The sequence below is a fragment of the Triticum urartu genome, chromosome 3A (genome assembly GCF_056163025.1).
Source record: "Triticum urartu cultivar PI428250 chromosome 3A, HENAU_Tu73, whole genome shotgun sequence".
Taxonomy (NCBI): Eukaryota; Viridiplantae; Streptophyta; class Magnoliopsida; order Poales; family Poaceae; genus Triticum; species Triticum urartu.
Window position 1 is genome coordinate 642,109,330 of NC_141875.1, and position 72,089 is coordinate 642,181,418.

At 46.0% G+C, this 72,089-nt stretch overlaps 1 protein-coding gene across 1 annotated transcript; it reads left to right on the top strand.

The window, feature by feature from the left end:
* The first annotated feature begins 27,096 nt into the window (after positions 1–27,096).
* Positions 27,097–54,671, top strand: LOC125547129 (uncharacterized). Its single transcript, XM_087515842.1, is given in 6 exon segments — positions 27,097–27,462; positions 53,370–53,432; positions 53,916–54,006; positions 54,189–54,226; positions 54,228–54,291; positions 54,498–54,671. Coding segments are annotated over 6 exon segments (717 nt in total). The 3' UTR covers positions 54,593–54,671.
* Positions 54,672–72,089: the final 17,418 nt, after the last annotated feature.

The following is a 72,089-nucleotide window of genomic DNA, read 5'->3' on the forward strand; positions in this document are numbered from 1 at the left end:
GCCTACAATTGAGTGAGAGACCATCATACTTGGCTAGATGGGCATGAGATTGTGTGTGTGCGCGTGTGAGATGGAGAGAGAACGATGGGGAGAGATAGAGTTTTAGATGGGCCTATCGAGTGCGAGTGAGATATGCATGTGTATGTGTGACCCAGGTGGATGGAGAGTTTGAGAGAGGGGGGAAGAGCTCCAAGACGACATAGTGGTGCGTGAGAGAGTTACATGCAAAGAGCCAAGGAATCTGTGTACATATGATGAGTGCACCCAAGATATCTAGCTTGGACTAGCTAGAGTATCATACATAGTGTGCGAGAGAGACCTATACATGGTGTATATATGCATGCGAACTAGGAAGACCCCCCCCCCCACACACACACACAAAGAGAGAGAGAGAGAGAGAGAGAGATGGAGAGAAAGGGAGAGGGACCAACAAGGTTTTTGTGTCGGATGCGTGCGACAGAATTGAAGATTGTCGGCGAGAGAGAGAGAGAGATAGAGAGAGAGAGAGAGAGAGAACAGGAGTCCGGGAGAGGGGGAGGTCGCGTTTTATGCATCAAAGACTGATATAAACCATGTTTCGACATAAACTTGCATTCAAATATTTAAATTGGAGAACATGTTGTCTGCAATCCACACATGAACGGATATATGCGTATATCAAACAAGTTCATGGAGTACTATAATACTGTACAACATGCTACTCGATTGAGGTGTTCAATTTTGGATTTAGTTCACTATTTTGACCTACTGAACGAGCTATTTCATTGAATCGAGATATTTCATTTTGGGTTTGATTCGCGTTTTTGAGTGGGTCAACTATTTGTCATATATTAAATCGCTAGCAACGATTATGTAAAAACACATTACTCCCGAGCATCATCTCTCCATCTAAAAAAGAAGTGGCAAGCTAATATTTCAAAATTTGATCCGAATCGACTTGGTAAGGTAGACGTGGATGCTCGTTCTCCAAAAATTTGAACGAACCGTTAAACATCCTCTCTGCTCGGTGGAATTCGCCCGAGCAAATAAATGGGAGACGCGAAATTACCGTCCTATGTGGGACACGCATCAATTGGCCCATTGTACATCGAGGGTAGGTTCGTAACTTCATCCCAGCGCGCCTTCTCCTCGGCCGAAATGACATGTGCCAAATAATTCATAAACCATGGTTGGCAAAACACGCTCTCCTCGCCCGAAATAGCTCGCGCCCACTATTTGAAAACACGCTCTCCTCGCCCGAAATCGCTCGCGCCCACTATAGTTCAAAACATGCCCTCCTCGCCCGAAATCGCTCCCGCCCAGAGAAGCAAAGTTACTCTACTATCCCCGACCCTCAGTACAGAGACCCAAGCCGAGAAGCCAATAGGAAAGGGTAGAACTGTAACTCCCCCTCACATTTCAGACAAATGCGTCCGTAAGACATGGTTCCACTCCCCTCCCAATTTCCCCCGCCCGCCCCCATTCATACCTCGTGGGCGCCAAATCACCTTCTCCCCGGGAAGCTCCCTTCTCCCGAGCCGTGAAACCTCAGCCCCACCTCCATGGAGCCCCCACCCCACCAATTTCACAGCCGCCCTCCTCCCTAATGCCGGAGACGCTGTCCATTTGTCGTCATGCACTGGGCCGTGCGCCTCTTACTCAGTGCTGCTGATGCTGCCTCGACGACGGCCGCGTGAACTGTACCGGAGCCATTCACCCCCACCGTTGTTCACGGCGCCGGAGCGGCTCCAACTTTGGATCCGTCCAGAGTCCCGGCGCTGCTTCGGCGTAGCCGTCGACCGTCACGACATCGCTCTTTCCCTGCCGCCGGTCGCCACCGCAACCGCGCCGGCCTCACCGACTCGGCAGCTGGACCTGCCTACTTCACCATGCCGCCAGATAGGTCGCACCCTCATCTCAAATCACTTTATTTAGGCGTCAGTTTTCTGAATTTTTATTCTGGGCCAATCGATTTGCAATGGGAAGCAGCACCCCTCGAGATGGCGAAGCTCCTAGGTTGACGGTTGGCTGGTGTCTAACGTAAGGGTGCGGGGCCGCAAAGTTCGCCGCGGAAGCAGCGCTTAGATGGCTATCTTTTAGAGTTGCGTGGGTTGTAGGTACTGCCGCCGCCGGATCTGGATGACAGGGAGTCTTTGTGGATTGGCCCGGGGGCGGCGCAACCACGGCAGTGCGGTGGGGCGGGGTTTTGGCCGGGGCCACAGACGGCGGAGGTAGGCTGCTCTGCCGTTGCTCGCTGGCTCTTCGGGGAAGATTCCGAACAGTGTCAGCCGGGAGGCACAAGACGGCTAGCCATCCGGCGTAGATCGGACAGTACCAAAATAAAATAAAATCGTGTGACCCCAATTTAGTCTTCAGTCAACAGACGTGTGACCACTCTCGTACCTTGTTGTTGATCTCTTAGTGTATTTCTTCAGATCAAAGAGATATGTCGTTCTTAACATTATGCGCTATATGCATCTTCAGACACACCGTCTTCCGACTCACCGCAGCTGCTCCAACAAGGGAATCATACACCAGAAGGGAGCTATAGTCCCCACTCAATAGTTCCCTGCATCGAATGCGCGTGCCCGACATGCACAGCCACAACAACTGCAGGGCCATCCACAAGTCAGCACATGATGCTCACTCCTATGGATGGCATCCAGATAGGTTGTACCCTCATCTTACTTGTGTGCAACATTTATGGCATTGTTATTCATCTAAGCATGGAAAATAGATCATCACATTTCACTGTATATTCATGCTGATCTCTTACGGGTCTTGTTCATGAGTTAACGTTGTTCCATAGTTCAGCTAAGATACTTGTTCTTTAGGTAACACTGTTCCATAGTTATCATCCATCAGCCAATGCTATCCCACAGGCTGGTGATTATAGTATTATACCACTTCTAGTATTTCCTATGTTCTTCTTTAATACTTTTGTGTGCCATCTAGTTAATCTCGAGTACAAACGATACATATTCTGTAGCTTTCATCTGTGTTCTCCCTTTAGTTTATGAGACATGTTGCTGCTAGTTAACCCCAGTCCTACTATTTATGTCGTCTCCTACAGGCACTCATTACATAAATCTAACTACTAGTTGTCTTCCATGCATGTCAGATATAATTACACACACTGATATATCCACAAGAACCCCACGGAGCAATGTAAAGGCCAATAAACTTGATGTCAATGATACCCACTATGATGAAACATGTAAAGGCAGTTCTTCAGAAGACTTGCAGAAAGATGATGAATCCTCTTCACCCCACAAGGTCCTTGCTCTAACTTGGCCTGTGATATGGGTACAACATGCATATAATGTCCTGGAGTGTATCTACTCTGTTACAATGCCATGTGCTTAGCATGCTGATCATGCATGTAAATATGTCATGTCTTCCTGTTTTTCAGTACCTATTCCATTCATGATAACATGTTTTCAAATTTAAGTACTGTCATTCTACTCTATCGCAATACCATCTGCTTAATTTGGACATCATGCTTCTGAATATCTTATGCATTGTTATTCATCAGTATGTACTTCATCTGTCTACCATACCATGTTTTTTACATTGAAGTGTTGTTCTAGTGCTCTGTTGCAATGCCATCTTATTTTCCCAATCATACACGTGTATGTTTCCTTAGTTATTTATGTATGTATTCCGCTAGCATACAGTTTTACATTCAACTAGTATTTTTTTGCTGTGTTGTCCTATCGTATCCCTAGCTCTTACACCATACTCCCTCCGTCCGGATTACATGTTGCCGAAATGGATAAAAAAGGATGTATCTAGAACTGAAATACGCCTAGACCCATCCATTTTTTTCTGGATGGAGGGAATACATGTCAATATGTCATGCCTTTCTGTTCTTCAGTACCTATTCCATCTCTCTGCTGCCGCATGTTTTATAATTAAAGCACCATTCTTCTATACAAGGCATGCAAGGGGAAGACGACTATGTTAGAATCTGAAGGGTTACAAACAAGGCCTTTGCAAAAGATCCAAACGCCAGGAAATAATAAACCAACTCCAGTTTTTAAAGATACTGCTCCAGCACAGAGAAACCCAACTCCTACTGATAATAAGCAGATTCCAGTGGCCAGAGAACTAGTCCGCTCCAGTACAGCAAAAATATGTCAACTCAATTCTAAGAAGCGTGTGCATATCCTTGCATCATGAAATTTTATAGAATGATGATCATATTTTCTACATGTTTCTTACCCATCTCTCTTTTAGAAAATAAGCTTAACAGATAGAAGATTTTCTGCAATGGTATCGTTTATGAGGAAAGATTCTTGCAGGAATTCTCTGTGCTCCAATGTAGATGTAAGTACCTGTTGTATATCACTATATTTTTACATCAGAATGTATTTTGTTAATCGGCGTGAATCCAACCTTTATCTGATCTAAATTTAGTTGTAGCAAAATGTATGATTAAAGGCCACAATGTTGATTTTTGCAAGGAAAAATGCCTGGTAGTTTTGCATCCTAAGCTGCATGAGTGTACTATCTCATATCAGTGGGTTTGAATACTTTGGTTCTGCAGTGGGTTTTCAGTGTTTTTTTACTGTGTTGTCCTGTCGTATCCCTAGCTCTTACATCATACTCCCTCCGTCCGGATTAAATGTCGCAAAAATGGATAAAACTGGATGTATCTAGAACTGAAATATGCCTAGACCCATCCATTTATTTCCGGATGGAGTGAATACATGTCATGCCTTTCTATTCTTCAGTACCTATTCCATCTCTGATGTAGCATGTTTTATAACTGAATCACCATTCTTCTATATAAGGCATGCAAGGGGAAGATGGCTATGTTAGAATCTGAAGGGTTACAAACCAGGTCTTTCCAAAAGATCCAAATGCCAGGAGATAATAAACCAACTCCATTTTTCATAGATACTGCTCCAGCACAGAGAAACCCAACTCCCACTGATAATAAGCAGATTCCAATGGCCAAAGAACTAGTCCGCTCCAGTCTAGCAAAAGAATGTCAACTCCATTCTAAGAAGCGTGTGCGTATCCTCGCATCATGAAATTTTATAGCATTCTGATCATATTTTCTACATGTTTCTTACCCGTCTCTCTTTTAGAAAATAAGGTTAAACGATACAAGACTTCCTCCATTGGGATCGTATTCGAGGAAAATATCTTGCGGGAATTCTCTGTGCTCCAGTGCTGATGTAAGTACCTGTTGTATATCACTATATTTTTACATCAGCATGTATTTTGTTAATCGGCCTGAATCTAACCTTTATCTGATCTAAAATTAGTTGTAGCAAAATGTTAAAGGTGCCAATGTTGATTTTTGTAAGGAAAACTGCCTGGTAGTTTTGCGTACTGAGTTGCATGAATGTGCTATCTCATATCACGCACATTACTGAATTGTAGTGCTTCTCTCGTTGCCCATTAATTCATTGTGTCAATGTTGCTTTCGTATTACCTTACCTGGTTGATGATAGCTGTGCCATATTGTGTTAATTTGGTGTAGGCTAGTTGCCCAAACGTTCATTGTGTCAATGTTGCTTTCCTATTATCTGACTTGGCCAATGATAGCAATGCTAGTGTGTTAATTTTGTTCAGGCTGCTGAAGATAAGAAGACAAACTCTAAAAACAGCAAGGCAACCCCATTGTTTCTTTCCAGTAAATCTAGGCCAGGTAATATGGCAATAACTCATGATTAATCTGTTTGGTTCCCGTCCTAATTTATGTTATGATGCAGTGGTCAAGACACTCTCCACTATCAATAATACAAGCCTGCCAAAATCGCCATCTGAATCTGTTCAGTATCCTCTGTCTCGAATGCGACGGAATAAATGTATGTTTGTGAACCAATTAATGGCTGAAGCAATGATGGAAATGGTGGATGAATCAGAGGTGCAGAGTCATGCGACACAACAACTGATCAATGTTTTCAGAGACAGTGTGGCAAAGCAGCAAGAACTTGCCCACATGCTTATGGGCGTCATATGTGCTGAGGTTGCAGATTGTGACGTTGTAGATGGTTAGGTTCTACTCATTTATTTGCACTGGCATCAATCTTTGATTGCCTAGTGGATGTAATTTCCTGTAATATATTCTGGATGTGCAACGTTATTCCCTGTATGCCATACCTTTGCTCGTCGTAATGGGCTCAAATTATCTAATTTGGCCTAAAGACATGAACGAACTTTAGTGAGCGCATTAAGTTAATGGGCCGTTACTAGGCCGAAAGTTAATGGTCGGCCCTCTTACCTCCCGGGTCGTTAACAGGACGACATCGAAGCGGGCAACAGGTGGCCCCAATTTATTTCACGGGCCGTTAACAGGTCGTTACTAAGTTTGGGCTACATATGGCCCAACTATACTGTAGGCCTTTAGCAGGCCGAAAGAGACAGCAGGCTTGTATTGGACCATGAAGAGTATGGGCCGCTAAGAGGTGGAAAGTCAGGTTGTATTGTAAACGGCTCAACTATGTTGTGGGCCTTTAGCAGGCCGAAAGAGAAACCGGGTTGGTATTGGACCATGAAGGGCATGGGCCGTTAAGAGGCCAAAACTAAGGTCCGACTACAAATGGCCCAACTCATTTATGGTCCGTTAACAGGCCGAAAGGCACACAGGGCCGGGAATTGGCCCAACACATAAATGGGTCGCTAAAAGGCCAAAACTCGGGTCCGACTACAATTGGCCCAACTGATTTATGGGCCGTCAACAGGCTGAAAGTGACACCGGGCCAGAAATTGGCCCAACACTTAAATGGGTCGCTAAAAGGCCGAAACTCAGGTCCGACTACAAATGGCCCATCAGGTTTATGGGTCGTTAACAGGCTGAAAGACACACCGGGCCGGAAATTAGCCCAACATTTAAATGGGTCGCTAAAAGGCCGAAAGATGTACATCCTGAAAATTGGCCCATCCATTAAATGGGCCGTTAACAGGCCGAAATCTCATCGGGCCGATATTGAGCCCAAATATATAGCGGGCTGTTAACGGGCTCGAACTGACGATGGGCTGCAATGGTGTCAAATCTTTAACGGGCCGAATTGGCACATCTCGTATGGGCCGTGGGCTTAAATGGACCTGACACAAGTAGGCCTTATATGGGTCGGCCTGCTAATTTTTACTGGGCCGGCCTTTTTCACCGGAATGGGCCACTGTTGGGCCGTGCCACGTGTCGACCTATCATAAGCGCGTCCTATCCAATGAGTGGATGACATCTGTCCCAACGATGAGCCGACACGTGTTTCCTCTAGCCAATGATGATTTTACACGTGGAAAATCCCCATTGGTCTGGACTGTTAACAGGTTATCGGATCCAAAACCCGACCAGATAGCTTAACGACCTTCCGTTACGGTGGATGCCACGTGTGGGTCACCCTTGACGAAAGCACTTCTGTGACGCGCGATTTATCGTCATGGAAGTGGACACTTCCGTGATGATAATTTTGGTAATGTCATGGAACACTTCTACGACAGCACAGGTATGACTATCTTGATTCTGTCATAAATTTGTCATGGATGTACATGCATGACAAAAAACGCGACCTACTGTGACAAACACGTATCATCACGGAAGTGTATTTTTTTGTAGTGATGGGTGCACTTCACACTCCTATAGTTGGAGAAACCCCCGAGGCCCGGGCCTTGGAGGAAGTGCGCTTGGCCAACTTGGCTGAACGCACTCGACTGGAGAACCTGCAGCATGCGCTCGACGAGCGTGCTCGGTAGCGGATCCCTAAATCCAGTCGACGGCATCTTTTTCCGCCTCAAACTTAGGCATACCACACTCCGATCCAAAATCTCACAGCCGTAGCCCGAATAGTAGAGTCAATCCAGCCTTCCCAGTCGGAGGCAGGCAGGGATTTGATGCAGATTCGGGCCTTGCTTCGAGCAGCTAGAGAACAGAATACAGCAGTATCTCAGTCGCGGAATAGGATTCATAGCAGGTCTGTGGTGGCGGACACAGTCCAGTCGGCTCACAGCCCAAGATCGCCTCCGCAGTGTGAAGGACGTGGGCACCGACAGGATCAGTAAGAAACCGCGAGCAGTATGATCACCGACTCGACCACGATGACCGTCGTCGAGTGCCCACGCCTCCTTCGAGGAGTGGGTCATACGTGCCTCCGCGGCAGGATGACAGGCGCCCCCATAGCGGCGAGCGAAGAGTACCAGTCGACCCAAGGGAGCCAGGCTTTGATGCGAGGTCTATTCTCGTTCAAGGTCTGGTCGACAGGAACAGAGCGCATAGAGAAGGTCATGACAGAGATTATCCGACTAGCAGCAGAGTGCATGTCTCCGGTCCCGAGTGCTTCAGCAGAGCCATCAGGGCCGCAGTGATTCATCCCAACTTCAGGTTGGCGACTGGAGTCAGCAAGTTCACCGGTGAGTCTAAGCCTAACACTTGGCTCGAAGATTACCGAGTGGTTGTGCAAATTGGTGGTGGCAATGATGAAGTGGCAATGAAGCACCTCCCTCTCATGTTGGAAGGCTCGGCCAGGGCGTGGCTAAATCAGTTAGCACATGGGAGCATATATAGTTGGGAAGAACTCGCCAAAGTGTTTGCTAGAACTTTTGAGAGTACTTGCAAGTGACCGGCGGGGTTGACAGAATTGCAGTGTTGTGTACAGAAACCGAATGAAACCTTGAGAGACTATATCCAGAGATGGATTACGTTACACCATACGGTGGAGAATGTGTCAGATCACCAAGCAATATGTGCCTTCAAGGAAGGCGTTAAGTATCGGGAGTTGAATCTGAAATTCGGTCGGACAGGAGATATGACTCTGACTCGGATGATGGAGATTGCCACCAAATACGCTAACGGCGAAGAGGAAGACCGACTCCGGAGTGGCAAGCACAAAACAGTTGCCCAGGACACTGGTGGAGGTACTTCCAATCGGAAACAGAAGCGTAAGGCCGATCCAGTTGCTCCTGGTGAGGCCTTAGTTGTGGCTCAAGGAAAGTTCAAGGGGAAGCCCAAGGGGCCCTGGAATCCTAAGAAAGTGAAAGATCAAGACAAAAATGATGTTTTGGATTTGCCATGTCACATTCACACCAAGAAAGATGAAGAGGGTAATTTGATTTATCCCAAACACACCACTCGGCAGTGTCGACTCCTGATCCAGCAATTCCGAGAGAAGCAACCCAAGGAGAAGGAAAAGGAGTTGGACAAGGATGAGGACAAGGAAGAGGATGATGAAGGTTTTCCCAATGTCAACTCCACTCTAATGATTTTTGCTGATGTTGAGAGCAAAAGTCGATTGAAAGTTATCAATAGAGAAGTGAACATGGTTGCTTCGGTAACACTGAGTTATTTGAAGTGGTCCCAGACTGCCATGACATTTGAACAGTCTGACCATCCAGCACTTATAGCCACCCCTAGGAGGCAAGCGTTGGTGGTTGACCCAGTGGTTGAAGGCACTCGACTGACTAAAGTGCTGATGGATGGTGGTAGTGGCCTGAATATCCTTTATGCTGAAACCTTGAAGGGAATGGGGATTCTGATGTCCAAGCTCAGCGAAAGTACTATGAGTTTCCATGGCATTATACCTGGCAAGAAGGTTGAATCACTCGGCCAGATCGCCCTTGATGTGGTTTTCGGTGATTCCAACAATTACCGCAAAGAAAAGTTGACATTTGAAGTAGTGGATTTCAAGAGTGCTTATCATGCCATTGTGGGTAGGCCTGCCTATGCATGTTTCATGGCTCAACCATGTTACGTGTACCTCAAATTGAGAATGCCTGGTCCCAGAGGAGTGATCACTATCATTGGCAATCGGCAGAAAGTAGAAGAGTGCTTCCAGAAGGGCTCAAAAATTGCCGATGCACAAATGGCGGCAGTCGAAATGCAAGAATACCAGAAAAATGCAGATCCAAGTGATTTGCTGCGCTCCAAGAAGCCTGCCACTGATTCTGCATTTCAGTCGCCCGGTGAAACCAAGCCGATTCATATTCACCCGACTGATCCTAATGATGCTCCTACTCATATGTCAACTTCACTCAACAGCAAATAGGAAGAAGCGCTCATCCAGTTCCTCCGTGAGAACTGGGACATCTTTGCATGGAAGCCTTCTGACATGCCGGGTGTACCCAGGGGACTGGCTGAGCATTGTTTGCGAGTCGACCCGAAAGTAAAACCAGTCAAAGAACATCTTTGATGGTCCGCCGTACAGAAGAGAAAAGCAATTGGTGAAGAAGTGGCTCGGCTCCTGGCAGCTGAGTTCATTCGCGAGATTTACCACTCTGAGTGGCTTGCCAATGTTGTTATGGTCCCCAAGAAGGACGACTCACTTTGCATGTGCATTGACTTCAAGCATATCAATCGGGCCTTCCCGAAAGATCATTTTCCTCTCCCCCGCATCGACCAAATTCTCGATTCAACTGCGGGGTGTGAGTGTTTGTCTTTCCTAGACGCCTATTCCGGGTACCATCAGATCCGACTGTATGGACCCGATGAGATAAAAACAGCTTTTATCACTCCATTCAGGTGCTTTTGTTATGTCACCATGCCATTCAGTCTCAGAACGTTGGGGCCACATTCATGAGGATGATTCAGAAGTGTCTGCTCACTCAAATCAGTTGAAATGTGGAAGCATACATGGATGACATTATGGTCAAGTCGCGTAAAGGTTCCGACCTACTGACTGACCTCACTGAAACCTTTGCCAACCTGAGAAGATATGATATCAAGCTTAACCCATCAAAGTGTACTTTCGGAGTTCCTAGCGGAAAGTTACTCGGCTTCCTCATTTCCGAACAAGGGATCGACGCGAACCCAGAGAAAGTTGGCGCCATACACCGGATGAAGCACCCTGTGCGCGTGCACGATGTCCAGAAGCTTACTGGTTGTTTGGCCGCCTTGAGTCGATTCATTTCTCGCCTCGGTGAAAAGGCATTGCCTCTTTACCGACTGATGAAGAAATCTGACAAGTTCGAGTGGACTCCTGAAGCTGATGCAGCATTTGCAGATCTCAAAGCCCTGCTTTCCACCCAGCCGGTGCTCGCTGCCCCAATCAGCAAAGAGCCTTTACTGCTTTACATTGCAGCCACTGGACAAGTTGTCAGTACAGTACTCATGGTCGAGCGGGAAGAAGAAGGAAAAGCCTATAAAGTTCAGCACCCAGTATACTATATTTCTGAAGTTTTAACTCCATCCAAGCAAAGATATCCACATTATCAGAAGCTTGTTTATGGGATTTATATGACCACGAAGAAGGTTGTACATTATTTCTCTGATCACTCCATTACAATCGTCAGCGACGCACCATTGTCAGAAATTCTGAACAACAGAGATGCAACTGGTCGAGTGGCAAAATGGGCGATTGAACTCCTTCCCTTAGATATCAAGTTTGAGGCAAAGAAAGCTATCAAGTCTGAGGCAATAGTAGATTTCCTCGCCGAGTGGATCGAATAGCAACTGCTGACTCAGATTCACTCGGACCACTGGACCATGTTCTTTGATGGATCCAAGATGTTGAATGGTTCTGGTGCTGGGGTGGTATTGGTATACCCCTGAGGGGACAAGCTCAAGTATGTTCTCCAAATTCATTTCGATTCCTCCAACAACGAAGCTGAATATGAGGCACTTTTGTACGGATTGCGTATGGCCATTTCACTCGGCGTCCGTCGCCTCATGGTCTACGGCAACTTAGATTTGGTGGTGAATCAAGTGATGAAGGAGTGGGACGTCAGAAGCCCAGCTATGTCTGGATACTGCAATGTAGTGAGAAAGTTGGAGAAGAAGTTTGAGGGTTTAGAACTCCATCATATACCCCGACTAAAAAATCAAGCAGCGGATGATTTGGCGAAGATAGGTTCCAAGAGGGAAGCTATTCCCGGTAATGTGTTTTTGGAGCATATTCATACACCTTCAGTCCTGGAAGATCCTTTCACTGAAGAGCCCCCGCAGCCAAAGAGCACCGCTGATCCAACTAAAGTCGAAGTCCCGGCCGTGGTCGACTTGATCATGGAGGTTTTGGTCATCACTCCCGACTGGACAGTGCCGTACATTGCGTACATCCTCGGGAAGGAACTCCTAGAGGACGAAGAAGAGGCCCGACAGATCGTCCGCCGATCCAAAGCTTTTACTATGATAAGAGGGCAGCTGTTCAGAGGAAGTGTAACTGGAGTCACCAGAAATGCATAACACCAGAGGAAGGTCGAGTGATCCTCAAGGACATCCACTCGAGGACCTGTGGTCACCATGCGTCCTCTCGGACCATTGTGGCCAAATCATACCGAGCAGGATTTTATTGGCCACGGGCAAATGAGATGGCACAAGAAATAGTCGACAAATGTGAAGGTTGCCAGTTTTACTCCAACATGTCTCACAAGCCTGCGTCAGCCCTGAAGACCATTCCACTCGTCTGGCCCTTCGTTGTTTGGGGTTTGGACATGGTTGTACCTCTGAGAACGGGTAGGAGTGGCTTCACTCATGTACTCGTGGCAGTCGATAAATTCACCAAATGGATTGAAGCCAAACCTATCAAAAGTCTGGAAGCCAGTAGTGCGGTCAGTTTCATCAGAGAGTTAACATTTAGATATGGTGTTCTGCATAGCATCATCACTGACAATGGCTCGAACTTCGATTCGGATGAGTTCAGAGCCTTCTGTGCTTCCCAAGGCACTCGAGTCGACTATGCCTCAGTCGCCCATCCCCGGTCGAATGGACAAGCTGAAAGAGCAAACGGGTTGATCCTCAAAGGACTGAAACCCCGACTAATGCGTGATCTCAAGCATGCGGCAGGCGCCTGGGTCGATGAACTTCCGTCAGTACTTTGGGGTTTGAGGACGACTCCAAATCGGTCGACTGGTCGAACTCCATTCTTCTTAGTCTATGGAGCTGAAGTTGTGCTTCCGAGTGACTTACTTCACAATGCACCCAGAGTCGAGCTCTTCTCATAAGATGAAGCAGAACAGGCTCGGCGAGATGTAGTTGATCTCCTGGAAGAGGAAAGAGAGATGGCTCTGATCCGATCGACCATTTATCAGCAAGACCTGCATCGATTCCACGCTAGAAACGTGAGAGGTTGAGCATTTTAGGAAGGAGATTTGGTTCTTTGAGTGGATCAACAGAAGCCACACAAGCTCGCCCCTACTTGGGAAGGTCCTTTCATCATCACCAGAGTGCTCCACAACGGAGCGTACCACCTCTACAACATCGAGCATAAGAAAGACGAGCCACGCACTTGGAATGCGGAGTTGCTCCGCCCCTTTTACACTTAAGCATTCAGACTATTGAGATGTAATAACAAATACCTTTAGTTTGATTATCAAAGACACGGATTTACAGTCTCGTAAATGATCGTTGTTCCTTTTTTGTATGTTCTAAATCCCCCCAGTGGGTGCCTTAGATGTGAATTTGTTTCGCCTAAGTTTAACAAATCCTACCGAGTGATGAGCAAGCCTCTCACTCGGGGGCTTAGCTGCGAATCTGTTTCGCCTAAGTTTGAAAGATCCTACCAAGTGGTGAGCAAGTCTCTCACTCGGAGGCTTAGCTGCAGTCCATTACTCGCCTAAGTTTGAAAAATCCTACCGAGTGATGAGCAAGCCTCTCACTCGGGGGCTTAGCTGCGAATCAGTTTCGCCTAAGTTTGAAAAATCCTACCGAGTGGTGAGCAAGACTCTCACTCGGAGGCTTAGCTGCAGTCCAGTACTCGCCTAAGTATGAAAAATCCTACTGAGTGGTGAGCAAGCCTCTCACTCGGAGGCTTAGCTGCAGTCTAGTACTCACCTAAGTTTGAAAAATCCTACTGAGTGGTGAGTAAGCCTCTCACTCGGAGGCTTAGCTACAGTCCAGTACTCACCTAAGTTTGAAAAATCATATCGAGTGTAGAGCAAGCCTCTCACTCGGAGGCTTAGCTGCAGTCCAGTACTCGCCTAAGTTTGAAAAATCCTATCGAGTGGTGAGCAAGCCTCTCACTCGGAGGCTTAGCTACAGTCCAGTACTCGCCTAAGTTTGAAAAATCCTACCGAGTGATGAGCAAACCTCACACTCGGGGGCTTAGCTGCAGTCCAGTACTTGCCTAAGTTTGAAAAATCCTACCGAGTGATGAGCAAACCTCACACTCGGGGGCTTAGCTGCAGTCCAGTACTCGCCTAAGTTTGAAAAATCCTACCGAGTGATGAGCAAACCTCACACTCGAGGGCTTATCTGCGGTCCAGTACTCGCCTAAGTTTAAAAAATCCTACCGAGTGATGAGCAAACCTCACACTCGGGGGCTTAGCTGCCGTCCAGTACTCGCCTAAGTTTAAAAAATCCTACCGAGTGATGAGAAAACCTCACACTCAGAGGCTTAGTTGCGGTCCAGTACTCGCCTAAGTTTAAAAAATCCTACCGAGTGATGAGCAAACCTCACACTCGGGGGCTTAGCTGCAGTCTAGTACTTGCTTAAGTTTGAAAAATCCTACCGAGTGATGAGCAAACCTCACACACGGGGGCTTAGCTGCGGTCCAGTACTCGCTTAAGTTTAAAAAATCCTACCGAGTGATGAGCAAACCTCACACTCGGAGGCTTAGCTGCGGTCCAGTACTCGCCTAAGTTTAAAAATCCTACCGAGTGATGAGCAAATCTCACACTCGGGGGCTTAGCTGTAGTCTAGTACTCGGTTAAGTTTGAAAAATCCTACTGAGTGATGAGCAAACCTCACACTCAGGGGCTTAGCTGCGGTCCAGTACTCACCTAAATCTAAAAAATCCTACCGAGTGATGAGCAAACCTCACACTCGGGGGCTTAGCTGTAGTCCAGTACTCGCCTAAGTTTAGAAAACCCTACCGAGTGAGAGCAACCGTCACACTCGGAGGCTTAGCTGCAGTCCAGTACTCGCCTAAGTTTGAAAAACACCCCTATCCATAAGGACGACGAGGTGCAGGTCGACTGCAACCCTCTCCTCCGAGCTGCGCCACAAGTACAACGTGCGCTCCATCCCTATCCGCAAGGACGACGACGTGCATGTAACACCCACGATGCGGCTATATCTCCCACGTGTCGGAGCACGACATACAGGCATAACTACATTGTAGGCATATCGCGAGAGGGGTAATATTTACATATCCCATGTACTGAATAAGAAGGAGATAAAGAGTTGGCTTACAATCGCCACTTCACACAATACATAAATATAGCATTACAACATCCAGAATACAATCAAGGTCCGACTACGGAACCAAAATAAAAGAAGACTACCCCTAATGCTAGATCCCCGATCCCCCCGACTGGGCTCCACTACTGATCAACTGGAAACGAAACAACACAACGAACACAATCTTCAACAAGCTCCTCCTTGAACTGGGCTGCGTCACCTGCATGGTATCATCGGCACCTGCAACTGGTTTTGGAAGTAATCTGTGAGTCATGAGGACTCAGCAATCTCACACCCTCGCGATCAAGACTATTTAAGCTTATGGGTAGGAAAAGGGGTAGTGAGGTGGAGCTGCAGCAAGCACTAGCATATATGGTGGCTAACTTACACAAATGAGAGCGAGAAGAGAAGCAAAGCACGGTCGTGAACTAGAAGTGATCAAGAAGTGATCCTGAAACTACTTACGTTCAAGCATAACACAAGACCGTGTTCACTTCCCGGACTCCGTCGGAAAGAGACCATCACGGCTACACACGCGGTTGATGCATTTTAATTAAGTTAAGTGTCAAGTTCTCTACAACCGGACATTAACAAATTCCCATCTGCCCATAACCACGGGCACGACTTTTGAAAGTTCAAAACCCTGCAGGGGTGTCCCAGCTTAGCCCATCACAAGCTCCCACGGTCAACGAAGGATATTCCTTTTCCCAGGATGACCCGATCAGACTCAAAATCCCGGATACAAGACATTTCGACAATGGTAAAACAAGACCAGCAAGACCACCCACTATGCCGACAAATCCCGATAGGAGCTGCACACATCTCGTTCTCAGGGCACACCGGATAAGCTAAGCGTACAGGAGCTGACGTAACCCAAGTTGCCAAGGGATGGCCCTGCACGGTGCTCTAGTTTGGACCAACACTCAAAGGAGCACTGGCCCCGGGGGTTTAAATAAAGATGACCCTTGAGTCTGCAGAACCCAAGGGGAAAAGGCTTAGGTGGCAAATGGTAAAACCAAGGTTGGGCCTTGCTGGAGGAGTTTTATTCAAGGCGAACTGTCAAGGGGGTCCCACTATAACCCAACCGCGTAAGGAACGCAAAATCAAGGAACATAACACCGGTATGACGGAAACTAGGGCGGCAAGAGTGGAACAAAACACCAGGCATAAGGTCGAGCCTTCCACCCTTTACCAAGTATATAGATGCATTAATTAAAATAAGAGATATTGTGATATCCCAACAAATATCCATGTTCCAACTTGGCAAACCAAGAGTGCCGCTGGAAAGATGAGTTGATTTCGGTCGGAATCGATATAAAGATCACCGGAATCGGATGCACGGTTTGCAAATGGCAAGCAAAACAATAATGGCACCATTCTGCGATTAACATCCCGATGCCATCTAGAATGCAACAAGAAACTAAGCTACTGCACTCTAACATAACAACAAAGCACATGGCAGTGATCCACTCAAGATGCTTGACAAAAGATGAACACTGAGCTACGGCTAAATCACACAATAGCAGGTTCAAACAAGCATGGCAAAAGGGCAAAAGATATCGGCATCACAGACTTAGTGAAAATAACATGGCAGGAATTAACATCAGGAAGCAATGTTTAGAGAAAGATAACAACATGCTACAGGAACATATCATGGCAAAGAAAGGCATGGAATGAATCTACTCAAAGCATATAACAAAAGTCCCTTACTGACCATAAACCAAAAAGGATCAGAAGATATGATGGCACCCATGTAAACATAGCAAGTTTCGTTAACATATTCATACTTAGCAGAAAACTGGACATGGCATAAACAGAATTACTAACGCATGTTTGCGAGCTCAATGCACTCACCACAAGGCATTGCATGACAAACTAAGCATACACCCAGCAAGAAGACATGTTCAAGAAGCTAAACATGGCAAGAACAATCTCATAGCATGCAAGGATCAACTACAACAACCTTGGCAAAATTGATTAACATGTAAACAATCTGCCAGGAACATTTTATAGCAAAAGTAGAGCAAGATTGAGTCATAACCAAGAGACCTTCGGAAATCATTTACCTCAACCTTCGAAAAGCATCTTTTATACGAGTTATGGCAATACTCCTGAACTCCCGCCCCAGTACTGGGTGGCGTCGAGGTTATCTCACCAACAACTGCATAAAAGAGATTTTAGATGTCGGTGAAACTCGGGTATTCCAGAACTGCAACGATAAAATTGTGACGACAGCACCTCGGAGCTCAACTCCCTGGGACACTGCCACAACCCCTAAATGTCAGGAGGCACCAAGAACAATGTTCTCGTCACAAAACCATCGGAAGGATTCCAAGATACCCGCGTGATCCTAAAAAAAGTCGTGAAATTTGAGAAGAGAAGAGTCAAAACTCTACGTCAGGAGGTCTCACCAGAGCGACGAAGGGACTGAGGAGTAAAAAGAATCCTACTCTCCGATATATATATAATCCTATAAGACTCAAAACATTTTTCTAGACTCAACAACGCCAACAATTCGATCAAGCGGGGGGCTCCTAAGTCGGGGAAGGCTCTGATTACCAACTTGTAACACCCACGATGCGGCTATATCTCCCACATGTAGGAGCACGACTTAGAGGCATAACTGCATTGTAGGCATGTCGCAAGAGGGGTAATCTTTACACATCCCATGTACTGAATAAGAAGGAGATAAAGAGTTGGCTTACAATCGCCACTTCACACAATACATAAATATAGCATTACAACATCCAGAATACAATCAAGGTCCGACTACGGAACCAAAATAAAAGAAGACTACCCCTAATGCTAGATCCCAGATCGCCCTGACTGGGCTCCACTACTGATCAACTAGAAACGAAACAACACAACGAACCTGATCTTCAACAAGCTCTTCCTTGAACTGGGCTACGTCACCTGCACGGTATCATCGGCACCTGCAACTGGTTTTGGAAGTAATCTGTGAGTCATGGGGACTCAGCAATCTCACACCCTCGCGATCAAGACTATTTAAGCTTATGGGTAGGAAAAGGGGTAGTGAGGTAGAGCTGCAGCAAGCACTAGCATATATGGTGGCTAACTTACGCAAATGAGAGCGAGAAGAGAAGCAAAGCACGGTCGTGAACTATAAGTGATCAAGAAGTGATCCTGAAACTACTTACGTTCAAGCATAACACAAGACCGTGTTCACTTCCTAGACTCCGCCGGAAAGAGACCATCACGGCTACACACGCGGTTGATGCATCTTAATTAAGTTAAGTGTCAAGTTCTCTACAACCGGACATTAACAAATTCCCATCTACCCATAACCGCGGGCACGGCTTTCGAAAGTTCAAAACCCTGCAGGGGTGTCCCAACTTAGCCCATCACAAGCTCTCACGGTCAACGAAGGATATTCCTTCTCCCAGGATGACCCGATCAGACTTGGAATCCCGGTTACAAGACATTTCGACAATGGTAAAACAAGACCAGCAAGACCACCCGATGTGTCGACAAATCCCGATAGGAGCTGTACACATCTCGTTCTCAGGGCACACCGGATAAGCTAAGCGTACATGAGCCGACGTAACCCAAGTTGCCAAGGGATGGCCATGCACAGTGCTCTAGTTTGGACCAACACTCAGAGGAGCACTGGCCCGGGGGTTTAAATAAAGATGACCCTTGAGTCTGCAGAACCCAAGGGAAAGAGGCTTAGGTGGTAAATGGTGAAACCAAGGTTGGGCCTTGCTGGAGGAGTTTTATTCAAGGCGAACTATCAAGGGGGTCCCATTATAACCCAACCGTGTAAGGAACGCAAAATCAAGGAACATAACACCGGTATGACGGAAACTAGGGCGACAAGAGTGAAACAAAACACCAGGCATAAGGCCGAGCCTTCCACCCTTTACCAAGTATATAGATGCATTAATTAAAATAAGAGATATTGTGATATCCAAACAAATATCCATGTTCCAACATGGAACAATCTCCATCTTCACCTGCAACTAACAACGCTAGAAGAGGGGCTGAGCAAAGCGGTAACATAGCCAAACAACGGTTTGCTAGGAAAGGTGGGTTAGAGGCTTGACATGGCAATATGGGAGGCATGATATAGCAAGTGGTAGGTATCGCAGCATAGCAAAAGAGCGAGCAGCTGGCAAGCAAAGATAGAAGTGATTTCGAGGGTATGGTCATCTTGCCTGCAAAGATCTTCGAGAAGACGAAAGCTTGATCCTCGTAAGCGTACTCAACGGGTTCCTTGAACACGAACACGTCTCCCGGCTCTAACCAAGGCAAGAACATAAGCAAAGGAGGCAACAATCAACCACGGAGCAATGCGCAAGTAACATGATGCAAAACATGGTATGATATGCGGGATGTGATATGCAATGCATATGCAAGCTCCGGAAGGAAAAGATTGAGCCAGGCCTCAACTTGGCAAACCAAGAGTGCCGCTGGAAAGATGAGTTGACTTCAGTCGAAATCGATATAAAGATCACCGGAATCGGATGCACGGTTTGCAAATGGCAACCAAAACAATAATGGCACCATTCTGCGATTAACATCACGATGCCATCTAGAATGCAACAAGAAACTAAGCTACTGCACTCTAACATAACAACAAAGCATATGGCAGTGATCCACTCAAGATGCTTGACAAAAGATGAACACTGAGCTACGGCTAAATCACACAATAGTAGGTTCAAACAAGCATGGCAAAAGGGCAAAAGATATCGGCATCACAGACTTAGTGAAAATAACATGTCAGGAATTAACATCAGGAAGCAATGTTTAGAGCAAGATAACAACATGCTACAGGAACATATCATGGCAAAGAAAGGCATGGCATGAATCTACTCAAAGCATATAACAAAAGTCCCTTACTGACCATAAACCAAAAAGGATCAGAAGATATGATGGCACCCATGTAAACATAGCAAGTTTCGTTAACAGATTCATACTTAGCAGAAAACTGGACATGGCATAAACAGAATTACTAACGCATGTTTGTGAGTTCGATGCACTCACCACAAGGCATTGCATGACAAACTAAGCATACACCCAGCAAGAAGACATGTTCAAGAAGCTAAACATGGCAAGAACAATCTCATAGCATGCAAGGATCAACTACAACAACCTTGGCAAAATTGATTAATACGTAAACAATCTGCCAGGAACATTTTATAGCAAAAGTAGAGCAAGATTGAGTCATGCTAGGGTACTCCATAATTGCAAACAAAGACATGGATGGATAGAGCACAACAATATCTCAAAATCATCCTTACTGAACATGCTCAAAAGAAGCATGGATCTCTCTGTAACAACATGAATACATGGCATAAAAATAACATCAGGGAAAGGACTTAGTGAAATTCTAAGTCTCTGAAATCAGCAACATCACGAGAGCTACTTTGCATGCATGTGCTAGTCACCACATTGATCACAAAAATACATGGCATACACCCCTGTAAAGATGGCATGGCATAGCCCAAAACATATGTAGAGCTCATGCTCATAGGAGGCACACAATAATCATGGCAAAAATGACAAATGCTCATAATCTGATAAGAATCAGGAACTAACATTATGAAGCACTCTTGTATCAACAATTAGGGCATCAAGATGGACTCAAATAAGCATGGTGCAATGGAATGAAATGAAGAGCCCAATCAGATGAACATCTCGATATCTCATCCACGCAAAACGAAGCAATGGTGATGAAGTTATGGCATGATGAAGTAGGCATGAAAATATCAGGATTCAGGGACTTAGTGGAAAAACACCAAGTCTAGAACTGAGCGTAGAATAGTAAATGTTGCACGGGGCGAGAGATAAGGGCATCGGCAGTGGCTCACCCAAATGGGCTCGGCCCAGGAAGGAGGAGGAGGCAGGCGGGCCGGCTTGGATCTGGCCTCACGCGGGGCCCACGCGGAAGTCAACGGCAAGGCGCGCCCAGATCGGGCTCCTCCTGATCCGGCGCGGGAGCTACAGCTCCGGCGAGATCCGTGCACGGCGGCGCGGATCCGGCGGTGGTCGGGTTGGCCGGGACGGCGGCGAGCTGCTTCAGCTAGAGTTCGAAGGGGCGGCGGGGTCCGGCGATGGTCGGGCTTGGAGAGGAGCAGGGACGACAGAGGTGCAGCGATGGCGGCCCTGGGCGACGCGGTGACCGAGGCGGCAAGGTGCGGTGGCCGGCGGCGGCGCACGCGGTCGTCGGCGGCGGAGCAGCGCGGGTGCCCCAGCGGGTGCGGGGAAGGAGGTGCGGGCCGGAGAGGGTCCGACCAGGGCCCGGCGGGCTTCAGCGGGTGCTGTGGCGAAGTGGGGAGGCCGGGCGGACACGTGGCGGCGGCTGAGTGGGTGCGAGAGGCGGCGGCGCTGACGTGTCGTGCTCCCATTGGTCAGAGCGATGTGGCAATGGCGGTGGACGCGTCCGGCATGGACGGACATGTCCGGCGGCGCGAAGGGAGTTGGAACTAGGGTTTCATCTGCGCGAAAATTCGGGGAGGCACACATATATATAGGTAGAGGGAGCTAGGAGAGTCCAAATGAGGTGCGGTTTTCAGCCACGCTATCGTGATTGAACGACCGAGAGGATGGAGGGGTTTTGGATGGGTTTTGGGCCACTTTGAAAGGGTGTTGGGCTGCAGCACACACGAGGCCTATACGGTTCCCCGGTTAACCGTTGGAGTATCAAACGAACTCCAAATGGCACGAAACTTGACAGGCGGTCTACCGGTGGTAAACCAAGGCCGCTTGGCAAAATCTCGGTCCAATTTGAGAATGTTTAACAACCAAACACGAAAAAGAGACAAAAGAAGGGCGCCGGAGGACATAGGAGTGCCGGATTGCAAAACGGACAATGGGGAAAAAGCTCGGATGCATGAGACGAACACGTATGCAAATGCAATGCACATGATGACATGTATGAAATGCATGACACGCAAACAAAAGACGAGGCAACAACAGCGGATAACTGGAAGACACCTGGCGCAACGGTCTCCGGGTGTTACAGTGCAAGTCGACTGCAACCCTCTCCTCCAAGCTGCGCCACAAGTACAATGTGCGCTCCATCCCTATCCGCAAGGACGACGAGGTGTAGGTCGACTACAACCCTCTCCTCTGAGCTGCGCCACAAGTATAACGTGCACTCCATCCTATCCGCAAGGACGACGAGGTGCAGGTCGACTGCAACCCTCTCTTCGGAGCGGCGCCGCAAGTACAACATGCGCTCCATCCCTATCCGCAAGGACAACGAGGTCAACTGGGACATCCTCCTCAGAATTGCATCTCAAGTTCAAAGAATATTCCGAGTGAAGAACAAGTTCCACTCGAAGGCAACCGCAAGCACATTCAGAAGATAAACCAAGTTCGAATGAATCTTTAAAGTTTTGGGACGAAGATAAAAGTACTCGGGAATCGGGCCCGAAGGAGTTTCACGGTTACAAAATCACTCGGCATTCTGAGGCAAATTTAAGGCGAGGTATCAAGTTTGTTCACTCTGCGGGAGGAGGGCTTGCAGGCTCGACGAACTCATCCAGATCAATTCTGTCAGCGATCCGAGTGGCAGCAGAAATGAGAGTTTCGATGAAGGATTGGAAGTTGTGTCTTTTGGTGTTAGCAACCTTGATCGCCGCCAGCTTCTCTTCTCGAGCTTCTTTGAAGTGGACCCTAACCAGCGACAGAGCCACGTGAGCACCGCATCGGGCAGAAGACTTCTTCCATTCCTGCACTTGACCAGGAACCTCATTGAGTCGAGTCATCAGAGACTCGAGGTCATTCTGAAACGTTGCCCTTGGCCAGAGTGGTGTATCAATGCGCGACACCGCCACCTTCAGGCGAGCAAGATAGCTGGTAATGCTAGCAACGCGAGATTCCAGTCGAAGCACATTCATGGCAGCCTCGTCGCCAACTGGAGAAAGGATAGGATCCAAGCCCGTCTCGATCTGTCCAGTTTCCTCTTCAAAGTTTTGGCGGAATTCTGCAGATTCAAGGAGTTAATGAGTCGACTGATCCGCAGTGACTTGCAAACAGTAAAACAGTCAAATAAAAAAGAGGTACCTTCGAGCCTAAGGAAGAGCTTCTTGGCGAGGGCTTTCAGATAAGTTTCCAAGTTGTTTCTCCTACGAGACATGCTTTCCAGCTGCTCGTTCAGAGTCATCTTATCTTTCTTCAGACGAGTCGCCTCTCAGTTGGATTTAGTAAGTGACGACTTCAGCTTGGTTATTTCTTCCTCTAGCGCTCCGACTGAAGCCAGCTTTTTGTCAGCAAGGGTAGTCTTCTCCTGAGCCTCCTTTTGCGCAGCAGCAAGGTCGAGGTCCTTCTTCGCCAGAGCCAGCCTCATTTTCTCTGCAAAATACGCATTTGGGTCAAACAGAAGAATGAAGGGATAACTTGAAGGATGGTCGAGATAAGCAGTCGACAGGCCGTTAACTTCCGTACCAGCAACTTCATCTTGATCCTTTTTTAAGTTCTGTTGGGCCAGCTCCAAGTGAAGGTTGAGTTGCCTCTGCTTTTCCTCGAATTCAACGAACTTGGAGATAAGCGCACAGGATTTCTACAATGAGTAAAAGACATGTAAATGGACAAGATCAAAGATTATTTACTTCCGAGTGAATAAAACTTTAAGACTACTGCAGAATCAAACATTCTACAGTAGTCTCGGGGACTACACCCAGTGCGTGCACTTAGCGTGCCCCCACTAGTTCAGATCCAACTCGACATGGTCCGCCTAGACCGAGTGGAAGAGTGAAAACAACAAAGATGTCAAAACACCCATTGGGTGTGCAGATACGAAGTGCAGGACAACAAGAGATTGCACGGGGAAAAGTATTCAGGTAGCATATCCTAACAGAACAAGTTCAGTCGGAAGCCAACTTACTTGGACATTGGCTCGAAGGGCCGCGGTGGCTTCGTAAGCAGCTTGACTGTTTTCGTGCACCACCTTCACCCGCTCCATCATTATGCCGGCCTGGCGAATGGCTTCCGCAACGGCGTCCGCCTGGCTTTCTGGAACGTGATGAGTGGTGAAGAATGGGACTGACGGTCTAGACACAGCAGCTTGAAGTTTTGAGGTATGAAGTTGGATGGTTGAAGCAAGCACTGGCACAGTCGACGATGTGGGGCGTACACCTGATACCAGATCAGCAAAAGTAACAGAAGCCCTGCTCACATCTTCAAGCTGTTGAACCACTGGCTCTGCCGCCGGTTTCGATTGGGATGTCTTGCCAGTTGATGCCTTCTTGTTCCTCCTGGGCCTCAGCGGCACGTCCTCGTCATCATCTGGAAGCTCAGTGATATTGGGAGGGGCTGCAAAGAGATCAGTTGACCCCAGGTCAGTTGTCAAAATTTAATCGACTGAGTAACCAAAGACAGGATTACGAGAGTTGTACCAGGGTTGGAGGTGACTGCATCTTCCATTCCTTCATCTTCGTACTTGCGGGTGGAAGTCCTGGAGGTAGCAGCTCTGCAAATTTCAATATTCAGTCGGTCACGTCTATCGCACCGAGTCAACCAAAGAATCCGGTCTGATTATTACCCAGAGACAGTAGGAATGACCACTTTGATCTTGGGCAAAGCCTTCGGCAGTTTGGATGACGCAGCTTTCAGTTGTTTCGGCGCCTTATCAGTCGGTGTTGGAGACGGTTTAGCTTTCGGTTGCTTCGGTGCCCTCTCAGTCGGCACTGGAGAAGACGTCCGAGGGTGCTTCGACGACTGTCCACTCGGTGCGGTCGCTTTGTCGTGGAGGCTTGCCGGGTCATGAGCGTGCTTGGATCGTTTTTCCCTACGAGGAGGTGAGTTGACCTCTTCTTCATCACTCAGGTCGTCACTCTCCTCGTCCTCCTCTTCATCAGAGTGCCACTCGCCGCTCTCGCCTCCGCTCGCCTCCCCCTCCGGATCCTGCTCCTGCTCCCCGTTGGGCATCGAGTACATCTCAGTAAGGGTCTGGAAGATAACAAGCGAAGCAAAGATCAGTTAGTTGTCAACAAGCAATTACATGATGAATCAAGAAAACACTCGGCAATTTAGAGTCGGACCTTGTCTGGTTGGCGTGAGTTGTAAAATGAAGGGACTCTCCTGGACCCCCTGGGGTTATCCTTGTTGCCAGTGATGCTTTTCAGCCACTTCTCCACCTTGTCCTCGTCGACCTCTTCTGGGTGGATCCGAGTGGAATCCTCAATACCCGAATACATCCACATCAGATGGTCACGCGCTTGGAGTGGCTGGATGCATCATTTAAGGAAGACCTCCAACAGATCGATACCGGTCACGCCGTCACGGACGAGCTGGACCACCCGCTCGACCAACACCTTCACCTGCGCTTTCTACTCTGGGATCACTTTCAAGGCGGAGGGCTTCTCGACCCGAGCCATGGAGAAAGGAGGAAGTCCGGTCGACTGACCTGGAGTCGGCTGGTCTTTGCAATAAAACCAGGTCGACTGCCATCCTTGGACTGACTCAGGAAGGATCATGGCTGGGAAAGTGCTTTTACCTCTCATTTGAATCCCAAGACCCCCGCACATCTGAATCACGTGCGTCCTCTCATCACTCGGGTTGGCCTTCTTGACCGACTGGGAACGACACGTGAAAATGTGCTTGAAAAGACCCCAGTGTGGCCTACAACCTAAGAAGTTCTCGCACATGGACACATAGGCAGCAAGATATACGATGGTGTTGGGAGTAAAGTGGTGGAGTTGTGCTCCAAAGAAGTTCAGGAAGCCTCGGAAAAAAGGTTGGGGAGGCAAAGAAAATCCACGGTCAACATGGGTGGTGAGGAGAATGCACTCACCCTCTCGCGGGTGCGGTTCGGTCTCGCCTTCCAAGAGCCGGGCCGATTTGTGGGGAATCCCCCCCCCCTCGACCAGAATGTCGATGTCATATTGACTGACCGTTGACCGAATCCAGTCGCCTTGGGTCCAGCCGCGCGGCAAGCCGGACCTTGACGAAGATCCACCCCGGCTGAACTTCTTCCCCTTCGCCTTCGTCGTCGCCTTCTTCGCACGCCCCAGAGCCACCGTCTTCTCCTTCCCCATGGCCGCAGGCGAAGCTCGGACAGAGCAGCGACGCCGGGAGTAGAGGTGGATGTGGCGGAGAAAGCGGAGGAGAAAGAAGAAGAATGGGAATGCACTGTGCAGAAAACCCCAATCCAGCACCTTATATGAGGCCGCTCCCGAGTGGCTGACCTATGGGTACAGACGATCCTATCAAATCCCGCAACAGTCGTGCGCGAGGTACGTGGCGAAAAAGGTGGCGCGATGATCGAGGCGGCCTTGCCTAATCCCGTCTGATTACTGCGGCCTCCTCCGCCCCGCGCGCTTCCCCAAAATACGAATCCCACCTATCAGACAGAAGATTTTTTTCATATCAGTACTCAAAGCATCACGGTAAAAGTTCACTCCGCAGAATCAAGAATGGATCAAGGCGACTGAAAAAGAAGTTGAAGTCATCATGATTGTTCATTTGGTCCCAATAAGACGCTTCCGAAGCGCGAAAATTGAATCGGAGGTGTTCTCAACTCCTTCTCCACTCAAGCCCTGAACCATTCGGGGGCTAATGATGAAGTTATGTACCTAGGGTAGGGTCATAGGCCTGACCTAGACACCCTCCCATAGGACGCCATCTTAAAGCCAGAAACATTCAAGGGATAGCATCATCCACTCGACTATAAGTCATTCCACTCGGAAGGTTCAAGGTCACTCGACTGCAACAATTATCACTCGACAGACATAAGACCTAAAGTCACTCTGCACGACAACGGTCGGACGTTTACTTCATAGATTTAATATGCATTTATATTACTTAATTACTAGCGTTACCAGTAACGCCCCCTATTAATGTACCTTAAACCCTTTGTAACGTGGGCTGGCTGGGGTCCTGGCACACTCTATATAAGCCCCCCCCCCCCCCGCTGGCACAAGGGTTTGCACCCCCTGTAAACATACACATACATAATTCAGTCGACCGCCTCAGGGCACCGAGACGTATGGCTGTTACTTCCACCGCGAAGGGTCTGAACTCGTAAAACTCGTGTGTACAACTTTGCCATATCTAGGATCTTGCCTCCTCATACCTACCCCCCATTCTAATGTCAGTCTTAGATCCACGACACCGGCCGCCCTGCTTCCCCTGGGAGCTCTTCCTAAGGCACTACATCTTCCCGCCGGTGGTCAGGGTCAGGTCCTTCGTAGCCGTGAGCTCCTGCATTCTGGTGTTGACGGATGAGCAAAAGGGCACGCACATGTTTAACTTGGAAACAGAGCAATGGTCGAAACTGGATGACAAGGATCTACCATTCACCGGAGGCGCAGTCCCTGATGGCCCCCTCTTCCTTGGCTTTTCAACTGCTGCCAAAAAGATTGTCGCTTACAACATCACAGTGTGCGCCCCCGCCTCACCAAGCCCAAGCATCACAACAGGGCCCCCATCCTTGTCAATTACTGAGTTCCCGATGGTGAATGAGGCAGGGGAGGTGGTCGTTAGCTGTGGAAAATTTGTTTCCCTCGGTAACCATGGCTTCTGCTTGTTTCGATGTCGCACCTATGACCTTGTGCCGGGTACTCTTGAGCATACACGGGAACTTGTCACCATGAGATCATACGCAATAGAGGAATACCTCTCACAAGGGCAAATTTGATAAATTTGACCTATGGACGAAATCAAATCACAGAATGAACTATCCATGAAACTATTTCACGCGGCTGACATTTTTGTGTGACACCCGACACGAAGGCGCCACACTACACTGTGCAACGCCTCACAGGTAGGCGCTACACGCCTGGCCAGCGTTGCACCCCAGACTGCCTAAAATTGCTAAGTCATTGTGCAGAGCCTAAGAGCTAGACGCTACACTGTATAGTGTGGCGCCTAGCTCTCAGGCGCTGCACTAGTGGTTGCACTACAAAATGAAGCAACCACTAGTGCAACGCCTAGAAACTAGGCGCTACACTGTATAGTGTGGCGCCTAACTCTCAGGCGCTGCACACTGACTTAGTAATTTTCGAATCACACAGGTGCAACACTGCCAGGCGTGTAGCGCCTATCTGTGAGGCGTTGCACAGTGTAGTGTGGCGCCTTCGTGTCGGGTGTGACATGAAAAGGTCAGCCGCGTGAAATAGTTTCACGGGCAGTTCATTCTGTGATTTGATTTCGTCCATTGGTCAAATTTGTCAAATTTGTCTCTCACAAGACCACCTCAAGTCTGTTTGCAACGTAGTGATCTCCAACCAATTGGAACATGTTTACAGTGTCCGCGATTCACTCCAGGGAATTCACTCCATGGACTTAGGGCCCGTTCGGAAGCTCTCCAGCTTCCCAAACAAGCCAGCTTCTCGCGGGAGCTGGGCGAGCTGGCTTCTTGCGGGAGCTGGACAAGCGTTCGGTTGACTTGGTGGGTTGTAGCGATAGGAAAATGATTCGCTGGGAGAAAACGGTCCATGCAGGGCGTTAGCGATAGGAAAACGATTCGCTGGGTGGGCTGTAGCACTTCAGGATGGCAGGTACACGTAATTTGGAGCAACTCCCGCTTCCCGTTTTCGCGAAGCTGGGCGATAGCTGCTCCACAAATTTGCACGCAGGTCTGCTCGTTCTCCAGAAGCTGGATTCCGGGAGCTGAACTGTTCGGCTGGCTTCTCTCACGATTCTCTGGAATCTGGAAGCCAGACGAGAACCGAACAGGCCCTTAGTTGGCCATCCTTGATAGATGTGGTATCCCTGTGATGTTATGAGTAAGCCCCTTTGGCACAATACTTCACCACATTGCTTACTTTATTAATTCATAATTGTTACTCAGTTAGAGAATCTGGGTAAGTTTTAGTTCTTGAGGAAGTATTTATTCAATTAGCAAAAAAAAACACTCGACATTCTTTATTTATGGAAAACTCTTACCATCACCCGGCGGATCGCAGCGGCCGCATCCGCCACCTCCCTTGCGTTACATGTGTCCCAGTGAGAGCCCGCATACCATTCTTTGTCGAACGTGTTTTTGCAACAGGAGCTATGTTTCTAAAACATATGTAGTGTTGCAATGGTCTACAACGGGTCTACGTTTTGCAACAAAACTTCTCTTACGGAATTTTTCCTCAACAAAACCTCGGTTGCAAAAAAAAATTGCAACAAAAATTTAGTTGCAAAAAATACAACAAAACAGCTATTGCAAAAAAATCTGCAATAAGACATGTGTTGCAATGGTGAGACACGCTCGGCCGCTTGATGCAGCAAATCTGACGGCTCACGACCCTCGCGACCCGGTTGGTCTTTTAAAAAGATCAGCCGGCGGACGCGTAGCACGCCCCTTTATTTATTATATTTAGTTCAGAATTCTAATATTTTCATATGCTTTTTACATATTACACTACAGAACTTGCTTAGTCCAGACCAAACCATATACAAACAGAAAAACCGTACCTCGACCCTTATTTTTCTCGAGAAATGATATCCAGCGAACCCTCATTGGGGACGTTATCCGAGCGAACGCGCTAGTTGCCGTCCATTTTCCTAGCGCAAATCACGGCGCAACGCTTGTGCCATGTCAACGATTCAGACTCGTTCACTATAGACATCGAATTGGCGAACGTCGCATCTTTTTTTCTCTTAAAAAATGACAAGTGGTGTGAACGGGGTGGATGGGGTTCTCAAACCCAGGACATCCTACGGGAGGGCCGACACACTTTGCCACTTCGACTGAAGTGATTTTTGTGACCACATATGCTTAAACATTTTTCTATATTTGAAAGTTAAATCTTTTTAATTCTTTTTTATTTTGATTTTTTAAAATGAATTTCTTTTCCATCTTTTGAAAGAAAAAATCCCTAAATTTTTAGAGAGGAATTTTTTTCAAATTTGCCATGTGCATTTTTTTATTGTAGGTAGCATGGCAAAAAAATATTAAACCTTCCCAACAATAATTAATAATATGGCATTTTTATTATTAAGCGGATGACCATTTTATTATTAAGAGCATGGCATATTATTATTATTATTAACATGGATTTTTAATATTAAGAGGATTGCATTATTATTATTATTATTATTATTATTATTATTATTATTATTAACATGGAATTTTATTGCTAAAGGATGGCAGTCTTATTACTAACAGGATGAAAGTTTTATTATTGAGTGCATGGCATTTGTATTAACAATAACATGGTTGTTTTATTATTAAGAGCATGGCACTTTAACAGTCACTAACATCGCATTTTTTTAAGAGGGTGACATTTTTTATATTAAGAGGCTGGCATGGCATTTTTTTTCCTTTTTTCGATCATGGCATTTTTCATCTAGAGGATGGCAGGTTTTAAGAAAAAAATATAGATCACACGATCTATTTTGGTTTTGCTCATGGTCGTTGTAAATTTATACATTAGAGAAATGGGCGGTTTTATAGATTAGCGTGCTATTTTTCACAATTCAGATCATTGCAATTAGGGTCTTTTTATTGTTTGATGGCATTTTTTGCAAAAAAAAAAACAAAAGTTAACTGGGCCTATCGGTCAACTCGGGGTCCTGCAAAGCAAACGAATCGCTGGAGGGCCGGGTGAAACGTTCGCTGCAGGCAGCCTCCCCAGGCAAATAAACAAAAGGGTCGCTGGAGGAAGCTCGTGGGCGATCGATCGCCAGCTAAACGAGTCATTTTTTCCGGTGAAGGGAGACATTTTACCTCAGTTGCTGACCAAGGGAAGATCCATTGCAACAAAGAAGTAGTGGCTCCTCTTCCTCGGGGTCACCATTGTCTCCGTTGTCGCCATCCTGCTGACTAGCAACAACCCACCATAACTGAACTTCCACTAGTTCTATTGGCATGCTGCGTTGTGTGAAGATCTGTTCTTTTTCTTATGTCCTCTTGCTCAATTTGTTGCTCGATTCGGCTCTAGCATCGGCCAATAAGTTTGCAAATGTCACTCATCATCCATATCATCTATGACTGTCTGCAGTGTTTTGTTATTGGCTTGTGTGCCTTTTGGATTCGGATGGATCTCGAATTCTTCTGTGGATATCACGTGATGGTGTTATTGTTGGGGAATGTAGTAATTTTAAAAAAAAAATCTACACACACGCAAGACCATGGTGATGCAGAGCAATGAGAGGGGAGAGTGTCGTCCACGTACCCTCGTAGACCGTTAAGCGGAAGCGTTATAACAACGCGGTTGATGTAGTCGTACGTCTTCACGATCGACCGATCCTCAGCATCGAACGTATGGCACCTCCGCGTTCAGCACACATTCAGCTCAGTGACGTCCCGCGAACTCACGATCCAGTAGAGCTCGAGGAAGAGTTTCGTCAGCACGACGACGTGGTGACGATGTTGATGAAGCTACCGACGTAGGGCTTCGCCTAAGCACCGCTACGATATAACCGAGGTGGATTATGGTGGAGGGGGGCACCGCACATGGCTAAGAGATCAATAGATCAATTGTTGTCTTTAGGGTGCCCCCTGCCCCTGTATATAAAAGGGGGGTGGAGGAGAGGGCCGGCCAAGGGAGAGGAATACCCAAGGGGGGGCAATCCTACTCCAAGTAGGTTTGTCCCCCCCCCCTTTTCCTATTCCAAGAAGGAGAAGGGGGGAGGAGGAGGTGGAGAGAAGGAAGGAGAGGGGGGCCACCGCCCCTTCCCCTTGTCCAATTCGGATTGGGGCAAGGGGGGTGATACGTCTCCAACGTATCTATAATTTTTGATTGCTCCATGCTATATTATCTACTGTTTTGGGCAATATTGGATTTTATTTTCCACTTTTATATTATTTTTGGGACTAACCTATTAACCGGAGGCCCAACCCAGATTTGTTGTTTTATACCTATTTCAGTGTTTCGAAGAAAAGGAATATCAAACGGAGTCGAAACGGAACGAAATCAACTGGAGAAGTTATTTTTGGAAGGAAACCTACCGGATAGACTTGGACCCTATGTCAGAAGATGAAGGAGGACCTCACGAGGGTAGGGGGCGCACCCCCCTGCCTCGTGGCCACCCCTTCGGTCCACCGACGTACTCCTTTCACCCATATATACCCACGTATCCTAAAACTTCCAGAACGGAGATTAGATCGGGAGTTCCGCCGCCAGAAGCCTCCGTAGCCACCGAAAGCCAATCTAGACCCGTTCCGGCACCCTGCCGGAGGGGGCAATCCCTCTCCGGTGGCCATCTTCATCATCTCGGTGCTCTCCATGACGAGGAGGGAGTAGTTCTCCCTCGGGGCTGAGGGTATGTACCAGTAGCTATGTGTTTGATCTCTCTCTCGTGTTCTTGAGGTGATACGATCTTGATGTATCACGAGCTTTGCTATTATAGTTGGATCTTATGTTTCTCCTCCCCCTCTTCTCTCTTGTAATGAATTGAGTTTCCCCTTTGAAGTAATCTTATCAGATTGAGTCTTTAAAGATTTGAGAACACTTGGTGTATGTCTTGCCGTGGATATCTGTGGTGACAATGGGATACCACGTGCCACTTGGTGTATGTTAAGGTGATCAACTTGCGGGTTTCGTGACATTGGGAACCTATGCATAGGGGTTGGCACACGTTTTCGTCGTGATTCTCCGGTAGAAACTTTGGGGCACTCTTTGAGGTCCGTTGTGTTGGTTGAATAGATGAATCTGAGATTGTGTGATGCATATCGTATAATCATACCCACGGATACTTGAGGTGACATTGGAGTATCTAGGTGACATTAGGGTTTTGGTTGATTTGTGTCTTAAGGTGTTATTCTAGTACGAACTCTAGGGCTGTTTGTGACACTTATATGAATAGCCCAACGGATTGATTGGAAAGAATAACTTTGAGGTGGTTTCGTACCCTAGCATAATCTCTTCGTTCGTTCTCCGCTATTAGTGACTTTGGAGTGACTCTTCGTTTCATGTTGAGGGATAGTTATGAGATCCAATTATGTTAGTATTGTCGAGGGAACTTACACTAGCGAAAGTATGAATCCTAGGCCTTGTTTCCTATCATTGCAATACCGTTTACGCTCACTTTTATCATTAGTTACCTTGTTGTTTTTATATTTTTCAGATTTCAAAAACCTTTATCTACTATCCATATACCACTTGTATCACCATCTCTTCGCCGAACTAGTGCACCTATACAATTTACCATTGTATTGGATGTGTTGGGGACACAAGAGACTCTTTGTTATTTGGTTGCAGGGTTGCTTGAGAGAGACCATCTTCATCCTACGCCTCCTATGGATTGATAAACCTTAGGTCATCCACTTGAGGGAAATTTGCTACTGTCCTACAAACCTCTGCACTTGGAGGCCCAACAACGTCTACAAGAAGAAGGTTGTGTAGTAGACATCAAGCTCTTTTCTGGCGCCGTTGCCGGGGAGGTTAGCGCTTGAAGGTATATCTTTAGATCTTGCAATCGAGTCTTTTAGTTTCTTGTTTTATCACTAGTTTAGTTTATAAAAGAAAACTATAGAAAATGGAATTGAGTTTGTCTCATACGCTTCATCTTTTTAATATCTTTCGTGAGTATGATGGAAAGGATAATTGTGCTCAAGTGCTAGAAGAAGAGATCTCTAAAATGTTTGGCACTAAATCTTTGAATGATGAGCATGATTGCAATGTTGTTAGTATGAACTCCTTGAATATCCATAGTACTAATGATGATTGCACTAGTTATGATGAAAATGCCTCCTTTAAACATGTCAATTTTTGTGGAGTGCATTGGGTTTGTAAGTACACATCAAATAGGGAAGATAGATATTGCAAGAGCCATAAGTACTTAGAAACTAAATGGTTGCAAGAAAGGCTAAATGTGAGTGCTGAAAATTTAAAATATCTTTACCGTACTTGTGAACTTTGCAATGAACATGGTCATTTAAATATCAAATGCAAATTGTTTCATGATCGAATCGTGTCCAAAAATTGTGATGACTTGATTTACCTTGCACATTATAATGAACTTAGTTTGCTTTTGGGTTATGAAGAAATGAAACGTCAAACTAGGCATATTCCAGAATATAACCTTGAGAAATTCCTCGATATTGATCTACAAGAAATTTATATGTATTGTGCGGTGAATTGCATTGAAAATCCTTATATTGCCAATTACATAAAGAAAAGAAAACAAATAGAAGATGAAGAGAATACTAATGAAGGGGGAGAGACTTCCCAATATCCTCCTATTATTTCTTATGATGAATCAGGTAACGAGGAGGAGCCTTCTATTCAACCAATCTCATTAATAAGGAGCTCCAAAAAGAGGATTGAACCCACACATGATGTGGTGAAGAAGAAGAAAAGAAAAAGGAAGAGAGGTAAAAAGGTATCTCTCCCAAATAAATTTGCTCCTATTATTGTTGTGCCTCATGAAAATGAAGATGATACACTTGATGATGATCTCGTTATGCCTATTGCTTGTTGTGATGATTATGATTGGGAAGATAATGATACTCCTTATGATCTTGAAAATATTTTTGGCACTTGCTTGGAATAATATTATAATTGCTATACCATTGGTGCTATCCATACTATTAATGATGAGAGTGATTATGCTTATGATACGAAAAGGCCCAAGCTTGGGGAAGCTATGTTTGATGAGGATGACATATTTGAGAATATATTTGCTGCAATTAATGTTTGTCCCAATCTTGGGGATGATATGTTTAATAATGATGATATTTTTAGCCTCTCAAGTTTTGATATGCAAATTTATAATAATAATAACATGCCTCCTACTTATGATAATTATTGTGATGATACATATGCTATAAAAAGTAGTGAGGATTATATTTATAAAACTTTTCATGATTATGGTTACCCCTTTTCTGAACATTACTCTTTTAATGTGGAAACAATTTATAGTATCCAAGTCTCTTATGATACTCCCACTGTCCCGAATGAGAAGAATCTTGCTTATGTGGAGAGTAATAAAATTTCTATGCTTGTAGATCATGAAAAGAATGCTTTAGGTGCTGGTTATATTGTTGAATCCATTCATGATTCTACTGAAAATTATTATGAGGGAGGAACATATGCTTGTAGGAATTGCAATAATATCAAGTTTCCTCTCTATGTGCTTAAAATTTTGAAGTTATGCTTGTTTTACCTTTCTATGCAAGTTGATTCTTGTTCCCACAAGTTGTTTGCTCGCAAAATCCCTATGCATAGGAAGTATGTTAGACTTAAATATGCTAGTCATATTCTTCATGACGCTCTCTTTATGTTTCAATTCTTATCTTTTATGTGAGCATCGTTGAAATCATCATGTCTAGTTAGGGGCGTTAAACGATAGCGCTTGTTGGGAGGCAACCCAACTTTATTTTTGTTCCTTGTTTTTTGCTCCTGTTTAGTAATAAATAATTTATCAATCTCTGTTATGATTGATTTTTTGTGTTTAATTAGCATTTGGTCCAAGTAGAACCGTTGGGAAGACTTGGGGAAAGTCTTGTTGATCATGCTGTAAAAACACAGAAACTTTAGCGCTCACGAGAACTACTTCCATTCTTATTTGGAGAGTGCTATTTAGTTAATTCTTTTTGCAAATGATTAATAGATAAATTCCTCAGGTCCAGCAATTTATTTGAGAATTTTATGAGTTCCAGAAGTATACGTTTGATCCAGATTACTACAGACTGTTCTATTTTTGACAGATTCTGTTTTTCGTGTGTTGTTTGCTTATTTTGATGAATCTATGGCTAGTAAAATAGTTTATAAACCATAGATAAGTTGAAATAAAGTAGGTTTAACACCAATATAAATAAAGAATGATTTCATTACAGTACCTTGAAGTGGTCTTTTATTTTCTTATACTAACGGAGCTCACGAGTTTTCTACTTTAAGTTTTGTGTTGTGAAGTTTTCAAGTTTTGGGTAAGGATTCGATGGACTATGGAATAAGGAGTGGAAAGAGCCTAAGCTTGGGGATGCCCAAGTCACCCCAAGGTAATATTCAAGGATATCCAAGAGCCTAAGCTTGGGGATGCCCCGGAAGGCATCCCCTCTTTCGTCTTCGTTCATCGGTAACTTTACTTGGAGCTATATTTTTATTTTCCACATGATATGTGTTTTGCTTGGAGCGTCTATTTATTTTGTTAGGATTTGCTTTATGTTATTTAGAACAATGTTTTGCACCTTTTATTTCAATAAAAGTGGCATTGATAGCCTTTACTATGCCTATGTTACAAGTATACATGTTGCTGTTTGAAAACAGAAGTTTACCGCTGTTGCAATAATTCCCTAGAAAAGTCAGAATGTGATAAAATGTTGAAACCTTTTGAATATTAAGCTCTGATAAATTTACTACAGTGGGAATTTCCTTTCATAATTTTTGGAGCTAGGGAAGTATGGATGTTGTAGCATTCTTTACAGACTGTCCTGTTTAGGCAGATTGCTGTTATATTTGCATTGTTTGCATATGTTTGCTTCTTTAATGATTCTATTTGAGGATAGGACTATTAAATATGCAGAGGCATTTAGTATGAAATATTGAATAATAATTTTAGTGATTTTCTACAGTAGAGTATGATAAGGTTTTTGCAATGGTTTATAGTAACTTATCTCACGAGTCTTTGTTGAGTTTTGTGTGGATGAAGCTTTTGAGATTTAGGGAGACCGTGATATGAGAGGAATTAAGGAGACACAAAAGATCAAGCTTGGGATGCCCAAGGCACCCCAAGATAATATTTCAAGAATTCTCAAGCGTCTAAGCTTGGGGATGCCCAGTTGGCATCCCACCTTTCTTCTTCAACAACTATCGGTTAGTATCAGTTGATCCTAAGTTGTTGCTTCTTCACATGATGTTTGCCATTCTTAGATGTCATTTATTTTGTTTTGCTTGCTGTTTGAATAAAATACTAAGATCTGAAATTATTAAATGTTAGAGAGTCTTCACATAGTTGCATAATTATTCGACTACTCATTGATCTTCACTTATATCTTTCGGAGTAGTTTGTCATTTGCTCTAGTGCTTCACTTATACCTTTTAGAGCATGGCGGTAGTTTTATTTTGAAGAAATAGATGAACTCTCATACTTCACTTATATTATTTTGAGAGTCTTAAATAGCATGGTAATTTGCTTAAAATCCTAATATGCTAGGTATATAAGATTAATAATAAAATTCTCTTATGAGTGTGTTGAATACTAAGAAAAGTTTGGTGCTTGATGATTGTTTTGAGATATGGAGGTAATAATATCAAAGTCGTGATAGTTGAGTAGTTGTGAAATTGAGAAATGCTTGTGTTGAAGTTTGCAAGTCCCGTAGCATGCACGTATGGTAAACGTTGTGTAACAAATTTGAAACATGAGGTGTTATTTGATTGTCTTCCTTATGAGTGGCGGTCGGGGATGAGCGATGGTCTTTTCCTACCAATCTATCCCCCTGGGAGCATGCATGTAGTGCCGAGGTTTTTGATGACTTGTAGATTTTTGCAATAAGTATGTGAGTTCTTTATGACTAATGTTGAGTCCATGGATTATACGCACTCTCACCCTTCCATCCTTGCTAGCCTCTTCGGTACCGTGCATTGCCCTTTCTCACATTGAGAGTTGGTGCAAACTTCGCCGGTGCATCCAAACCCCGTGATATGATATGCTCTGTCACACATAAACCTCCTTATATCTTCCTCAAAACAGCCACCATACCTACCTATTATGGCATTTCCATAGCCATTCCGAGATATATTACCATGCAACTTTCCATCATTCCGTTCATCATGACACATTCATCATTGTCATATTGATTTGCATGATCATGTAGTTGACATCGTATTTGTGGCAAAGCCACCGTTCATAATTTTTCATACATGTCACACTTGATTCATCGCAATCCCGGTACACCGCCGGAGGCATTCATATAGAGTCATATCTTGTTCTAGTATCGAGTTGTAATCATTGAGTTGTAAATAAATAGAAGTGTGATGATCATCATTATTAGAGCATTGTCCCAAGTGAGGAATAAAAAAATAATAAAAAAGGAAGAGAAAGGCCATAGAAAAGAGAAGGCCCCAAAAAAAGAAAGGCCATAAAAAATAGAAGGCCCAAAAAAAAGAGAAAGGCCATAAAAAATAGAAGGCCCAAAAAATGAGAGAAAAAGAAAGAAGGGACAATGCTACTATCATTTTACCACACTTGTGCTTCAAAGTAGCACCATGATCTTCATAGGAGAGAGTCTCTCATGTTATCATTTTCATATACTAGTGGGAATTTTTCATTATAGAACTTGGCTTGTATATTCCAACAATGGGCCTCCTCAAGTGCCCTAGGTCTTGTGAGCAAGCAAGTTGGATGCACACCCACTTGTTTCTTTTGTTGAGCTTTCATACATTTATAGCTCTAGTGCATCCGTTGCATGGCAATCCCTACTCCTTGCATTAACATCAATCGGTGGGCATCTCCATAGCCCATTGATTAGCCTCGTTGATGTGAGACTTTCTCCTTTCTGTCTTCTCCACATAACCCCCTCATTATTCTATTCCACCCATAGTGCTATATCCATGGCTCGCGCTCATGTATTGCGTGAAAGTTTATGAGTTTGAGATTACTAAAGTATGAAACAATTGCTTGGCTTGTCATCGGGGTTGTGCATGATGAGAGCATTCTTGTGTGACGAAAATGAAACATGACTAAACTATATGATTTTGTAGGGATGAACCTCCTTTGGCCATGTTATTTTGAGAAGACATAATTGCTTAGTTAGTATGCTTGAAGTATTATCATTTTTATGTCAATATGAACTTTTGTCTTGAATCTTTCGGATATGAATATTCATACCACAACTAAGAAGAATTACATTGAAATTATGCCAACTAGCATTCCACATCAAAAAAAATATTTTTATCATTTACCTACTCGAGGACGAGCAGGAATTAAGCTTGGGGATGCTTGATACGTCTCCAACGTATCTACAATTTTTGATTGCTCCATGCTATATTATCTACTGTTTTGGGCAATATTGGGCTTTATTTTCCAATTTTATATTATTTTTGGGACTAACCTATTAACCGGAGGCCCAGCCCAGAGTTGTTGTTTTATGCCTATTCCAGTGTTTCGAATAAAAGGAATATCAAACGGAGTCGAAACGGAACGAAATCAACTGGAGAAGTTATTTTTGGAAAGGAAACCTATCAGATAGACTTGGACCCTACGTAAGAAGATGAAGGAGGAGCTCACGAGGGTAGGGGCGCGCCCCCCTGCCTCGTGGCCACCCCTTCGGTCCACCGACATACTCCTTTCACCCATATATACCCACGTATCCTAAAACTTCCAGAACGGAGATTAGATCAGGAGTTCCGCCGCCAGAAGCCTCCGTAGCCACCGAAAGCCAATCTAGACCCATTCCGGCACCCTGCCGGAGGGGGCAATCCCTCTTCGGTGGCCATCTTCATCATCCCGGTGCTCTCCATGATGAGGAGGGAGTAGCTCTCCCTCGGGGCTGAGGGTATGTACCAGTAGCTATGTGTTTGATCTCTCTCTCGTGTTCTTGAGGTGATACGATCTTGATGTATCGCGAGCTTTGCTATTATAGTTGGATCTTATGTTTCTCCTCCCCCTCTTCTCTCTTGTAATGAATTGAGTTTCCCCTTTGAAGTTATCTTATCGGATTGAGTCTTTAAAGATTTGAGAACACTTGATGTATGTCTTGCCGTGCATATCTGTGGTGACAATGGGATACCACGTGATTCACTTGATGTATGTTTTGGTGATCAACTTGCGGGTTCCGCCCATGAACCTATGCATAGGGGTTGGCACACGTTTTCGTCGTGATTCTCCGGTAGGAACTTTGGGGCACTCTTTGAGGTCCTATGTGTTGGTTGAATAGATGAATCTGAGATTGTGTGATGCATATCGTATAATCATACCCACGGATACTTGAGGTGACATTGGAGTATTTAGGTGACATTAGGGTTTTGGTTGATTTGTGTCTTAAGGTGTTATTCTAGTACGAACTCTAGGGATGTTTGTGACACTTATATGAATAGCCCAACGGATTGATTGGAAAGAATAACTTTGAGGTGGTTTCGTACCCTAGCATAATCTCTTCGTTCGTTCTCCGCTATTAGTGACTTTGGAGTGACTCTTCGTTTCATGTTGAGGGATAGTTATGAGATCCAATTATGTTAGTATTGTCGAGGGAATTTACACTAGCGAAAGTATGAATCCTAGGCCTTGTTTCCTATCATTGCAATACCGTTTACGCTCACTTTTATCATTAGTTACCTTGCTGTTTTTATATTTTCATATTACAAAAACCTTTATCTACTATCCATATACCACTTGTATCACCATCTCTTCGCCGAACTAGTGCACCTATACAATTTACCATTGTATTGGGTGTGTTGGGGACACAAGAGACTCTTTGTTATTTGGTTGCAGGTTTGCTTGAGAGAGACCATCTTCATCCTACGCCTCCTACGGATTGATAAACCTTGGGTCATCCACTTGAGGGAAATTTGCTACTGTCCTACAAACATCTGCACTTGGAGGCCCAACAACGTCTACAAGAAGAAGGTTGTGTAGTAGACATCAGGGGGCCGCGCGCCACCTCCTGGCTGCCCTCTCTCTTCTCCACTAAGGCCCATAAGGCCCAATAGCTTCCCGGGGAGGTTCCGGCAACCCCCGGTACTCTGGTATATGTCTGAAACCTCCCGGAACCCTTCTAGTGTCCGAACATAGTCATCCAATATATTGATCTTTACGCCTCGACCATTTCGAGACTCCTCTTCATGTCCGTGATCATATACGGGACTCTGAACTACCTTCGGTACATCAATACACAAAAACTCATAATACCGATCGTCACAGAACTTTAAGCGTGAGGACGCTATGGGTTCGAGAACTATGTAGACATGACCGAGACACGTCTCCGGTCAATAACCAATAGCGGAACCTGGATGCTCATATTGGTTCCTACATATTCTACGAAGATCTTTATCACTCAAACCACATAACAATATACGTTGTTCCCTTTGTCATCAGTATGTTACTTGCCCGAGATTCGATCGTCGGTATCTCAATACCTAGCTCAATCTCGTTACCGGCAAGTCTCTTTACTCGTTCTGTAATGCATCATCCCGCAACTAACTCATTAGTTGCATTGCTTGCAAGGCTTATAGTGATGTGCATTACCGAGAGGGCCCAGAGATACCTCTCCGACAATCGGAGTGACAAATCCTAGTCTCGATCTATGCCAACTCAACAAGTACCATTGGAGAAACCTATAGAGCACCTTTATAATCACCCAATTACGTTGTGACGTTTGGTAGCACACAAAGTGTTCCTCCGGTAATCGGGAGTTGCATAATCTCATAGTCATAGGAACATGTATAAGTCATGAAGAAAGCAATAGAAGTAAACTAAACGATCATGTGCTAAGCTAGCGGAATGGGTCATGTCAATCACATCATTCTCTAATGATGTGATCCCGTTAATCAAATGAAAGCTCATGTCTATGGTTAGGAAACATAACCATCATTGATTCAACGAGCTAGTCAAGTAGAGGCATACTAGTGACAATCTGTTTGTCTATGTATTCACACATGTATTATGTTTCCGGTCAATACAATTCTAGCATTAATAATAAACATTTATCATGAATTAAGGAAATAAATAATAACTTTATTATTGCCTCTAGGGCATATTTCCTTCAGTCTCCCACTTGCACTAGAGTCAATAATCTAGATTACACAGTAATGATTCTAACACCCATGGAGTCTTGGTGCTGATCATGTTTTGCTCGTGAGAGAGGCTTAGTCAATGGGTCTCCAACATTCAAATCCGTATGTATGTTGCAAATCTCTATGTCTCCCACCTGGACTTGATCGCGGACGGAATTGAAGCGTCTCTTGATATGTTTGGTTCTCTTGTGAAATCTGGATTCCTTTGCCAAGGCAATTGCACTAGTATTGTCACAAAAGATTTTCATTGGACCCAATGCACTAGGTATAACACCTAGATCGGATATGAACTCCTTCATCCAGACTCCTTCATTTGCTACTTCCAAAGCAGCTATGTACTCCGCTTCACATGTAGATTCCGCCACAACGCTTTGTTTAGAACTGCTCCAACTGACAGCTCCACCGTTCAATATAAACACGTATCCGGTTTGCGATTTAGAATCATCTGGATCAGTGTCAAAGCTTGCATCGACGTAACCATTTATGACAAGCTCTTTGTCACCTCCATAAACGAGAAACATATCCTTAGTCCTTTTCAGGTATTTCAAAATGTTCTTGACCGTTGTCCAGTGATCAACTCCTAGATTACTTTGGTACCTCCCTGCTAAACTAATAGCAAGGCACACATCAGGTCTGGTACACAGCATTGCATACATGATAGAGCCTATGGCTGAAGCATAGGGAACGCTTTTCATTTTCTCTCTATCTTCTGCAGTGGTCGGGCATTGAGTCTTACTCAACTTCACACCTTGTAACACAGGCAAGAACCCTTTCTTAGCTTGATCCATTTTGAACTTCTTCAAAACTTTATCAAGGTATGTGCTTTGTGAAAGTCCAATTAAGCGTCTTGATCTATCTCTATAGATCTTGATGCCCAATATATAAGCAGCTTCACCGAGGTCTTTCATTGAAAAACTCTTATTCAAGTATCCTTTTATGCTATCCAGAAATTCTATATCATTTCCAATCAATAATATGTCATCCACATATAATATTAGAAATGCTACAGAGCTCCCACTCACTTTCTTGTAAATACAGACTTCTCCAAAAGTATGTATAGAACCATATGCTTTGATCACACTATCAAAATGTTTATTCCAACTCCGAGAGGTTTGCACCAGTCCATAAATGGATCGCTGGAGTTTGCACACTTTGTTAGTACCCTTTGGATCGATAAAACCTTCAGGTTGCATCATATACAACTCTTCTTCCAGAAATCCATTCAGGAATGCAGTCTTGACATCCATTTGCCAAATTTCATAATCATAAAATGCGGCAATTGCTAACATGATTCGGACGGACTTAAGCATAGCTACGGGTGAGAAGGTCTCATCGTAGTCAACTCCTTGAACTTGTCGAAAACCTTTCGCAACAAGTCAAGCTTTGTAGACAGTAATGTTACCGTCAACGTCAGTATTCTTCGTGAAGATCCATTTATTCTCGATGGCTTGCCGATCATCGGGCAAGTCAACCAAAGTCCACACTTTGTTCTCATACATGGATCCCATCTCAGATTTCATGGTTTCAAGACATTTTTCGGAATCTGGGCTCATCATCGCTTCCTCATGGTTCGTAGGCTTGTCATGGTCAAGTAACATGACCTCTAGAACAGGATTACCGTACCACACTGGTGCGGATCTTACTCTGGTTGACCTACGAGGTTCGGTAGTAACTTGATCTGAAGTTTCATGATCAACATTATTAGCTTCCTCACTAATTGGTGTAGGTGTCATAGGAACCGGTTTCTGTGATGAACTACTTTCCAATAAGGGAGCAGGTACAGTTACCTCATCAAGTTCTACTTTCCTCCCACTCACTTCTTTAGAGAGAAACTCCTTCTCTAGAAAGGATCCATTCTTAGCAACGAATGTCTTGCCTTCGGACCTGTGATAGAAGGTGTACCCAACAGTTTTCTTTGGGTATCCTATGAAGACACATTTCTCCGATTTGGGTTCGAGCTTATCAGGTTGAAGATTTTTCACATAGCATCGCAGCCCCAAACTTTAAGAAACGACAACTTTGGTTTCTTGCCAAACCACAGTTCATAAGGCGTCGTCTCAACGGATTTCTATGGTGCCCTATTTAACATGAATGCAGCTGTCTCTAAAGCATAATCCCAAAACGATAGCGGTAAATCAGTAAGAGACATCATAGATTGCACCATATCTAATAAAGTACGATTACGACGCTCGAACACACCATTACGCTGTGGTGTTCCGGGTGGCGTGAGTTGCCAAACTATTCCACATTGTTTTCAAATGTAGACCAAACTCGTAACTCAAATATTCTCCTCCACGATTAGATCATAGAAACTTTATTTTCTTGTTACGATGATTTTCCACTTCACTCTGAAATTCTTTGAACTTTTCAAATGTTTCAGACTTATGTTTCATTAAGTAGATATACCCATATCTACTTAAATCATCTATGAAGGTGAGAAAATAACGATACCCGCCGCGAGCCTCAATATTCATTGGACCACATACATTAGTATGTATGATTTCCAACAAATCCGTTGCTCGCTCCATTGTTCCGGAGAACGGCGGTTTAGTCATCTTGCCCATGAGGCATGGTTCGCAAGTACTAAGTGATTCATAGTCAAGTGATTCCAGAAGTCCATCAGTATGGAGTTTCTTCATGCGCTTTACACCAATATGACCCAAACGGCAGTGGCACAAATAAGTTGCACTATCATTATCAACTCTACATCTTTTGGCTTCAACATTATGAATACTAGATAATACCCCGCGCGTTGCTGCGGGACATTTTAGATTTTATGGGTATATTAAAAACACATAGATAGGATGTAGGAAAAGCATCCAATGGAATATCCATATTTACATTTGAAATGTTGAAAAAAATACAATTTAATTTGTACAAACACGATGAGATTTAGCACCACTGTGGAAGCATTGAAATAATCCTAGTACACTCGGTTGGCCTATAATGACTTCAACGTAGGCATTTTTTTCACCTAAATGCAAATATTCAAACACGTGTATCAAGTCTTAAGCACTGAAAAAATAAAATGGACATAAAAAAACTATGGCCATCTAATAGTAGAACCTAAAGCACACATGCAACCTAGTTAATAGTCTCATCAAGAGATGCCAGCTCAAATATATGTTCCAGATATCAAAGGCTTGATGAATAACATGCGTACGTACATACATATTTTCAGGTATGTTGTTGCCTGAAAGTTCTATATTCTACTGTGAAGTCATCATGTCGATTCAATACCCAAATAGATGGTTCATGCGTGTGCATGCATGAGAGAGAGAGAGAGAATATGTATGTACGTATGAGGGAGAGAGAGACAGAGAGATGCAGGATTGTAGTTGCACGTAGTACGTTTCACCTGTTTTACTGTTTATTCCTTCCAATCAGCACCTTACATAAAATAAAACAAAACGAAGGGAGATGACAATGATCCATCGCTTCGAATCAAAGCTGTTTCATCTGTTCATTCCTTCCAACAATAATAAAGAAAATAAAATGAAGAGGGAATCAGAGCTTGTTGTTTCATGATTGCTGGCAATTCCTGAATTAGAGAGGATTGTGGATGAGAAAGACTGACCGTACTTGCAGAGTTGCAGGTTGCAGCGCGAAATGACGCGGGTGGAGACAGAACAAATCCGCCTTCTAGAAAATGCTTCCTACCACGTACAAATCAGATCTTGCAACTAAAACTACATCATGATCGCTCAGATTTGAGGAAATAGAGAGGAAGGAGAGACCACACCTTTTGGTGGGATGACAATGGTGGGAGATGTGGCTCGCCTGGATCTCTGGTTGACACCGGGGCACAGGGCGGCACGGCAGGAGCACGCGGGTATTTGGTGGCGACCCCCATGAACTCTGGCCTAGCAGAGGCACCGCAGCATCGGCACCACCATCGCTGCTGACGGTGAGGTGCGTATGGTAGCTTCGCAAAACTGATGAGGAAAGTATTGATTTGTTTGGGATGAAACTGGGCGGAGGAGACAAAGAACAGTGGGAAATAAGGAGGAGATGAAAAGCGTCGTTGACTGATAAAGTGGGAGGATACTAATGAAGTAGTCCATCTGTAATCTGTTACTCTTTGCTCAGTGGAGAAGATGAAGAGAATCCATGGACTGCGGTAGAATACAAAAAGAGTTGTGGAAAATTAAGAGAATTCGTGGACTGCGGTAGAATACGAAAAGAGTTGTGGAAAATTAATCGCTTCAGTGGGGAGAAATTGGGAAGACGTCAGACTGACACGTGCTACGTTTTGTTTTCCATGGGCTTCCAGGTCGTTCACCAAACTAAAAGCAGCCACCTGGAACGTCCAAAACGTCCGTGTAGCACTGGAGAGCCGCTGGCCCGTCGCCCTTTTCAGTTGATAGTAACTAAAAGCTGATGTGGACGTGCTATCGGTTTTCTTTTTCTCAGCGTGGGAAGGTTGTGCTTAGCTCTCTTAATTTAAAAAAGTGGTCTTGAGTGGGACTGCATGAGGTATGATGTGGCTAGATGCGATTGGATGATGACGTGGCTATGCTGCATGTTGAGATAAATCAAGTAGTGGGGGTGAACTTCTTAAGTATATAGGATGTGTATCACTACTATCGAGATTCAACACAAATAGACCACTCTTCAAGGGTGCATGACCATAAAAGATATTACTCATATAAATAGAACAACCATTATTCTAAGATTTAAATGAATATCCGTCTCGCATCAAACAAGATCCAGATATAATGTTCATGCTTAACGCTGGCACCAAATAACAATTATTCGGGTCTAAAACTAATCCCGAAGGTAGATGTAGAGGTAGCGTGCCGACGGCGATCACATCGACTTTGGAACCATTTCCCACGCGCATCGTCACCTCGTCCTTAGCCAGTTATCGCTTAATCCGTAGTCCCTGTTTCGAGTTGCAAATATTAGCAACAGAACTAGTATCAAATACCCAGGTGCTACTGTGATCTCTAGTAAGGTACACATCAATAACATGTATATCACATATACCTTTGTTCACCTTGCCATCCTTCTTATCCGCCAAATACTTGGGGCAATTCCGCTTCCAGTGACCAGTCCCTTTGCGGTAGAAGCACTCAGTCTCAGGCTTAGGTCCAGACTTGGGTTTCTTCTCTTGAGCAACAACTTGTTTGTCGTTCCTCTTGAAGTTCCCTTTCTTCTTCCCTTTATCCTTTTTCATGAAACTGGTGGTCTTGTTGACCATCAACACTTGATGCTCCTTCTTGATTTCTACCTCCGCAGCCTTTAGCATTGCGAAGAGTTCAGGAATCGTCTTATCCATCCCTTGCATATTATAGTTCATCACGAAGCTCTTGTAGCTTGGTGGCAGTGATTGAAGAACTCTGTCAATGACACTATCAACTGGAAGATTAACTCCCAGATGACTCAAGTGGTTATGGTACCCAGACATTCTGAGTATATGTTCATTGACAGAACTATTCTTCTTCATCTTGCAGCTGTAGAACTTATTGGAGACTTCATATCTCTCAATCCGGACATTTGCTTGAAATATTAACTTCGACTCCTGGAACATCTCATATGCTCCATGACATTCAAAACGTCGTTGAAGTCCCGGTTCTAAGCCGTAAAGCATGGCACACTGAACTATTGAGTAGTCATCTGCTTTGCTCTGCCAGACGTTCATAACATCTGGCGTTGCTCCTGCAGCGAGTTTGGCACCTAGCGGCGCTTCCAGGACGTAATTCTTCTATGTAGCAATGAGAATAATCCTCAAGTTACGTACCCAGTCCGTGTAATTGCTACCATCATCTTTCAACTTTGCTTTCTCAAGGAACGCATTAAAATTCAATGGAACAACAACACGGGCTATCTATCTACAATAACATAGACAAGCAAAATACTATCAGGTACTAAGTTCATGATAAATTTAAGTTCAATTAATCATATTACTTAAGAACTCCCACTTAGATAGACATCCCTCTAATCGTCTAAGTGATCACGTGATCCATATCAACTACACCATAACCGATCATCACGTGAAATGGAGTAGTTTTCATTGGTGAACATCACTATGTTGATCATATCTACTATATGATTCACGCTCGACCTTTCGGTCTCAGTGTTCCGAGGCCATATCTGCATATGCTAGGCTCGTCAAGTTTAACCCGAGTATTCTGCGTGTGTAAAACTGTCTTACACCCGTTGTAGATGAACGTTGAGCTTATCACACCCAATCATCACGTGGTGTCTCGGCACGACGAACTTTGGCAACGATGCATACTCAGGGAGAACACTTTTACCTTGAAATTTAGTGAGAGGTCATCTTATAATGCTACCGTCTAACAAAGTAGAATAAGATGCATAAAGGAAAAACATCACATGCAATCAATGTAAGTGATATGATATGACCATCATCATCTTGTGCCTTTGATCTCCATCTCCAAAGCACCATCATGATCACCATCGTCACCGGCGTGACACCTTGATCTCCATCATAGCATCGTTGTCGTCTCGCCAACTATTGCTTCTACAACTATCGCTACCGCTTAGTGATAAAGTAAAGTAATTACAGGGCGATTGCATTGCATAGAATAAAGCGACAACCATATGGCTCCTGCCAGTTGCCGATAACTCCGCTACAAAACATGATCATCTCATACAATAAAATATAGCATCATGCCTTGACCATATCACATCACAACATGCCCTGCAAAAACAAGTTAGACGTCCTCTACTTTGTTGTTGCAAGTTTTATGTGGCTGCTACAGGCTGAGCAAGAACCGTTCTTACCTACGCATCAAAACCACAACGATAGTTTGTCTAGTTAGTGATGTTTTAACCTTCTCAAGGACTAGGCGTAGCCACACTCGGTTCAACTAAAGTTGGAGAAACTGACACCCGTCAGCCACCTGTGTGCAAAGTACGTCGGTAGAACCAGTCTCGCGTAAGCGTACGTGTAATGTCGGTCCGGGCCGCTTCATCCAACAATACCGCCGAATCAAAGTATGACATGCTGGTAAGCAGTATGACTTGTATCACTCACAACTCACTTGTGTTCTACTCCTGCATATAACATCTACGCATAAACCTGGCTCTTATGCCACTGTTGGGGGACATAGCAATTTCAAAAAAAATCCTACGCACACGCAAGATCATGGTGATGCATAGTAACGAGAGGGGAGAGTGTCTTCCACGTACCCTCGTAGACCGTTAAGCGGAAGCGTTATAACAACGCGGTTGATGTAGTCGTACGTCTTAACGATCGACCGATCATCAGCACCGAACGTACGGCACCTCCGCGTTCAGCACACATTCAGCTCGGTGACGTCCCGCGAACTCACGATCTAGTAGAGCTCGGAGGAAGAGTTTTTTCAGCACGACAGCGTGGTGACGATGTTGATGAAGCTACCGACGCAGGGCTTCGCCTAAGCACCGCTACGATATAACCGAGGTGGATTATGGTGGAGGGGGGCACCGCACACGGCTAAGAGATCAACAGATCAATTGTTGTCTTTGGGTGCCCCCTGCCCCCGTATATAAAGGGGGGAGGAGGAGAGGGCCGGCCAAGGGAGAGGCACGCCCAAGGGGGGGCAATCCTACTCCAAGTAGGTTTATCCCCCCCTTTTCCTATTCCAAGAAGGAGAAGGGGGAAGGAGGAGGTGGAGAGAAGGAAGGAGAGGGGGCGCGCCACCCCTTCCCCTTGTCCAATTCGGATTGGGGCAAGGGGGGCCGCGCGCCACCTCCTGGATACCCTCTCTCTTCTCCACTAAGGCCCATGAGGCCCAATAGCTTCCCGGGGAGGTTCCGGTAACCCTCGGTACTCCGGTATATGTCAAAAACCTCCCGGAACCCTTCCGGTGTCTGAACATAGTCATCTAATATATCGATCTTTACGTCTCGACCATTTCGGGACTTCTCGTCATGTCCATGATCATATCCGGGACTCCGAACTATCTTCGGTACATCAATACACAAAAACTCATAATACCGATCGTCACAGAACTTTAAGTGTGCGAACCCTATGGGTTCGAGAAATATGTAGACATGACCGAGACACGTCTTCGGTCAATAACCAATAGCGGAACCTGGATGCTCATATTGGTTCCTACCTATTCTGCGAAGATCTTTATCAGTCAAACCGCATAACAATATACGTTGTTCCCTTTGTCATCGGTATGTTACTTGCCCGAGATTCGACCGTCGGTATCTCAATACCTAGCTCAATCTCATTACCGGCAAGTCTCTTTACTCATTCTGTAATGCATCATCTCGCAACTAACTCATTAGTTTCATTGCTTGCAAGGCTTATAGTGATGTGCATTACCGAGAGGGCCCAGAGATACCTCTCCGACAATCGGAGCGACAAATCCTAGTCTCAATCTATGCCAACTCAACAAGTACCATTGGAGACACCTGTAGAGCACCTTTATAATCACCCGGTTACATTGTGACGCTTGGTAGCACACAAAGTGTTCCTCCGGTAATCGGGAGTTGCATAATCTCATAGTCATAGGAACATGTATAAGTCATGAAGAAAGCAATAGCAGTAAACTAAACGATCATGTGCTAAGCTAACAGAATGGGTCATGTCAATCACATCATTCTCTAATGATCTGATCCCGTTAATCAAATGACAACTCATGTCTATGGTTAGGAAACATAACCATCATTGATTCAACGAGCTAGTCAAGTAGAGGCATACTAGTGACAATCTGTTTGTCTATGTATTCACACATGTATTATGTTTCCGGTCAATACAATTCTAGCATGAATAATAAACATTTATTATGAAATAAGGAAATAAATAATAACTTTATTATTGCCTCTAGGGCATATTTCCTTCAGTTATGCCCAGGAGGCTCACATTGTCCCGAGGCCCCCTAGGTCGGTTTCGTCCTCGGCCATCAATCCGGCCCACGGGCCCCATGTGAGAAAACTCTGGAACCCTTCCAAGATAGGAAGCCAGAGCCGTGGAGGACTTCCCTCCCCGACATAACCGACTAGGTTGTGTAACCCTAGAGGCCTCGATGTGTTATATAAGTCGAGATCGAGCTACTCGGTAGACAAATTGCAATTCCTTGCTTCATACATGTACTTTGTGCACCCCAATCACATTACAAACAGAGCAGGAGCAGGGTTTTACCTTAACCCTGATCATATGTCGGACCAGTCGGGTTTTGGTTCGGGCTTCATAAAGCCTGATACCCAAACTCCAAGCCCGAGACCAACCCAAAGCCCAAAAAATACACACTTCCTCATGCCCAAGCTCGATCCGAATATAGGCCTGAAGCCCAAAAGCCCGAAAGCCCGCGCATTTCCTATTCCGCGCCTTAGGCGCCAATTATAGGCTATTTAGCCAATCGACGCACAACCCACTGCATTGGGCCCGCGGCCCATTTACTCCTTTCTAAGCTTCAAAAACGATGTGAGATTCGAATTCGCGACCTTTGGGTTAAATACGACGTGCAGTAACCAACTAGTTAGGTAACTGCCTATGCCTACTTTCATTCTTTTTTATTTCTTGTTGTGTCCAATGCATGGCAGGTACGGTCGTTCTCTTTTCCTATTTTTTCTGAACCGATTTTGGTTCTCTCCATTTGGTTTTTTCTTTTAATCCAAATCGGTGAACTATTTCAAAATTATTTTTATTTCTTTTCTTTTTTCTTCAAATGCGCGAACTATTCAAATTCATGAACTTTTCTCAAATCAGTGAACTTTTTTTAGTTTCATGAAGTTTTTCAGAATTTATGAACTTTTTCAGAATTCATGAACCTTTTTCAAATTCGTGAACTTCTTGAATTAGTGAAGTTTTTTCAATTTTCTTGAACTATTTTATATTTTGTGATTTTTTTCCAAATTTTCCTGAACTTTTTAAATTAGCGAACTTTTGAATCCGTGAACTTTTTTCTCAAATGAGTGAACTTTTTCAATTTCCATGAACTTTTGTGAATACGTGAACCTTTTATTTTTTAAACAAATTCGTGAACTTCTCTTTATTGTTTGAGTTTTTTTTTTTTTTGAAACAAACAACGTGGCCGCAATTGTTTCTTAAGTATTTTGTGGTACTACTGGTTAGTAGTCCTAGGTGGCTCTGGTGGTTAGCCAAGAACGTGCGGCATTGCAACGGAGCGAGTTCGTATTCGTGCTGCGGCCAGTTTTTTTAGTGTTTTTTCACTGGCGTTGAGTGTTAGTTGGCCGGTCCACCATGGCGCTGCAGTGGGAACAAATTGGGTTCAGCGGCGCTGAAAGGCGCAAAATAGGAGGTCCCCAAAGCCTGGCTTGAATGATGTTTCTCAGTGCTATTACGTGTAAGCCCGACCCAAAAAGTGCAAAAATAAAGCCCAAGCCCGCCCGAAATATACTTTCAGTTGCAAAACAGAGCCAAGACCGACCCGAGAGGCAAGCACGGCTAGGGTTTTCCAGGCAGGGCTACCCATGACCGGGTTTATTTTACCTTATCGGAGGGCCCAAACTTAGGTAAACTTGCCTCCTTGTTTTCACTCTAACCTACATACCACACCGGGATACCCTATCGAGTGAACATCGGGAAACGTACTCCGTGATGAAGAAATGCTACATCCACGCAATGTTACCTAATGTTTACAGGTTGTTTTTGAGTTGGCAAGTTTTGATTCGATTAAGGGGGTGGAGGGCCTCACCCGTATGAAATTCAGGAGGGGCGGAGAAAATTAGAGGGGGGCGCCTATACGACGCTCGCTGCGTCAAACGACTGCCCTTTCTCATAAGGCGCGCCATGACTAGGCCCGTGGCACAGCAAGTGATCCGAGAGCATGTGCTTGTAGCGATTGACAATGTAGCAGACCACATTGTAGCAACCGGCCTTCTCTAAAAAAAGGTCGCTACACGAGCGGACCGGCATGCCGAGAGCTGTACTATAACGTTTAAAAAAAATTGAAATATATAACGAAAACATGAACATTTATTTGAAATTTCAAACTTTTTTTTAACGCCGTGACATTATTTCAGTTTTGTGAAAAACAAATTGGCAAAGACTAAGAATATTTAAAATGTGGCTAAAAATGCGAAGAGATAAAAAAATGAACATTTCTTAAAACACCGAAAAAAATGAAAAAGCGAATAATATAGTAATTTTCTAACACTTTTAAAAAAATGTTAATAAAATTGCAATTATGGACATTTTATGAAAATTTCTGCACATTTTTCAAAACACAAACATTTCTAGAATTTATGTACAACTTTCAAAAATAGAAATATTTTTGAAATACCGAACATTTTTGGAAAATGTTTAACATTTTTTAAATTTATTCAATTTGAAAAGGGACAATTTTTCAAAAACGTGATTATTTTTTTAAACGCTAATATTTTTAAAATTTAGTGGTATCAAGCTTATATAACATAACCCATGTACTGTTCGATTAGTTGTTGTCCAACTCATGGTTTTGGACAGTCAGGATACGCCCTGCATTTGCAACAGAGGGAGTAATACCTTTGAATAGCATTATTAGAAGCATAAAAGATTTAGGTGTACTTAGCTGGTTTGAATGGTTTAGAAAAACCACTGATGAACACCCTTACTATGGAGGGTAGAGATTTTCTGTATCTTTTTCTAGAAAGTGAGATTTTCTTTATCTACATGCCTAGCTTTCAGACACTCATTAAGTCTTAATCTACAATTGTGCAACATTCGATTTATAAAGTTCCAAAGCAATCATACACAGACTATGCTTTCGTTCTTATTACATTCCAGTTACAGTATCACTGTGACTGACTTCACATGACACTGTTTTTCTTTGGCTCGTCCTCTTTCCAGTACAAGCCTGAATCATGTAGGCTACAAGCTCACAAAGGCGACAAGATTAAAGTGCATTATCGTGTAAGTATTTGACCGACACTTTTATCTGAAGTCAGCAATCCTATTCACTCATGATATTTGATAGTACTCTAGTCAAAAGAAATAATGACTGTAGCTAATTATACCAAGCCTGCAATTCCAGGTCTCGGAAGCAAGGGCCACTGAGTTTCCCTTACTGTAATATTCACACTGTTCCTTGCAATGACTTTATGAATGGCATTGTCCAAATGTACGATGCGCACTCACATTTTCCACGGCACTTTATCATGAATCAGTTGTGATAGCTACTTAACGCGGTGTCTCTTAACATGAAACAGTTGAGATGCCTTGCAGATAAAGTGAGAAACAGCATGTCAGAGTGACCCTAGTAATTTATGGCCTTTTATTGCGTTGTTTACCTGGTTTGTTTCTCATGTTTGCCTCAAAGAACTATTTGATGCTTTTCCTGTAGCGATTTGTTTCGACAGTCTTGTCGTTCAGCTGAAAGCTTGACTATGCTTGCAGGGGACACTCACTGATGGATCATTATTTGATTCTAGCTACGACAGAGGTGATCCCTTCGAATTTACTCTTGGGAACGGCCAGGTGATAAAAGGTGAACTGTCTTGGAGAAATGGCATACGATCATTGGTCTATCTGTGGTCCATATTGTACTGTCTTGAACGAACAACAATGTATAATATGTTACAAAAAAACGTGGAGAAATGGCCTGCATTGTTCTTATCAGAAACTTTGACGATGGCACCAACCCACATTATTGTTTCCATCTGTGTGTAGGTTGGGACCAAGGTTTACGTGTCGGCGAAAAGCGAAAGCTAAGACCTAAGAATACCCGCAAAGATGGGTTACGGCGAGCGAGGCTCCCCACCAAAGATTCCAGGTATGGCTTGTCATTTGTATGTTTGCTTGATATGGTCCTTGTGATGAAATCATATCTGGTGTACTGTTTAGACCGTCAACTTTTATATTGCCATTCCAGCGTGTTTGTTACCTGCATCAATCCTATGATACGAACACACGGCATGCCGCCGTGTGCTCTTTCATTGACCGGCAATGCTGACTGGCAGTTTTGAACTCTGATGATAGGCGGTGCAACTCTTGTTTTCGACACGGAGCTCATCGCCGTGAATGGGAAGACGTCTGCTGGCGCCGCCGCGGAGAGCGACGACAGCGAGCTTTGATGCATGTTTGACTTGCGTTTCTGCGAGTTCGTCGCCTGAAAGGGCCGCCGTTTTTGAACGATTTTCCATCATGTTTAAAGTGTTACAGAGACCGGTTAGATTGCTGTACCAAAGGATCGTTATGACCAACAGCTGATCTATATGACGCGAAACATCTTTTCACTCCTGATGGGTGTGAGGCTGTTAGTAGTGACAACACAAGCATCTTCTGTTTGTTGGACTGTGCGGCTGTTAATGATGAATGAGCACCAGCATGTTTATACTACCTACACAACTCGACTACTCGAGCATGCAGTGTGGTGATCACTGGAGAATGAATGAATGATCATGTGAACGCCGGTCTCACATTCTCGCGTGCCGCGGCAGAGATCCCGTGGGCCTCACCTCGTGGAATATATGTTCTTCATGATCATGGTATCCAGCACTCGCAGTGCGCAAGTGCTCCGGCGGCAGGCAGGCAGGCAGCAGCATCGCCACGAGCTTTTAGCTTTTCATCAGTCTTCATTCAAACATGTACGTATAGGCCAGGCCACAGTGCGCGCCTCTGAGCCCATGCGGTTTGCCGTCGACGCACAGGCACAGGGATAAGCCCTGAACGAGTGCATGCACCCTGCTCTTTTGTTGCTTGTGCGTGATCCACTGTGGATCGTCTGATCTTTTCTCACTTGCGCGCTAAAATGTTGTGTTTGCTCCTCCAGAGAGTACACAGTGCGCGCACGGATGCATGCGGCCAAGCGCCACGGGCAGTGACACCTGACCAAACGACTCTACACACACCAACAGTAATATGCGTACAAACCAGACGAGGAGGTGTCGGGCAGCGGCGAGCAGATGGCCCGGAACTCGCGCAGGATTGCAATCCTGATGACTGACCGGGGCAGTACTGCTGGTGCTGGGTCGACAGTCGTCAAGACGGACCTCTCGCGTCGAGTCTCGACCAGGTTTCCAAGAGCATCTCGATGCATGCGTGCATGCGTACGTACGTCTTTGCTTGTCTAGATTTCACACGAAGGAAGACGAAGGAACCCGAGGAGGACGACGACAGGCGCGGGCGGGTCAAGGACTCAAGGCCAAGGCGGGGTCGACCGATTGGACGCGTCCGCGGGGAGCTACGAAAATCTCGCGGCGGGCGACGCCTGCCTGCGTCGGTACACAGGTGCAGCTTCCAGTGTCCGCACCGTGTACTGGTGGTGTAGACCGGAGAGCAACGCACCGCACGCGCCGGCCCCGGTGGTGGAGTGACCGGACAAAGCGTGCCGTTTCCTTCCCCCTCCCGTGGCCGTGGCCATGGCCGTCCGGCGACTGTGCACCCACACATCGCGCTGCCCCTGCAGTGAAAAGCGGCCATTCCCACTCGTGCGATCCCACGGTGACGGTGGCGCTAGTGCTAGGTGTGTGCTTGTGACGGTGACGTAATGTTTCTCTAATGCAAGAGAAAACAATAAATGAACTGTCGAGTGAAGTGAGGTGCAGTAGGCTAGCCGGAGAATCTCCTTTTAACTGAATGTCGTGGCAGGGTTGTCCACAAGTGCTCTCTTTCTCTCACTCTCTGCAAGGACAGTAAGAATATAAACGGGGTCCGTTCGTGCCTTACAGTATCGCTTTGTTGCGTAACTAAACACGTACTGATCAGGATGGGAATGGCTAGAAATCAGTCAGCTGAATTTCAGATTTGAAGTCAGTCGATTTTTGCACTGTTGGATGGAAAATCAATGGCCCACGATCTTCTTCAACCTCTGAACACATCTCCTTCCTTCATTCATTGAGAAATCAATTGACGCCGAATTCGCATCAGCTGATTGATGTGCAGCTAAACTGTATCAGGATCGCTCTGTCCTTACCACCACCCCTCCTGATTGATCGGTGAAGCCCTCGCCTAGGCGGTAGACGGACCCTACCGTCTACACCGCCATTGCCTCCTTCAGTGAAACAAGTCCCAATAATATCCCTGCCCATTGTCTCTAGTGGTAGTGTACCTCTCTACCTCTGCCACCCTAGCCGTCAAATAGGGCATGTACTGAGACAGATACTCCCTGTTTAATCCCCACCCACCTACTAGCACTCTCTGTCATGCCGTCATGACCTAAGGTTACCAGTACTAACCAATAATTATACAGTATCAGCAGTGCCCACTTTCTAATCACCCCTGTTACCTCAATGATTTGAGCCCATGTTATGTTACCGAGATGTTTGTCTGCCTGCATGCGAGTGTGTGTGAAGGCCACCGGTAAAACGGTAAGGCCTCCTTTTGTTGTAGGAATCTCATTCGATTTCTATAGAATAGGATTTACATAGAAAAATTTCCTTTAAAGCCTTTTGATTTGTAGGAATGAATTCTTATTCCTATGTAGGATAGGAATCAATCCTTTATATTTTGGAGGGAAAAAACATTAGCTAAGACTCAATGGAAAAATTCCTATCTTATGCATCAAATAACATCTCTTTCTCTAGGAAGTAAGATATATGTCATCTCACTTTTTATGATTTTCCTATTCCTATAACATTCTTATCCTACGAACCAAAAGAGGCCTAAAAGGCGATCAGGCAGGCAGATTTAGGGGTGGAAATTGGTAGCGGATAATCCGAAATATCCGATATTCGTATTCGAGAAAATGCCTATTCGTATCCGAAACATCCGCATCCGGACCAAAATGGAAATGGAAATTATCCGTATCCGAATTTATTAAACAAATAAAAAATAAAATATGGTAGGAGATTTTGAGACAAATATGGATATGGAAGTGGATATATCCGTATCCGAATAAGATTATGGGAGGTAATTTTCAAAATTCTAGACTCAATATTCCAATTATCCAACATAAAAGCCAAATAAGTGGTCAAATTTTACTATTTATATGATTAAACTTATAAATTATTATGCATTACAATAGTATTTATTCATAAACCTATTTATCATTGACTTATTGTATGTCACAAATTGATTATTTCAGGTCACATAGGTATCGACTAATTTACTTAAGCAATATGTTGATATTATTCATATCCGTTCCGAATCAAGAAAATATCCGATACGTATCCGTATTCGAATAATATCCGAGCCGCATCCGTATCCGATAACATCCGTATTCGGATTCGTATTCGTTTTGAAAATATGAAAATGGAAGTGGTAAGATCACTATCCGATCCGCATCCGATCCGTTTCCACCCCTAGGCAGCTTTCTTTTCTCCACGTCGATCCACCGCCAGTGGATCGCCGGTGCGTGCGTGTTGCACCTTTCACCAACTATTGGTACGAGAACCGCGCTTCGGTACAACACCCCCCCCCCTCCTCCCCAAATGTAACGTACATGGGGCAGGGGTCCTTTCACACGGCGTATTAGAATACGTGCCCACCGCTACGGCCGCCCGCGTCGCCGTACGGCCCAGTGGCGTATGCCCGCCCGCCCGCTATGTCGTCGTGCTGTGTACGTCCGCGTTGTTCGAAAAGAAACGCCCGATCGCTGAACCCTATTTTCCCCTCGCCTCTGCCACTGCCGCTGCCAGTCGTCGTCCACAACCGTCGCGGTCGGCCAAACACCACTGCCGTCGTCTGCTCCACGTGATGTTCGTCGTCACGCCTTCATCATCGGCCAATATCAACGCTTTTGTCATGTCTGGCGGCGGCAACGAGGTACGTGAGCCCTGGTCATAGTGATTTAAAAACAGATTTTAGTTGCGATAATGTTACGTGGTGTTTGAATAGATCTAAGATTATATATAAACAAGTATAGATGGAGCCAGAAATCGGGTATGACGGCGATGATGGCGGTAGCGACGACGGATCATTGTCATTGGATGTAGACGAACATGCCGCGGAAAACTATATGAGTTTGGATGAGTCTTACAGTGGCAATGTAAGTGGTCTGCACGTTGTCGAGCATATTAAATACAAGCAACTGCGATGACACTAACATGTACTTGTTTGACTTTGTACAGGTAGGTGAGGATGATGACAATGTGGATATGGATGTAGATGATTCATATGCTAAAAGCGATAGCCAGGTAAGTTTAAAATTATGCAGGTAAATTTAAAGTGACATGAAAAACACATCAAATCTGACATGTCATATTTAAAATTTGCGCAAATGGATGTGAAAGGGTACTATGAGTGGAATATATTCGATGATGACAATGACCAAAACGAAGTCGATGCATCTTATAATGACAGCTCGAGCAAAGTAAGTAGTGCAAAGTGAATATATATGATAGTCGTCATCCAACAACTTGCTGACATATAAGGTTGTTTGTATTTTTTTTCCAGGGAGACGTTGGTGGCCCAAGCGGAAACGATGAGGATGCCTATGGTGATGAGTGTAATTTTGACATTGGCTACGATGAATACCAGCAAGACTCACCGGACAGGCATTGAAAGGTAATGGCCACGACGTTCAGGTCAGAAGTGGAGCATGCGATTTCTATAACGACTATGCGAAAAAACGTGGATTCAGCATTAGGAGGGACAACTTGAAATACGTGAAGGGTGTCGACGCACCGATGCGCTTGAGGAGGTTTCTTTGTTCGAGGGCTGGGAAACGACGGGCCAGATTTTGTACCATGGAAGGGAGGAAGTGTAGGCTGAGACCGGAGAGTCGATGCTACTGCGAGGCCCATTTAACTGTGAAGTTTGATAGAGAGTGCTCCGTTTGGTATGTGAGCAGTTTCAGCGATGATCATAGTCACATTCTTGCTAGTCCGGACGAAGTTACATATCTCCGGTCTCATAATCAGATAAAGGAGTATCAAAAGCTCGAGATTTTAGCAATGGTGGGTGCTGGGATCAGAAAACATATGATTTTTAAAAACTTCGTCAGTAGGTATGGATCATTTGTGAAGGCTGGTTTCGGGAGGAGGAAGCTTTATAATATGTACTACAGGGAGAAAATGAAATTGCAATAGTGTGGTCCATCTTGTACTGCCTTGACCAAACAATAATGTACGTTATGAAAAAGAAACATGGAGAAATGGCAAATATTGCTCTTATCAGAAACCTTCGCAATGGCGCCAACCTACTCTCTCCGTCCCATAATGTAAGACGCCTTTTGACACTATTGTAGGATTAAAAAACGTCTTATATTATGGAACGGAGGGAGTGCATTATTGCTTTCGTCTGTGTGTAGGTTGGGACCAAGGTTTACTAGGTATGTGTATCGACGAAAAGCGGAACCTAAGCATAACCGCAAATATGGGTTACGGAGAGCGAGGATCGCCACCAAAGATTCCAGGTATGGCTTGTTATTTGTATGTTTGCTTGATATGGTCCTTGTGATGAAATCATATCTCGTGTACTTTTTAGATCGTCAACTTTTATATTGCCATTCCAGCGTGTTTGTTACCTGCATGGCGCCGTGTTCTCTTTCATTAACCGGCAATGCTGACCGGCAGTTTTGTACTCGATGATAGGTGGAGCAACTCTGGTTTTTGAGACGGAGCTCATTGCTGTCAATGGGAAGACATCTACTGGTGCTACTACTGCGGAGAGCGACGACAACGAGCTCTAATACATGAAAGTAGTTTGACTTGCGTTTCTGCGAGTTCGTTGATGTACAATGATTTTCACCATGTTCAAAGTATTGCAGTACCAGTTAGATTGTTGTACTGCCAAATGATCCCAGTGGCAAACTTACTTTTAAGCATACCAAGTTCACCAAGGTCTTACAAAGATAAAAGAGTCGGAAAAACTTTTGCCTTGTTTAAAAAAAAAAGAGACGGAACGAGAGGATTTGAGTTCTTGCTAGGTGCTTGCACTTTACTGAGCATGCATAATTTTTATTTTTATTTGCAAAACACTCACTCTGTAAAAAAAAAGATAGTATAGATCACTATATTATTAGTGATGTAAACAATATTATACTCCTATTTTTTTACCGAGGGAAGTACCTATTTTGTTGACGAGGAAAATGAAAATTAGAGGATTTTTTTCTTAGAACAAACTCAGAGTTGTTATGCTGGGTTGAACACCGCACGAGCATCTTGGACTGTGCGGCTGTTAATGATGAGCGCCACTGCGCCAGCAGCATGTTATACGCACACACTCGAGCATGCGGTGCGGTGATCAGTGGAGAACAATCATGTGAACACTGGTTTCACATTCCCGCATGTCGCGGCAGAAATCCGGTGGGCCTCATCTCATAGAATATATGTTCTTCATGGCATCGAGCACTCGTAGTGCGCCAGAGCATCGCCACGAGCTTCAACTTTTGAATCTTCAAACACGTACCGGCCCCGGCCAGGCCACAGTGCGCGTCTCTGAGCCAAATGCGATCTGCCGTCAACGCACAGGAACAAGCGCAGCATGATGACCAGCCACAGCGCGGGGCAGCAGCTGGTTCAGTCCACGAGCTACAGCCTCAAGCAATACACCCACCCCCGAGCCGAGGGACAAATCGCCTCTATGGTCTGCTTGCTTCCGTCTGTTTTCAATGTGGATCCTTTGATTTCTCACCTGCGCATCGAAATGCTGTTTGCTCCTCCGGAGCGGCTGCAGTGACACGTTGTAGGCGCGCACGGACGCCGCTTGTGGCCAACAGCGGCGCCACGGGCAGCGACACCTGACCGAACGACTAACAGTATACAGTACTACGTACAAACCTGACGGTGCGGTGTCGGTTAGCGGCGGGCAGACCGGCCGAAACTCGTGCAGGATTGCAAGCCTGTCTGACCGGCGCACCGATCGACAGTCTCTCTCGACCAGGTTTCCAAGGGCATCTCGATGCATGCATGCATGCGTGCGTACGAACGTCTACATTTCACACGAACGAACGAACCCGGGGAGAACGACAGGCGGGCGGGTCAAGGCCAAGGCGGGGTCGACGGACAGGACGCGTCGGGCGAACGGTACACCGGCGTAGGGCGAGCGGTACCTTTCCGGCAGAAAATCTGCCGCGGGGAACTACGAAAATCTCGCGGCGCTGCCTGCTTTCCGTCCGTCGTAGACCGAGTAGTACGTAGCGGTAGCTAGTGGAGAGCAACGCACGCCCGCGGGCGCGTCGTCCCGTCACGTCGCCGGCCCCGGGCCGGGGGAGGGTAGACCGGACAAAGCATCCCGTCTCGTCGTCCGGCGACTGTGCGTGCGCGCACACGGCGGGCTACCCCTGCAGTGAAGGAGCCACCCGCCCGTGCGAGCGATCCCGCGGTGGTGCTCGTCGTGCGGGTAGGACCGTACGACCAACTGTAACGGAAACAGTGTGGATCCTGTGCCGTGGGATCTACGCGGGGAGCATAACAAGACCTGGCGAGTGAAGTGAGGTGCAGCTGGCTGGCCAGTAGAGAATCTCGTTTTAGCTGAATTTCGTGGCAGGGTTTCCCGGAGAGACATTCGCTTCAGTGTCAAGTGCTCTCTCTCTCTATCTCTCTGCGTGGGTCCGTCCGTGCATGCATGTGTTTGACTGCACGCCGTGGGCTGGGCCTCGCATGTAGTAGTCTGTACTGTACCCAGCGCACCCCTTGCCTTTGCATGTTCTGCCTACGCAGAGCACTCGCCGTCACAGGGATCACACACTGCACCGGGAGGTTGCGTCATTGATACAATCAGAGAGATGCTGCTGCTCTTCTACAGTCCGGACCCCAAACCGACCTTAGACAGCCGGACGACCCGCCCGGTCACAAAAAATTGAACTAGACGAACGTCTTAAATCAGCCTCAAACGATCGGACTGTTCGACACCCTTCATGTCCAGTTCAAATATGAGGCGGATATACGGCAGCCCGGACATATCCTGGTGCGTCATTCACATCGGAGCACAGGCCCAGCCCACGACCGACCCAATGCCGCCCCACGAAAAACCTCATCCGGCTCCTCGCTCGGAACCTAAGCTCACTCATACCCCTCCGTCGCTCCGTCCTTTCCTCTTTCCTCTTTGATTCTGATTCACCTCGGCGCAATGTCCAGCTCCAGCAACGGCTCCTGCTCTGACCTCAACGTCGACGAGGAGCTCGCACTCCGCATTGCCTTGGAGCGGTCCAAGAAGGACGCCGAGGCAGCTCCGGGTCTGTTGCGTCGTCACAGCTCCCGCGCCGTCACCTTTCCCCTCCGGCCGCTCCTCCACGCGGGTACCGGTGGCTGCTAATTCCTGCGCCGCCAGCCAGTACGCGCACTCTGAAATAAGAGGCACGCGCCGCCCCCACGAGAGCCAGCGGGCAAGGGAGAGGTAAGCGGCGGAGCGGGCCATGCACCATCGGCGCGGGAGGTCCGCGAAGCCCAACGAGGAGGAGCGGCTCCTCGCCGAGGTCTACTATCGATCGCTCACGGTGGCGGAGAAGGATGCTCACCGTCTCCTGCAGAAGAACGCAATGGTCCTCCAGCTAGCTATAGAGCAGTCGGAGTGGGAGGCGAATAAGGCAGTGGCGGAGGCAGCTCGGGTCGCCAAGCTGAAGCGGCAGCAGGACAAGTCCGTTCGCCGACTGAAGGGGCTGGTAGTCCTGTCCTCCTCTGACTCCGACTCCGACGACGACCAAGATCCTCCACCACCGCGAACGCCGATAACCATGCCGGCGACCGGAAAGGGAAAGGCCCAGCGATGAAGAAGCTCCCTCTTATTTTTAGTTGTTGAACTTGTCCGGCGGTGAACTACGGTGATATTTTGGATGATGTAAAATGAGTTTGTGAATTTCATTATCCGTTTGATGTCGATATTTTTGTTCGTTGTTTGATCATATTGAGTAGTTCACTATGTTGCGTGCGTAGTATGTATTAAAACGCTATACGAGATACCCAGATGTGAAGAGAGAAATGTGAGGCACATCTAAACGCGTCCGCGGACGTTCGAGAAGCCGGATTTGTCCATGCTCTTAGACTAGCCACAGTAGGAGTAACTTCAGCAGTAACTTCAAGTCCAACTCAGCAAATTTGTCTATGTGGCAATGAGTTAATGAAGAGAGAGGTAGTTCTAGTAACTTAGCTAGTTACTGTAACATCACATGCCCCAATGCAATATGAGTCTATAACCTAACAAATGAAGCTTTGCATGACACCACACCAATATTACTACCCACTATGAAGGTGGTAATATAGTCTAGGGATATGTGTATGTTACTCTCCATTGTGGCTAGTCTTACCGCCACGCCTCCTGATTGATTACCGTCTACTACGGCTGGTCACAATGGGCAAGAACATAAGCTAGTAACTTACACACTTCCCTAGACTATGTTACTACCTCCATAGTGGGTAGGAACATCTATGTAGTGTCATGCAACGATGTACTTATCAAGCACCTCTTTCTTCATTAAATATGTGTCACATAAACAAAGTTGTATTGGAGTGTGTGATGTTACTCCCATTGTGACCAGCCTACAACGCCATTGCCTCCTTGGGTGAAACAAGTCCCGATGATATCCCTGTCCATGGTCACTCGCTCGTTCTTGCTCCGTCTGTCTCTACTGTCAGACAGGCATGTACTCAGCTATTTAACCCCACGCACCTACCACTCACACTCATGCCGTCATGCGTTGAGGTTACCAGTACTAACCAATAATTACACAGTATCAGCAGCGCCCACTTTCTAATCACCCACCACGGTTATGTTATCTCAATGATTGGAGCCCATGTCATGTTACCGGGATGTCTGTCTGTCTGCCTGCCTGCGAGGGTGTGTGAAAGACACCGGTAAAAGGCGATCGATCGAGCAGGCACGCCAGTGGATCCCTGGTGCGTGCTGCCCCTTTCACCAACTACTAATCAAGTAAAGCTGCTCCGTTAGAAAAAGGTGAGCACAGCAAAGCCTTCGTTTTAGCTTGACACTGTTTCACAAGCGCAAGCTGTGCTGTGATGAGTTGTGCTGCGTGGTGTAAGATGATGGGCTGAGTGAGCGAGCCAGGACTAGATCCAGCACTGCAGCTGTAACGATATGCTGTGATGATCCGATCCGATCGGCGAGGACGGGTGGGAAGCGTCCGCCGATGATGAGGCCCCGAGTCGGAGATGCAATCGAACGACGATCGCTGGCGGTGGTTAGATTAGATCTTGACCGGGCGCCGCGCCTGCTGCGCCTGATTATGCTTTCTCGGGTCGGCCGGGGTTGGTCAGTCAGTCCTACTACCCCAGGCCTCTGTGACGGAGGATAATCCCAGCATGCACGACGGCTGGTCGGAGCTTTGCTTAAGCTAAGGGTATAAGGATTAGGGAATGGCTGGGACAATGACATTGCCATCACATACTCTATGCATGCATCACTACATCAGTATTTTATTGCCCACACGAAAGGCTCCAGATCTGTGATTGAAAAACGGAGCTGTGAACCTGGCAAAGTTTGGTGTCGCTTTGCAGCAGGAAGAACATCCAGTACAGGGTAATGAACAAACAAACACTGTGTTTTGTGTTTCCTTTTGTCAAAGAAAGATGCCGCGAGATGCATGACAGACAGGTGTTCGACCAGGCGGGCGACATCCCCCTACAAGATTAGGGTTCTTTTGGTCTCTGAAACACCAAAGTACGCCAGGGAATTAGTTAGCCTTTGCGTACCTGGCAAAGTTGGGTGTCGCTTTGCAGTGAGAACATCAAGTATAGAGTAATGGCTTTAACATCTATATCACTCGGGCGATCTCGATCCGTCCATCACACACCAACAAGTGGAAGCAAGCTCAGCTACCTTTTTTTTTTGCGGCTACCTTAATTTTATGGGATGTAATTAAGCAACTCTCGGAAGGATATTATCTTTTAATTAGCTCAGGGACAACAGAAACTTCACAATGAAGATTACAGGGATCCGAGACAGTCTGAACCTACTACTGTCTCTCTTGGAAAAATTTCTTTTTTCCATCTAGTATGAAGAAACAATTGCACATGAGAGACGAATCCTTTTCTCTTCCCGTAGGAGGAATGCATGCAATGATCATGAGGCATGAAAGACAAATCCCCTTCCCATTCTCCTACCGCCTGAAATAAATGCTCGTGGCTAACAAATTCAGAGCCCATTATATAGTCCCAAAACAAGAGAGGATCACATCAAACAGTGTTCCTTCCGTCACGTAAACGCATCAGACAGACAGTGTAGCGCGAGGTTGGTATTGCGATGATGTGATTTATGACGGATCGACAGGCCAGGGAACGGAGGTTGCGGTGTCGATTCTGCCTGCCTGCCTGCCTGCGGGTACAGTGAACACTACACTATCTTTGTCCTGATTTATTGATGTCCATTGTAGTACCTCCCACACAGTGGCGGAGCCAGAAAAATTGGATTAGGGGGGCCAGGGATGTTAAAATTGGTTGGGAGGGCCAAACCATTGAAAAAATAGGCTATTACCTGCAAATGCACACTAATTCTACACTGTTTATAAGTAAATTAGCAGTAAATCCTTAATGTTAGGGGGGGGGGGGGGGGGCAGGCCCCTGCTGGTCCCCCCTGTCTCCGCCACTGGTCCCACACATCCTTTTTTTTGGTCGATTGTCTCCATATACCCCATAAATTCAGTTCTTAGTTTAGTGACGCGCCCATTGTATAACTAGGTAATTACACCGCGGTTGCTGCGGAAATATAAAGATTAATTACAGACAACTTACATATGAAGGAAAAGATCTGAATCAAAAGCTACTAATTTTAATATATAAATATTCCGTACTCGCATTATGTGTAAATCAAGGCCTTTCACAACCTTTTGGAAGTAAATAAATTAAATAATTATTTAATCTACTACATATGACCAGTGACAAAAATAAACATATTCGTATAGTTTGCGTGGGCTGAAAAAAATTTAGAGTATGATGAAGGGGATGCTTGCATGTTGAGAGAATCAATGATAACGAAATAAGGTTTGCATGGGCTGGAAAATATTGTTAGTGGAAGCTGATGTGGCACACTTGGTGAGGTGGATGGCATGCATGTTAAGAGAATTAGGCTGGTTATAATGGGGAGTATCATATACTAGTATCATGCATATGATACTAGTGTATGATACTACCTCCCTAATGCATAGTATCATATATTAGTATCATGTAGTACTCTATTTATTGTCATGCATGACACAAAGTAACATGGCATTTATTATGATACGGTATCATGATATGATACTACACCCTCTCTTTCTTCATTTAATGCTATGACATCTCATCAAAATTGTCTAATTGGCATGCATGATACTAGCTATGATACTACCATTATAACCAGCCTTAGAAGTATTGCATGGACTGAAAAATATTGTTAGTGGATGCTGACGTGGCACACTTGGTGAGGTGGATGGCCTGCATGTTGAAAGAATTAGAACTAGTTAAGATCAACTATTTAGGTATTATAGATTCAAGACCTGTCAAATTATCGGCATAAACTACTCGGAAAATCGACAAGTTTGGTGGCTGCTGAGACCACACTGATGTTTCCTATACCATCCATTACTTGTCGGATGAGTCACAAATTGTGGCAAAGCGATGTTGAGTGCAGCCACTCTCGGTGTCCGATCCGAACACCGAAACACGTTTTAAAGTTCTCAAGAATCATCAGTCCCGGCCGCCGGTGGCAGAGGATATGATGATAAAGAGGAGGATCCCTCCAACAATGCCCCTGATCGAGGAAACGGGTGCAGAAGATGCCAAATCGCGCGCACGCACGCGAACGCGATAGATCGACGGACAATCAGGACAATACTGCCAGTAGTACAAGTGATAGATCCTGTTAATCCCGGCCCCACGCGACACACTGCAGAGCCACAGCGACACGGAAGCCATCCTACATGCATGCGCGATCAGGTAGAGAGGAGATGCGGATCGATCGGGAGAGGCGGCAGCGCTTTTGCGTGGCGTGATCACCGCGATGCATCCAAGACGAGATGGAGACGGAGCATCTCTCAGCTGCGACGAGGCTGATCGCCGGCCTGCTGCAACTTGCGTTTCGGACGGAGCGCCACTGCACTGCTACTGTGGATGGATATCCTCTCGCCACGATGATCGATCGATCTCTGCCCTGTTCACGTGCGGCCATGCTCCAGTCCCGGCCGTGTGAGCAGCAGCAACGCTCGTTTTCTCGTGGATGCTGCGAGGCCTCCCTTTTCCTGCCATTCCTCCTCTCCTTCCTTCTCCAACTAGGCATGCACGCACACGTCAAGAGCCACTGCTTACCAGCATCCATCCATCAACCCCTAAAAAGCAAGTGCATGTTTTTTACCCGAAAGTAAAGTAAAACAGGTGAACGACCAGCAGCAGGACGCCAGGACGTGGGCAGCGGCAGTGAAAACCTGAGTGCCTCACGTTTCCGGGGCAGACGCGAGTATGCCACAGTGACGGCATCTGCATGGTTGGTGGAGTCAAATCAATTTGGTTCGCTCGGATTTGAGCTACGATCCAAGCACACTTTTCAGATCGCTGGGTTGATTTCAGACCCAAAAGGACTGGGTGCGTAACTGCGTATACGTACCCTATCACTCTCTGCATATGCATGCATGCAGGAAGGCAGAGAAGCCATGCACGCAGATTCAGTAGTCATCACCCGGTGTTAAGAGGATCTACTGTGTCTTGACCAGCCGTGTGCACTGTTGCGTCCACTGCCTGTGGGTATGTTGCCTGGCGAGCTACGCTGCCTTGTCCCCTTGTGCGAGGAGTACGTGTCTACGGTACTAGCTGGCTGACTACGTATAACGGTATAAGAGTATATAGTTCATATAGTAATTGCAACTGTACATCGGCGTTTACCATGCTCGTACAGTACGTACGTGTATGTATGGTCAAGATGTAACTGGACTTTTTTCTTTCCTTTTCATGATGTAACTTGGCTTTTGCTGTTTTTGCAGATCAAGAGGGGGACGTTGCCTAGCCCTGAGCAAGTGTAGCTTAGGATTGCAGGTGCTAAGTGTAAGACTTAGAGCTACGCTAAAAAGATGCATGGCACCATCACTTTTCTTTTATGAAAAAAAAGAGAGAGGCAGAGGTCGTGGTCTTGTCCTAATGAAAGTACTCTGCTGCTAACCCCTAATTCTCAACATATAGGGCCATTCTAATACAGTCCGGATGCTATGGCGCGATGCGTCTGCATGCGTGGCCTGTTGTGGCAGTGCCAGAAACCACGAGCTCCCAATGGAACCTCGATTATCAAACTACGGAAATGGAAGGAAAGGGATGATGACTTTGATGGTCTTCGTGCCGTTGCAGGCAAAACCCATCCAGATTTGATCGAGCCTCGGATAATTAATCCGGTGACGAACTGAAGCAAGAAAGTCCGCTGAATTGTCTGAATTCGGGCATCAGCAGCACTCACAAGTCACAACAGTTGTGTTAGGAGCCCTACTTATCTATATGGGCTTACGCCGTCCAGGTCATGGGCCTGGCCCGCTTGAGAACCCCCAGACTACAAATACGCAAGAGGGGGTGACGAAGGAGGGCATCCAGTGGATCACGGCGAACCCGCGGCGGCTCTCTCCCTGTCCCCTCTCTGTTCTTTCTCTACCTTCACCTTCCTCCTGTAATTCAATTCGTCTGTAATCGAAGCTTGTATCCGGTAGTTCGTAAGAGAGATATCTAGTACCTTACAAGTTGGGTCGCAACAAAGGAATGAGGGTTTTGCCGGCAAAGAGGAGAGAAACCAGGCATTGACCAACCAGAGATGGAGACCGAAGCCAAGCTTTCGGCCAAGGAAGACGCAATCGTTTGAGTAGTTTACACAAACGCCACTCACAAACAAATAGTAGCAACGGCATACCCGGTGCTGATGCAATGTATCATGATGGCGGTCAGATCCGTTCCCCAAGCTTGAACCCCCATACTTATATATAGCACGTACCGTTGTGGCGTTTCCTGTTCCGAATGATTGCCGGCGAGATGGTAACCAACGAGGCATCCTCCTTTCCTCCGCCCCTGCTGCTGCCTCGATCGACCTCTTTGCTTGCAACCAAAGGAGCAGACGATGAGCAGCATGAGTACACTCGCACCAGACGGAGATGATGGTCCAGTCCAGTCAATGACGGGGCCGACCGTAAAAATAAGTGGTTTAGAGCAAAGGTGTAATAAGTGGCGATCTCTGTCTGTTGGGTACGACCGATCCGGCGGACGGACGATGCGATCTAACCACCCTCCCGACCTAGGGGAGTACCCGGAGGGACAGAAAACGCGCGAGATTAGAGCAGGCAGGCCGACGCGTCTCCTCGTTTGGTTGGAAAAGGACGGAATAATCGGCGTGTTTCCTCTGTTCGGAGGCAGACAGCAAAGGCTTTGCGTGCGTACGTCGGCTTTAGAGCCATGCAAGCGTAATGCGGGGCTAATGGTCCTCCTCCTTTCTCATCGTCCTGCCTTGCGTTGAAGACGCGCGCACTGTGGTGTGTCGAGGTACGAAAGAATTTCTGTACCAGGCCTCGATTGTCTCACCACTCGTCCGCGTCGGAGATACCCCTCTTGTTTTCGGATCCGCATTGGACATGCCCTTAGACCAACTCCATCTCAAACAGACGTCTGTTTGACCGGATTTTATTTCTTTAGGGTGGCAATGGGTTTGTCCATGATCGTGTTTGTCCGTTGGGCCGTGGATGCGTTCAACGCGGCCGCATTTCAAATCATGTTCGGGATGGACGTGATTAAAAAACAGAAAAATAAAATAAAATGCCTAAAAAAGTAAATAAACGTAATTAAAAAACATAAAACATAATTTAGAGGTCACAACCACAAAATGGCCCAGTTTGACTCTTCACTTAAACGGTCCAGTGTCATAATTTACATAAAAACAAAATAAAAAAACGCCGTCCGCGCGCTCCTGCCGCGCCTGTCGATGTCGTCGTCGTCTTCAGTGGCCGCCGGTGTCGTCGTCGTCGTCGCTGACGAGGTCGACGTAGTCCGGCGTCGACCATAGGTGGGCCGGCGGTCCGTGGTGGAAGGTGGCAGGTGCCTGCACCACCTCCTCCCGCGACGAGGCGTCCCGCTCCGGTGACCGCGGCGGGGTGGGGCACCAGTCCACTCCCCCCATGGCGGCCGCCATCTCCGGAGCCGTGCACGACCAGCTCCAGTGCTGGCCCACCAGGCCCGGATGGAACGCGGCCACCGGCGGCTCCTCCATCACATCCTCCTTCGCCACCATCTCCAGCTCGGGGATGTCGACGTCGCCGGCCGCGGAGAGGGCCGTCATCTCCTCGAGGCCCTTCCATTGGCGCTCATCGTGCGTGCGCATGAAGTCCTCCATGACACGCGCCATGAGACGGGCCTCCTCCTCCACTTTCATGCGAGGAGGTGGAGGTGGTGACGGAGACGGGGAAGGCGACGGCGTGGGCGTGAGGCCGTGCACCTCCCGACGTGGTCGCCGTGGCCCCGACACCGTGCCGGCGAAGTAGGACGCGCGCCGCACGTCGTGCTCGTCCTGGTGCCACGTGTCCCAGAGCACGGAGTCAGAGGCGTACCTTTCGTCGTAGTAGAGGTCGTCGGGGAGGAGGCGGCGGTGGCGCTCGATCTCATCGTGCCGTGCACTGCCGCTCATCGGCACCGATGGGATCGGGATCCGGTCCACGGAGAGGTGCCAATTGTTGGGAAGATGCACATCGCTCCACGGGACCGGCGTCTTCGTCTCCCAGTACCGCCAGCACACGTCCACGGCCACGTACCGCCGGTCGCGCTCACCGGCGGCCCTAGGGACGATGGTGAAGGGGGCAGGCGCGGGGGCTCGACTTCGGGCGCGCGACGGTGATGCGGGCTCCTCCTTCTTCACGGAGCCGCAGCCGCGTCCCGAGGAGGAGCCGGCCTTGCGGTCATGCTTCCCCTTGTGGCCGTAGTTCCATAGCCCCATGGCTGCGGCCGGCCGACGAGTTCGAGGACAGGTAGCGGCTAGGGTTTGGGGAGTGTCGGGTTTCGAGGGGGCGGAGAGGGGCCGGAGTGAGAAATGTGGACGACGACCGGTCCACGGCTTCCCATTTAAAGAAGGACGGCGACCGTTCGCTGGGCGGATGACAGGTGGGGCCACCCGCACGTGCGCATTAATGTTGGCGGCTGGGAGGTAGGCGGACGCGTACCACGCGGTCCCGACACGGACGAGGCGCGCGTCCATTCGCTGTCCGCCGCGACCCAAACCTGACACAAGTTTGTGCTTGAAATGGGTCGGCCCGGACAAGTCCGGGCCGTCGCGCGCCGGGCCACCCCATTTGTCCCTTTTACCTCAAACGGACGGGGCCAGACGGGATGGAGTCGCGCGGTGGCGTTGGCCTTAGTTAACATACATGGACAATGAAATGAAATTTGGTGTCCGCAAAAAAATGAAATTTGGTTTTTCTTTTAACCCCGTATGGTAGATACAAAAATATCTAAGGAGCGAATATGCACGTTTGGAGCTCAGGCTCCTTTGATCTTGAGATTATTTAAAACTCAAAAATCATACTTTCACACACACACACGCGTGTGTGTCTATATATATATATATATATATATATATATATATATGGAAAATAGATACTACCACCTAGTGGTAGTTACCTCTATCCTCATTGCCGTCCATCTCATCTAGATACGTGCACTTGTTAGCGGGTTGTAGTTTCCCATATAAATGGGTTTAGTCAGCCTGATTAAAACCCACCGGATGTTTCCTATTTTTGGGGGATTTTGTGTTGTTACT